Genomic DNA, 72,089 nt, shown 5'->3' with positions numbered 1-72,089 from the left:
CAACACTATGAAACTCGAAATCAACCACAAGAAAAAAATTGAAAAGACCATGAATACTTGCTGACTAAAGAACATCCTACTAAAGAATGAGTAGGTTAACCAAAAAGTTAGAGGAAATTAAAATGTACATGGAAGGGACACCTGGGTGGCTCAATCAGTTAAACATCTGACTTCAGCTTAGGTCAGGATCTCACAGTTCATGGGTTCAAGCCCCGCATCAAACTCTGTGCTGACAGCTCAGCACCTGGAGCCTGCCTCAGATTCTGTGTTTCCCTCTCCCTCTGCCCCTTCCCTGCTTGCTCTCTGTTTGTCTCTCTCTCAAAAATAAACATTAAAAATAAATAAATAAAATTTACATGGAAGCCAATGAAAATGATAACACCATAGCACAAAACTTCTGGGATGCAGCAAAGACAGTCATAAGAGGGAAGTATATAGCAATCCAGGCCTTCCTAAAGAATGAAGAAGGTCTCAGATATACAACCTAACCTTACACTTTGAAGAGCTGGAAAAAGAACAACAAATAAAATCCAAAACCAGCAGAAGGTGGGAAACAATAAATATTAGAGCAGAAAACAATGCTATCAAAATAAAAAAACAAAACAAAACAAAACAAAAAAACAGTAGAACAGATCAATGAAATCAAGAGCTGGGTCTTTGAAAGAATTAATAATATTGATAAACCCCCTAGCCAGTATGATCAAAAAGTAAAAAAAAAAAAAAAAAAAAAAAAAAAGACCCAAATAAATAAAATCAAGAGTTAAAGAGGAGAGATCAAAACCAACACTGCAGAAATACAAACAATAGTAAGAAAATATTATGAGCAATTTTATGCCAGTAAATTGGGCAATCTGGAAGAAATATAAAATTCCTAGAAACACATAAACTACGAAAACTGAAACAGGAAGAAAGAGAAAATTTGAACAGACCTATGACCAGTAAAGAAATTCAATTAGTAATCAGAAATCTCCCAGAAAACAAGAGTCCGGGGCCAGATGGCTTTCAGGGTCGTTGTACTGAACATTTAAAGAAGAGTTAACACCTATTCTTTTGAAGCTGTTTCAAAAAATAGAAATGGAAGAAAAACCTTCAGTCTCACTCTACAAGGCCAGCAGTACCTTGATTCCAAAATCAGGCAAAGACCCCTCTAAAAAGTAGAACTACAGATCAATTTTCCTAATGAACATGAATGCAAAAATTCTCAACAAGATACTAGCCAACAATACATTAAAAGAATTACTCACCATGATCACGTGGGATTTATAGCCAGGATGCTCAATATCTGTAAATCAATCAATGTGATACATCACATTAATAAAAGAAAGGACAAGAACTGCATGATCCTCTCAATAGATGCAGAGAAAGCATTTGACAAAATACAGCATCCTTTCTTGATAAAAACCCTCAAGAAAGTAGGGGTAGAAGGACCATACCGCAAGATTATAAAAGCCATTTATGAAAGACCCACTGCTAATATCATCCTGAATGGGGAAAAATTGAGTTTACCCCTAAGGTCAGGAACATGACAGGGATGTCCACTCTCACCACTGTTATTCAACATAGTCTTGCAAGTTCTAGCCTCAGCAGTCAGACAACAGAAAGAAATAAAAGGCATTCAAATCAGCAAGGAGGAAGTCAAACTTTCACTCTTTGCAGATGACATGATACTCTATAGGGAAAACCCAAAAGATTCCACCAAAACACTGCTAGAACTCATACATGAATTTGGCCAAGTTGCAGGATATAAAATCAATGCACAGAAATTGGTTGCATTTCTGTGCCCAATAATGAAGCAGCCAGAAAAAGTAATCAAGGAATCGATCCCATTTACAATTGCACCAAAACCCATAAAATACCCGGAAATAAACCTAACCAAAGAGGTGAACAATCTATACACTGAAAACGATAGAAATCTTATTAAATAAATTGAACACACATGCGCGCGCGCACACACACACACACACACACACACACACACACACACACAAAATAGAAAAATATTCCAAGCTCATGGATTGGAAGAATATTGTTAAAATGTCAATACTACCTAAAGCAATCTACATATTCAATGGAATCCCTATCAAAATAACACCATAATTCTTCACAGAGCTAGAACAAACAATCTTAAAATTTGTATGGAACCAGAAAAGGCCCCAAATAGCCAAAGAAATCCTGAAAACAAAACAAAACAAAGCTAAAGTGTCACAATCCCGGACTTCAAGATGTATTATAAAGCTGTAATCATCAACACAGTATGCTACTGGCAAATAAACAGACACTTCGATCAATGGAAGAGAATAAAGAATCCAGAAATGGACCCAAAGATGTATGGCCAACTAATCTTTGACAAAGCAGGAAAGAATATCCAATGGAATAAAGACAATCTCTTTAGCAAATGGTGTTGGGAAAACCAGACAGCGACATTCAAAAGAATGAACTTGGACCACTTTCTTACACCATACACAAAAATAAACTCCAAATGGATGAAAGACTTAAACGTAAGACAGGAAGTCATCAAAATCCTAGAGGAGAAATTAGGCAAAAACCTCTTTGACCTTGGCTGCAGCAACTTCTTACTCAACACGTCTCTGGATGCAAGGGAAACAAAAGCAAAAATGAACTATTGGGACCTTATCAAGATAAAAAGCTTCTGCACAGCAAAGGAAACAATCAGCAAAACTAAAAGGCAACCATGGAATGGGAGAATCTATTTGCAAATGATATATCAGATAAAGAGTTGGTATCCAAAATCTATAAAGAACTTATCACACTCAACACCCAAATAACAAATAATAACAGTGAAGGAATGGGCAAAAGACATGAATAGATACTTCTCCAAGAAGACATCCAGATGACCAACAGACACATGAAAAAATGCTTAACATCACTCATCATCAAGGAAATACAAATCAAAACCATAATGAGATACCACCTCACACCAGTCAGAATTGCAAAAATTAACAAGTCAGGCAACAATGGATGTTGGCGAGGATACAGAGAAAGAGGAACCCTTTTGCTCTGTTGGTGGGAATGCATACTGGTGTAGCCAGTCTGGAAATCAGTATGGAGATTCCTCAAAAAACGAAAAATAGAACTACCCTATGACCCAGCAATTGCACTATTAGGTATTAATCCAAAGGATACAGTGTGCTATTTTGAAGGGACGCATGCACCCTAATGTTTATAGCAATGCTTTCGACAATAGCCAAAGTAGGAAAGAGTCCAAATGTCCATCGATGGTTGAATGGATAAAGAAGATGTGGCATGCATACACACACACACACACACACACACACACACACACACACACACACACGATGGAGTATTACTTGGCAATCAAAAAGAATGAAGTCTTGTCATTTGCAACAACGTGGATGGAACTAGAGTGTATTATGCTAAGCGAAATTAGAGAAAGACAAATATATGATTGCACTCATATGTGGAATTTATTATACAAAACAGATGAACATAAGGGAAAGGAAGCAAAAAATATATAAAAACAGAGAGGGGGTAAAACTTAAGAGACTCTTAAATATAGAGAACAAACTGAAGGCTGATGGAGGGATTGTGAGTAGGGGGATGGGCCAAATGGGCAAGGGACATTGGGAAGACACTTGTTGTGATAATCCCTGGGTGTTATATGTAGAGGATGAATCACTGGATTCTACTTCTGAAATCATTATTGCACTATATGCTAACTAACTCGGATGTAAATTGAAAAAGAAAAAAAAAAGAAATTAGAAAAATTAAAAAAAAAAAAACAGGAAAAAAAATTCTGCAATGATCTCCCTGTAATAGCTGGGAATGATTTCACAGCAGGTAACTGAACTTTGCTGTAGTAACTATAGTTTAAATAAGTTTTGTATTTTTCACATGCAAAATATCTGAAAGTAGATAACTATCATTTTTGTTTTTATTATTGCTGGTTGGGTTTTCTGGAAGAGAGGCCAAGATATTATTTGAGGTGTCAGATGTTTTGTAGGGATCAACACCTAGTTTGAGTGAGAGGAAGCAGGACTGGGCAAATAAAAACTGTAATGCACACCCAACAGAACCCCAGACATTCTGTCAGGGAGCCCTAGAGTCAACACCGTATCAGGGGGTCTTGTGTTGGCCTGAAATGTCTGGGTTTGCCTCAGGGTATAAACCATCTCATTCTGTCATTGGAAGAGTGTGGCCATGGCCAGGTGGCCCTCAGCAGCCGAGTTAGACCCTGAAAAGCTGATGTTTGCAAGCTGTCTGCTGAAACCTCTCAACAGCTAGCAGCCAGTTCTTCCTTAAGGCGGGTTGTGGGCGGTACATTTTATGTTTATCACACATATCAAAACAAATCCTCTGTGATTCTCTTAGCCTTTTTCCTGTTCAGAAAATGGCTCTTGCAGTTGAAAGTACTACATGCTGTTCAACGTACCAAGGAAGAAAAGAAGCAGTAGTATCTACTTCATCAAGAAATCAAAAGCTTTCCTAGAAACGATTGAGTAGATTTTGCTTCACTTATTGGAAAGTTATCCATGACTAGATCTAGCTAGAAGTTGGAAAGGTGAGTAGTTAGTATATCCTGTCTCTGCACTGGAAAAATAAAAGGGAAAGGTGGTTGGGAGTGGATGTGACCTTTGTCATTCACTTTACTAATCATCTAAAATGCCTCCCAGTTACTCTGCCAGACACTCTGTTAAATTCCATGAAGAGATGCAAAATCGTAATATTGTTTCCAATTCTTAAGGAAAAGCCTAAAAGCTAACTTTTCCTTATGTTTTTTTTTTCCTTTTTTTTTCCTTACATTTTTCTTGGTCATTGTCATGACACACAGAATCAGAAGTTTTTGGCATTATTCAGTATAGCAGTAGAAAAAGGTATGTATGGGGAAAAAAAGCATTTACTAAGCTTAGTATTTTAATTTTTCCTTTGGGGTTCAAATAAGTTTTCTTCCATATTCTGGGGAAAATGTATGCAGGCAACTCACAGATGTGGCATGAACTGAAGGATACAGGGATGCAATTTCCATCAAGGCCATACCAACAGGACTTCTGTCATCTCCTTTTCAAAGCAGTATTATCCTAAAGGATGTGCTATTTCACTGTAAACCAAGGAATTTGTGCTCAAACATGAGGCTGCTAGCTCACAATTTAACAATAAGAAAGAAATTAGTGGAAAGAAACCCTACCAATCTCAGGAATCCCCCTTGCTCTTTTTTTTTTTTAATTTTTAATGTTTACTTATTTGTGAGAGAGAGAGAGACAGAGCATGAGTGGGGGAGAGGCAGAGAGAGAGGGAGACACAGAATCCGAAGCAGGCTCCAGGCTCCAAGCTGTCAGTAAAGAGGGCGACGCGGGGCTTGAACTCATGGGCCGTGAGATCATGACCTGAGCCAAAGTCTGACACTCAACTGACTGAGCCAGCCAGGCACACCCCTCCTTGCTCTTAAGTAGCAGACATTATCCCGGCTGTCCCCCGCCACTATCCCAGGCATTGTGCTAATATACAAATGAAGATGAGAAATGACCTAGTGAATTACAATAATATGTATCATCAAGCACATAAATTATAACTAAAAATAAGAGCTATGATTTCACAGTGGTTGAAGTGGATAGGAAGGAGTAGGAATATAATCTCCTTATCTCTGTAGCTTGTCTGATTGAAATTTAACTACTATTCTTTTTTTTTTTATATGAAATTTATTGTCAAATTGGTTTCCATACAACACCCAGTGCTCACCCCAAAAGGTGCCCTCCTCAATACCCATCACCCACCCTCTCCTCCCTCCCACCCCCCATCAACCCTCAGTTTGCTCTCAGTTCTCAACAGTCTCTTATGCTTTGGCTCTCTCCCACTCTAACCTCTTTTTTTTCCTTCCCCTCCCCCATGGGTTCCTGTTAAGTTTCTCAGGATCCACATAAGAGTGAAACCATATGGTATCTGTCTTTCTCTGTATGGCTTATTTCACTTAGCATCACACTCTCCAGTTCCATCCACGTTGCTACAAAAGGCCATATTTCATTTTTTCTCATTGCCACGTAGTATTCCATAGTGTATATAAACCACAATTTCGTTATCCATTCATCAGTTGATGGACATTTAGGCTCTTTCCATAATTTGGCTATTGTTGAGAGTGCTGCTATGAACATTGGGGTACAAGTGCCCCTATGCATCAGTACTCCTGTGTCCCTTGGATAAATTCCTAACAGTGCTATTGCTGGGTCATAGGGTAGGTCTATTTTTAATTTTCTGAGGAACCTCCACACTGCTTTCCAGAGCGGCTGCACCAATTTGCATTCCCACCAACAGTGCAAGAGGGTTCCCGTTTCTCCACCTCCTCTCCAGCATCTATAGTCTCCTGATTTGTTCATTTTGGCCACTCTCACTGGCGTGAGGTGATATCTGAGTGTGGTTTTGATTTGTATTTCCCTGATAAGGAGCGACGCTGAACATCTTTTCATGTGCCTGTTGGCCATCCGGATGTCTTCTTTAGAGAAGTGTCTATTCATGTTTTCTGCCCATTTCTTCACTGGGTTATTTGTTTTTCGGGTGTGGAGTTTGGTGAGCTCTTTATAGATTTTGGATACTAGCCCTTTGTCCGATATGTCATTTGCAAATATCTTTTCCCATTCCGTTGGTTGCCTTTTAGTTTTGTTGGTTGTTTCCTTTGCTGTGCAGAAGCTTTTTATCTTCATAAGGTCCCAGTAATTCACTTTTGCTTTTAATTCCCTTGCCTTTGGGGATGTGTCGAGGAAGAGATTGCTACAGCTGAGGTCAGAGAGGTCTTTTCCTGCTTTCTCCTCTAAGGTTTTGATGGTTTCCTGTCTCACATTCAGGTCCTTTATCCATTTTGAGTTTATTTTTGTGAATGGTGTGAGAAAGTGGTCTAGCTTCAACCTTCTGCATGTTGCTGTCCAGTTCTCCCAGCACCATTTGTTAAAGAGACTGTCTTTTTTCCATTGGATGTTCTTTCCTGCTTTGTCAAAGATGAGTTGGCCATACGTTTGTGGGTCTAGTTCTGGGGTTTCTATTCTATTCCATTGGTCTATGTGTCTGTTTTTGTGCCAATACCATGCTGTCTTGATGATGACAGCTTTGTAGTAGAGGCTAAAGTCTGGGATTGTGATGCCTCCTGCTTTGGTCTTCTTCTTCAAAATTCCTTTGGCTATTCGGGGCCTTTTGTGGTTCCATATGAATTTTAGGATTGCTTGTTCTAGCTTCGAGAAGAATGCTGGTGCAATTTTGATTGGGATTGCATTGAATGTGTAGATAGCTTTGGGTAGTATTGACATTTTGACAATATTTATTCTTCCAATCCATGAGCAGGGAATGTCTTTCCATTTCTTTAAATCTTCTTCAATTACCTTCATAAGCTTTCTATAGTTTTCAGCATACAGATCCTTTACATCTTTGGTTAGATTTATTCCTAGGTATTTTATGCTTCTTGGTGCAATTGTGAATGGGATCAGTTTCTTTATTTGTCTTTCTGTTGCTTCATTGTTAGTGTATAAGAATGCAACTGATTTCTGTACATTGATTTTGTATCCTGCAACTTTGCTGAATTCATGTATCAGTTCTAGCAGACTTTTGGTGGAGTCTATCGGATTTTCCATGTATAATATCATGTCATCTGCAAACAGCGAAAGCTTGACTTCATCTTTGCCAATTTTGATGCCTTTGATTTCCTTTTGTTGTCTAATTGCTGATGCTAGAACTTCCAGCACTATGTTAAACAACAGCGGTGAGAGTGGGCATCCCTGTCGTGTTCCTGATCTCAGGGAAAAAGCTCTCAGTTTTTCCCCGTTGAGGATGATGTTAGCTGTGGGCTTTTCATAAATGGCTTTTATGATCTTTAAGTATGTTCCTTCTATCCCGACTTTCTCAAGGGTTTTTATTAAGAAAGGGTGCTGGATTTTGTCAAAGGCCTTTTCTGCATCGATTGACAGGATCATATGGTTTTTCTCTTTTTTTTTGTTAATGTGATGTATCACGTTGATTGATTTGTGAATGTTGAACCAGCCCTGCATCCCAGGAATGAATCCCACTTGATCATGGTGAATAATTCCTTTTATATGCCGTTGAATTCGATTTGCTAGTATCTTATTGAGAATTTTTGCATCCATATTCATCAGGGATATTGGCCTGTAGTTCTCTTTTTTTACTGGGTCTCTGTCTGGTTTAGGAATCAAAGTAATACTGGCTTCATAGAATGAGTCTGGAAGTTTTCCTTCCCTTTCTATTTCTTGGAATAGCTTGAGCAGGATAGGTATTATCTCTGCTTTAAACGTCTGGTAGAACTCCCCTGGGAAGCCATCTGGTCCTGGACTCTTATTTGTTGGGAGATTTTTGATAACCGATTCAATTTCTTCGCTGGTGATGGGTCTGTTCAAGCTTTCTATTTCCTCCTGATTGAGTTTTGGAAGAGTGTGGGTGTTCAGGAATTTGTCCATTTCTTCCAGGTTGTCCAATTTGTTGGCATACAATTTTTCATAGTATTCCCTGGTAATTGTTTGTATCTCTGAGGGATTGGTTGTAATAATTCCATTTTCATTCATGATTTTATCTATTTGGGTCATCTCCCTTTTCTTTTTGAGAAGCCTGGCTAGAGGTTTGTCAATTTTGTTTATTTTTTCAAAAAACCAACTCTTGGTTTCGTTGATCTGCTCTACAGTTTTTTTAGATTCTATATTGTTTATTTCTGCTCTGATCTTTATTATTTCTCTTCTTCTGCTGGGTTTAGGCTGCCTTTGCTGTTCTGCTTCTATTTCCTTTAGGTGTGCTGTTAGATTTTGTATTTGGGATTTTTCTTGTTTCTTGAGATAGGCCTGGATTGCAATGTATTTTCCTCTCAGGACTGCCTTCGCTGCGTCCCAAAGCGTTTGGATTGTTGTATTTTCATTTTTGTTTGTTTCCATATATTTTTTAATTTCTTCTCTAATTGCCTGGTTGACCCACTCATTCGTTAGTAGGGTGTTCTTTAACCTCCATGCTTTTGGAGGTTTTCCAGACTTTTTCTGTGGTTGATTTCAAGCTTCCTTGCATTGTGGTCTGAAAGTATGCATGTTATGATTTCAATTCTTGTAAACTTATGAAGGGCTGTTTTGTGACCCAGTATATGATCTATCTTGGAGAATGTTCCATGTGCACTCGAGAAGAAAGTATATTCTGTTGCTTTGGGATGCAGAGTTCTAAATATATCTGTCAAGTCCATCTGATCCAATGTCTCATTCAGGGCCCTTGTTTCTTTATTGACCGTGTGTCTAGATGATCTATCCATTTCTGTAAGTGGGGTGTTAAAGTCCCCTGCAATTACCACATTCTTCTCAATAAGGTTGCTTATGTTTATGAGTAATTGTTTTATATATTTGGGTGCTCCGGTATTTGGCGCATAGACATTTATAATTGTTAGCTCTTCCTGATGGATAGACCCTGTCACTATTATATAATGTCCTTCTTCATCTCTTGTTACAGCCTTTAATTTAAAATCTAGTTTGTCTGATAGAAGTATGGCTACTCCAGCTTTCCTTTGGCTTCCAGTAGCATGATAAATAGTTCTCCATCCCCTCACTCTCAATCTAAAGGTGTCCTCAGGTCTAAAATGAGTCTCTTGTAGACAGCAAATAGATGGGTCTTGTTTTTTTATCCATTCTGATACCCTATGTCTTTTGGTTGGCGCATTTAGTCCATTTACATTCAGTGTTATTATAGAAAGATATGGGTTTAGAGTCATTGTGATGTCTGTATGTTTTATGCTTGTAGTGATGTCTCTGGTACTTTGTCTCACAGGGTCCCCCTTAGGATCTCTTGTAGGGCTGGTTTAGTGGTGACAAATCCTTCAGTTTTTGTTTGTTTGGGAAGACCTTTATCTCTCCTTCTATTCTAAATGACAGACTTGCTGATTAAGGATTCTCGGCTGCATATTTTTTCTGTCTAGCACCCTGAAAATCTCGTGCCAATTCTTTCTGGCCTGCCAAGTTTCAAAAGAGAGATCAGTCACGAGTCTTATAGGTCTCCCTTTATATGTGAGGGCACATTTACCCCTTGCTGCTTTCAGAATTTTCTCTTCATCCTTGTATTTTGCCAGTTTCACTATGATATGTCGTGCAGAAGATCGATTCAAGTTACGTCTGAAGGGAGTTCTCTGTGCCTCTTGGATTTCAATGCCTTTTTCCTTCCCCAGTTCAGGGAAGTTCTCAGCTATTATTTCTTCAAGTACCCCTTCAGCACCTTTCCCTCTCTCTTCCTCCTCTGGGATACCAATTATGCGTAGATTATTTCTTTTTAGTGTATCACTTAGTTCTCTAATTTTCCGCTCATACTCCTGGATTTTTTTATCTCTCTTTTTCTCAGCTTCCTCTTTTTCCATAACTTTATCTTCTAGTTCACCTATTCTCTCCTTTGCCTCTTCAATCCGAGCCGTGGTGGTTTCCATTTTGTTATGCATTTCGTTTAAAGCGTTTTTCAGCTCCTCGTGACTGTTCCTTAGTCCCTTGATCTCTGTAGCAAGAGATTCTCTGCTGTCAGCTATACTGTTTTCAAGCCCAGTGATTAATTTTATGACTATTATTCTAAATTCACTTTCTGTTATATTATTTAAATCCTTTTTGATCAACTCATTAGCTGTTGTTATTTCCTGGAGATTCTTCTGAGGGGAATTCTTCCGCTTGGTCATTTTGGATAGTCCCTGGCGTGGTGAGGACCTGCAGGGCACTTCCCCTGTGCTGTGGTGTATAACTGGAGTTGGTGGGCGGAGCCGCAGTCAGACCTGATGTCTGCCCCGAGCCCACCGCTGGGGCCACAGTCAGACTGGTGCGTGCCTTCTCTTCCCCTCTCCTAGGGGCGGGATTCACTGTGGGGTGGGGTGGTCTGTCTGGGCTACTTGCACACTGCCAGGCTTGTGATGCTGGGGATCTGGCGTCTTAGCTGGGGTGGGTAGGCAAGGTGCACAGGGGCAGGAGGGGCAGGCTTAGCTTGCTTCTCCTTAGGTGATCCACTTCAGGAGGGGCCCTGTGGCCGCAGGAGGGAGTCAGATCCGCTGCCGGAGGTTTGGCTCCGCAGAAGCAGAGTTGGGTGTTTGCGCGGAGCGAGCAAGTTCCCTGGCAGGAACTGGTTCTCTTTGGGATTTTGGCTGGGGGATGGGCGGGGGAGATGGCGCTGGCGAGCGCCTTTGTTCCCCACCAAACTGAGCTCTGTGGTCCGGGGGCTCAGCAGCTCTCCTTCCCTTTGTCCTCCAGCCTTCCCGCTTTCTGAGCAGAGCTGTTAACTTATGACCTCCCAGACGCTAAGTGGCGCTTGCTGTAGGAACACAGTCCGTCAGGCCCCTCCGCTTTTTGCAAGCCAGACTCGGGGGCTGTGCTTGGCCGGCGAGCCGCCCCTCCGCCCCGGCTCCCTCCCGCCTGTCCGTGGAGCGCGCACCGCCTCGTCGCCCTTCCTACCCTCTTCTGTGGGCCTCTCGTCTGCGCTTGGCTCTTGCGACTCCGTTCTGCTAATCCTCTGGCGGTTTTCTGGGTTATTTAGGCAGGTGTAGGTGGAATCTAAGTGATCAGCAGGACGTGTGGTGAGCCCAGCGTCCTCCTACGGCGCCATCTTCCCTCTCCAGATGAAATTTAACTACTATTCAAACTCACTTTCCAGTAAATTTATTTCTGGGGATAGTAAATTTGACCTAGGACTTGAAACAGTTTTCAAAATATTTAGAGATTATATTGAACAGAATAATATCAAAATTATAATTTAATATTAAAATTATTATTGTAATAAAATCATGGTTTAACAGCAGTGTATAACTTTTCAAAATAATTCAGATAGCTGTTGTTTATGTTTTTTTTCAGAAATTGTTAGAAAAATAAATATTTTGCTGTATTGAGCAAATTATACTGTTTGTAAAATGTAATTCTAAAATTTCAAAATTGAATTGAAATTTTCTTTTCTCAGTTAACAACCAGAATAAACCAATCAATGCACACTTTTCAGTGAACTGCAAATAAGCTAGAGCTAAAAAGTTGTTATTTTAAGTAAAAACAGTAGAGGACTCTGAAAATGATGAGACCGACAACTGTAAAAGCTAATTCAATTGAGTATCAGATGTGACACATTTTATACACATTATCTCATGTATAAAAAAGGCAGGGAAACTATGAATAAAGGAAGCATAACAAGCAAGCTGTTTATAAATAACTTCCTACACAGTATTATTTATTGTTTTAAGCCATTCTTTAAGCATTTTTAAAATTATTTTTTAGTTAAAATTCCAAACAGGCAATTTGATCATTTCCAGAAAGATCTCAAACATATATTCTCTTGGTGTTATTTCTTTAGGGATTAGTAGTGTATATCTTGTTTCAATATTGATTGTTTGTGGGTTTTCTTTCTTTCTTTTTTTTTTTCGGTCATAGAACTTCAGGGGATATATTTTTCAAGAGGCTATATTTCAGATTATATTAAAGCAGAATCTATCTATTTTTGTCATTAAAATTCCAGGAATAGAAATATAATTTTTAATGTCCTCCTTAATGCCACTAAAAATAATTACATTATTTTCCTAATTAACTGCTATCTCCAAGGCTCCATGGCCATAGAAATATATTAGTTTTGACTGAGTATTAATTTTATATACATATTTCACCCAGGGTTAATTTTCTAAATAGAGGGTACATATACTCAATATGGAAAATATGTTTTGAATATGATTTTTAAGGAACAATTATAAATTTGGTAATTATTAAGATGGAATCAATTGATTATATCAGTTTACTATAATCAGTATACAGCATTCCCCTACTCTAGGTGATTAGGGAGCAACAAGATGGTTGAACATCCAAACTGCTTATTTTTTCTCTCTTCTAAGTTCCCAAAGGTATATTTTAGATACAGGCATGACATTAGAACCACAAACACATGCAGAACCCAAGATAAGGCTTTATGAAAGGAATTGATGGCAATATAACCAAAGATTTCTAATGAATGTTAAATATTTCTGCAATATGACAGGCAGAATAGTGTTCTAATGAGGAGTACAGACTCAGAATAAGACTCCCTGAGACAAAGCTGGGATCCACTCACCATCTGTGTGTCTGTAGGCAAGTAAGTACCTCCCTATAAATGTGGAACATTACCATATTGAACTTAATTGCTATTACTATACCACTGACTTACAACTTTAATGTAACTATCAAAGGGGCCCATTTTATTAATAAGAGCCCAATTTAAACCCAAGGGGAATTGAGTTCAACTAATAAAGGATAGCTAAATGTTTCAAAGTATGTACAAATAATTTCCAGTTTTTAGACTATTAGTATTAGTCTGCAGTAATTTATGTATTCAACATTTCTTATTTCTATTCTTCAAAATTCGTCCTTTTCTTTTACAACTTTTTCCTCTCTCTTTTACCTTTAATGTGACACAGATGCAGGACAGAATGAAACTACATACTCCTAGAACATTTCCTAGAAATAATCTAAGTCCTGTGAACATTATAACTTAGAAGATTAAGAAAAATACATCAACTATAGAAACCAAAGGCTATTCTGTTTTTCTTTCCTTCATATAATAAAAGTCAGAAATATTAGAATTATATACAAAATGAATGTACAATAAAAGACTGAATGCATCCTTTTTCTTATTTTCCTCTACTCTATTTGCATCTCTCTTACACATAGTACTTCTATTAAACTAAAAAGATGTTTTGTCAGTTTTTATTTTTCACCAAGCACTCTCAATTAGCATGTGACACAACTAACAGTGCTGTCAGATGATATTAAAGATAAGCAAGACTCTAAATGGACACAAATTGAGCAATTTAATTATCTGCCACCAGTACGATCAGTGTGCCTCTGTTGTGCTTCTCGTCATAGGAAACAGCTGCCTGACCAATTATTCTTCCCCATTTGTGGAAACTCAAGACCTCATTTTATCACAACATGGTTACTGGACAACTTGAGATAGACTCTTTTTCTAGTTTACTTTATGAGGCAAACCCTAAAGGGATTATTTAATTAATCATGGAAGGATTTAAGTAAAATCAGTTTATTTTAGAAAATGATTTAATGTTGCAGGGTATAGACAGGTACTCAAGTTAGCTGTATAGAAGTATGCTTATCTACTTGCCTTCTTTTACAGCAATGAGAGAAACAAAGATTAATAGGTGTATTAATTGTAAATATCTATGGCTTCAGGAAGGAATGTGATTTTTGTTCTACAGAGAGAAAACAATTATTGCATTGAATAAAAATTGGACATGTGTGTGGGTGTAAACATGTACACGTATATTTATAAATATTTATAAAATCACAATATTAAATAATTACAACTTCATTGTGGGACTTAGTTGTAAAAAATGTGGGTCTTTAAGTCCTCTGACTGGCATTGAAATAAATAACATGTTAAAGGAGAAACAATGAGAAAATACTTTTTGATTCTACACTGTAGAAAAACCATGATGTGAGGGTAGAAGAAACTGTACATAATTTTAGATGTTTTATGTTTATTTTAACATATTTTTACCCTAATGGCTGCCATACATAGTTATATAATAAATCTTATTTAGTCTAAATATTTCTGCTGTAAAAGGTAAGTGAACATGAGGGAGGAAGAGAAAAACTTCAAATACCTTAGCTGTACTGTCACCCATAGTAACCTTTCTATTCTGTTACTCAGAGTCTTTTGCATTTAGCAAGAGGTCACTTGACAGAAGTGGGTAAACACTTTCTCTGAGACCCAATTAATTGTTTTGCACGGTGATGAGCTTTAATTATATCTCCTCTTAGTCCCTTTTATCTCTAAACTTTATCATTAAAATATAGAATAAAAAATTACCACAGATCCAGAATAGAGACACATGCAGATATTAATACACTTACCTGGAAAGAATAAAAAAAGAGAGAAAGACTGAAATCTGTGTGGATGAGAGACTTTAAGGTATGAATGAAAAAGTTGTTGTTGAATTCTTCTTTTCTTACATCCAAATACATTTCAGGGGATTTCAAAATTAACTGGAACCTAAATAATATTCATATGCAATCATTTATGTTATAGATGAAAAAAAACTCTGACATAGGGAGGATAAATGGATTAAAGTTTTTTCACAGACCTTTTTATTAGTTCACTTATTCACTCATTTAAATAAAAATTTACTGAACACTATTGCACAGGACACTATGGAAAGCATTAGAGAACAAATACAAATATGTCACTGTCCCTGCCCTCAGGAATGTTATCTGTTCCTAGAAGAAAAAGAGCAAATTCATGTGGAAAATGTCTCTATGGGAAATACTGTTGTGACTTTAAATCATAAAAAAGGAGGGGTGTTCATAATTACAATAAAGTAAAAATGTTCTTTGCTTTAAAATATATATTAACATGAAAGAGAGAACATTATAAGTGTATCATTTTTAGAAAATATAAAAGTAGTTTAAAATGCTCCAACAAAGAACCGTCCAGTCCAAAATGGCTTCCCTAGTGAATTCTCCCTAACATTTAAGGAAAAAAATACCGATTCTGTACAACCTCTTTCAGAAAATAGATAAAGTCATTTGATGAAGTCACTGTTAACCTGATACCAAAACTAGAAATACATTAGAGGAAATAAACACTACAGATAAGTATCTTTCATGAATCTGTCCACAAAAATCCACAACAAAATATTAGCAAATCAAAGTCATCAATATGTAACAAAGCCAAAATATCATAACCAAGCTGGACTTATCTCAGTAATGCAAGATTGGTTTAACATTCAAAATTCAATGTAATTCCCAATATTCACAAGATGAAGAAAGAAAACATGATCATTTCAATAGACGTGAAGTGAATTTAACAAAATTCAGCACTACGTATTTTTTTAATGTTTATGTATTTATTTTGAGAGAGAGAAAGTATGAGTGAGGGAGGGGCAGGGAGAGAAAATCCCAAGCAAGCTCCGTGTCATCAGGGCAGAGTCCACCATGGGGCTAGATCTCACAAACAAACCACGAGATCATGACCTGAGCCAAAACCAAGAGTTGAACACTTAACCAATTGAGCCACCCAGGCACTCCCAGCAGTAAGTAATTTTTAAAATTCAGACACAATAGAAAAGAAGTTCTGCAAACTGATAAGGACCATTTATGAGAAATGTATAGCTGCTCTCATACTTAAAGAAGACTATCTGAAACTTTCTCTCTAGGATTAGGAATGAAGCAAAGATGTCTGCCCTCACTATTCTCATTCAACCTTGTATTGGTATTGCAAAAGGAAATGAATGATATAAAATGTATAATGATTGAAAAAATAAGTAAAAATATTTGTATAATATATGATGTTTATATAGCAAATTTTTAAGGATGCCACCAAACAACTACACTTGACACTTGAAAAATACAGGGATTTAGGCACTGACACCTACCATAGTCCAAGATCCACATATAACTTTTGACTCCCCAAAACAGCTCATTAAAGCCTAGTATTGACCAAAAGTCTTAGTTATAACATAAACATTTTATTAACATATATTATATATGTTATATACTGTGTTCTTACAATAAAATAGAGAAAAGAAAGTATTATTACAAAAATCATAAAATATATTTACCATACTGTAGCAAAAAAATAATAATAATCATATATAAGTGGACCCACAGAGTTCAAACTCATGTTGTTCCAAGGTCAAATGTATTAAAAATAATAGTTTAATTTCTCAGAGTTACAGGATACAAGTTAATACATAAAACTCTTTGCATTTATATATTAACAAAAATAATTAGAAAATAAAATAAAGAATATTCCATTTATAATAGGTCCAAAATATAAAATAACTAGTAATCAGTTTAACAAAAGATAAGCAAGGCTATACATTGAAAACTATAACACATTATTGATAAAATGTAAAATCTAAATAAATGGAGATATGTGCAATGTTCATGGATTGGAAGAATAAACCTTGTTAACATGTTTATTTTTTTCTTAAACTGATGTATGGACAATCTCAATCAAAATCCTAGCAGCTTTATCTGTAAAAATCAGTAAGTTGATTCTAAAAGTTACGTGAAAATACAAACAACTCAGAAAACGCAAAGTGATTTATTAAAAAGAACAAAGTTATAGGACATACGTTACCTGATTTTAAGACCTGCTATAGGGATGCCTGGGTGGCTCACTCGGTTAAGCGTCCAACTTGTGACTTCTGCTCAGGTCATGATCTCACAGTTTGTGGGTTCAAGCCCCATGTCAGGCTTGGTGCTGACAGCATGGAGTGGGATTCTGTCTCTCCTTCCGTCTCTCCCCCTCCTCTGCTCATGTGCCTGTGCTCTCTCTCTCAAAATAAAACAATAAGCTTTTTTAAATAAGAAAAAAAAAAGACTTGCTATGAAACTACAGTAATCAAGACAGCATGGCACTGGTAAAAATAAATAAATAGATAGATATATCAAATGGTCAACAGAACAGAATAGTGAATCCAGAGAAAAACCTATACAGACATGGTCAATTGATATTTGTCACAGGTACCAAAGCAATTCATTGGGAGAGAGAAAGTCTTTAAGAAATACAGTTGCAACAACTGGATAATCATGTGGAAAAGATAAACATGAAACCTTAACATATATATAGAACACACAAAAATTAACTCAAAATGCATTATATACTTAATTGTATGTGGTAAAAATATAAAACTTAGAGCAGGAAAAATCTTTGAAAACTTGGATTAGGCAATATTATCTTGGATAGAACACAAAAGGCATAAATCACAGAAAAAAATGAAAAATTAGACTTCTTGAAAGTTAAGATATTTAGTTTTTCAAGACACCATTAAGAAAACTAAAAGGCAAGCCTTATAATATGAATATAGATATACGTAGCAGCAAGTAATTAGGAAATGATTTACAATAGCACAAAACGTAATATACTTAGGATAACTATGTATTATTAAGAATAATAAAGATAATTTATAATTCATTAATAACAAATAAGCCAATTAAAATGAGCATAAAGATTTGAACATACACTTCACAAAAGAAAATAATTGAATGACCACTAAGCTCATGAAAAGATACTGAACATAAGTTCATAAGGGAAATATAAATCATAATGAGTTACCACTGTACATTCATTAGAATGGCTAAAATAAAATGACAGTACCAAGTATTAGAGTGAATGAGAAACAATAGGAAATCTCTTTTACTACTCTTCAAAATATAAATGTGGAAAAACCACTTTGTAAAACTTTTTGGCAGTTTTTTAAAATGTGAAATATATATCTTCAATACACCACAGTTATTGTACTTCCAAGAATTTACCTAAGAGAAATAAAAGCATACTTCCACCCAGATTTGTACACCAATGTTCATATTAGCTTTATTCACAATAGATGAAAATCCTACACATCACCATGGTATAGATTAAAATGGCATAACAGAGAGGAAAAGGGCCTTTCTTTGTCTTGTTCTCCATCAGATGGCTGAGCTGTCCTTACCCCTGGGTGTTTGAGAACATTTATTCCTGGGGCATGTTTGGAGTCTTGAGTCCTGTCATATGGGTAGCAGGGGAAGGTGATTTTGCTAGTTCAGAGTAGGGTGGCCATTATCTCCAGTGGAAAACATCTCCTGGAACCATAGTGAAACAGTGTCAAATCATGGCCTGAGTGGCATGTTGTAAATAAGGTACAGTGAATAAATACCTGGAGTTGATAAACATGAGCTGAGGTGGGAGAAGCAAAGAACAGAGGTAAGCCCAAGTTGGATCTCATATAGCATGAAGGCATGTGCAATAGACCTGCAGAGAGATTGAGGTCCGCGTCATCAGAGTGGGTAATTATAGAATTAGATTTGGACACTAATGGTAATACAATCAAATTTTTATGCTCTAGTAGAGTGAGCAGGGAGAGGGAGAGACGGAGAGTAAAAGAAAATCCCAGGCAGGCTCCATGCTAAGCTCAATTCCATGACCCTAAGATCCATGACCCTAAGATCATGACCTGAGCCAAAATCAAGAGTCAGATGCTCAACTGATTAAGCCACCCAGGCACCCCCCCATGCATATTTTCTGACCACAGTGCTATGAAACTAAGTCAACCACAAGAAAAAAATCTGGAAAGACCACAAATACATGGAAGTTAAATAATAAACTACTAAACAATGAATGGGTCAACCAGAAAATCAAAGAAGAAATAAAAGAGTATATGAAAATGAAAACACAACAGTCCAAAACCTTTGCAATGCAGCAAAAGAGGTTCTAAGAAGGCAGACTATAACAATAGAGGTCTACCTCAAGAAGCAAAAAAAAAAAAAACAAAAAACAAAAAACAAAAAAACTCAAATAAATAGCCTAACTTTACACCTAAAGAACTTAGAAAAAGAACAACACACAGACACTAAAACCAACATAAGGAAGGAAATAATAAAGATTAGAGCAGAAATAAGTGATATAGAAACTAAAAAAAAAAAAAGATCAATGAAACCAGGAACAGGTTCTTTGAAAAACTTAATAAAATTGATAAATCTCTAACTAACTTATCAAGGAAAAAAAGAGAATTCAAATAAAATCACAAATAGGAGAATATTAAAAAACTACATGCCAACAAATTGAACAACCTAGAAGAAATGGATAAATCCTTAGAAACATATAAACTACCAAAACTGAAACAGGAGGACATAGAAAATTTTACCAGACCAATAACCAGCAAAGAAATTGAGTCAGTAATGAAAGAACTCCCAACAAACAAAAGTCCAGGATGACATGACTTCACAGGCAAATTCTACCAAACATTTAAAGAAGACTTAATACCTATTTTTCTTAAACTATTCCAAAAAATAAAAAAGGAACACTTCCAAATTTATTCTGTGAGGCCAGCATTACCCTGATACAAACCAGATAAAGAGGTTAGTAGTTTAGTGGTTAGAGGTTTAGTGGTAAAGATACCACTAAAAAAGAGGCCTACAGGCCAATATCCCTGATGAGATGTAATATCCCTGATGAAATACAAAAATTCTCAGTAAGATACTGACAAACCAAATTAAACAATACATTAAAATCATTCACCACGATCAAGTGAGGTTTATTCCTGGGTTGCAAGGATGATTAAATATTCATAAATCAATGCGATGCATAACATCAATAAGAGAAAGAACAAGACCATATGATCATTTCAATACACGCAGAAAAAGTATTTGACAAAGTTCAGCATCCATTCATGGTAAAAACCCTCTACAAAATAGATAAAGAGAACATATGTCAATATAATAAAGGCAAACTATGAAAAATCCACAGCTAACATCATTCTCAATGAGGAAAAACTGAGAGCTTTTCCCTAAAGTCAGGAACAAGACAAGGATGTCCACTCTCACCCCTTTTTTTCAACATAGTACTGCAATGAAACAACAAAAAGCAATAAAAAGTATCCCAATAAAAAGCAAAAAAAAGGATGAAGTAAAGCTTTCACTATTTGCAGATGACATATATTTTATATAGAAAATCTGAAAGACTCCACCAAAAAAAACGGCTAGAACTGATAAGCAAATTTAGTAAAGTCTCAGGATACCAAATTGATGTGCAGAAATCTCCTGCATTTTTATACACCAATCATGAAGCAGCAGAAAGTGAAATTAGGGAATCAACCCTGTTTACAATTGCACCCAAAACAATAAGATACCTAGGAATAAACCTAACCAAAGAGATAAAAGAACTCTACTCTGAAAACTATAAAACACTGGTGAAAGAAATTGAAAATTACACAAAAAAATGGGAAGACATTCTATTCTATGCTCATGGATTGGGAGAACAAATATTGTTAAAATGTCTATACTACACAAAGCAATCTATACATTTAATGCAATCCTCATCAAAATATTAACAGCATATTTTACAGAGCTAGAGCAATCTTAAAATTTGTATGGAAACACAAGACTCCAAATAGCCAAATCAACCTTGAAAAAGAGAGGTAGAGCTGGAGACAGGAAAATACTGGACTAAGGTTATATGACAAAACTGTAGTAATCAAAACAGTAGAGTATTGGCACAAAAATACACACATCAACTAATAGAAGAGAATAGAAAATTCGGAAATAGACCCACAGTTATATGATCAATTAATCTTTTTTTCTTAAAATTTTTTAATGTTTATTTTTGAGAGAGACAGAGACAGAATGTGAGTGGGTTAGGGGCAGAGAGAGAGGGAGGCACAGAATCTGAAGCAGGCTCCAGGCTCCGAGCTGTCAGCACAGAGCCCGACACAGGGCTCGAACTCACGAACTGTGAGATCATGACCTGAGCCGAAGTCAGACGCTCAACTGACTGAGCCACCCAGGCGCCTCTGGGCGATTAATCTTTGACAAAGCAAGAAAGAATATCTAATGGGAAAAGACAATCTCTTCAACAAATGATGTTGGGAAAACTGGACCATTTTCTTATACCAAACACAAAAATAAATTCAAAATGGATTAAAGTCATAAATGAGAGACCTGAAACCATAAAAATCCTAGAAGAGAACATAGGCAGTAACCTCTTTGAAATGGGCTATAGCAGCTTCTTTCAGATATGTCTCCTGAGACAAAGGAAATATAAGCAAAATAAACTATTCAGACTTCATCAAAATAAAAAATCTCCTGGACAAGGAAGGAAACAACAAAAACTAAACAAAAACTAATAAGCAACATAATGGGAGAAGATATTTGCAAATGACATGTCTGATAAAGGACCAGTATCTAAAATATTTTGGACTAAAAAACTTGTAACAGTCAACATCCCAAAATCAAATAATCCATTAAAAATTGGCAGAATACATGAGCAGACATTTCTTTAAAGAAAACATAGATGACAAACAGACACATGAAAAGATGTTCAACATAACTCATCATCAGGAAAATACAAATTAAAACTACAATGAGGTATCACCTCACACCTGTCAGAATGGCTAAAATCAACAAGACAAGGAAAAGTGTTGGCAAGGGTGCGAAGAAAGCGGAACCCTCTTAGGGTTGAGGAACAGCTCACTGTTGGTGAGCATGCAAACTGGTGGAGCCTTTATGGAAAACAGTATGGAGGTTCCTCAAAAAGTTTAAAATAGAACTCTTATCATCTAGCAATTGCACTGCTGGATATTTATCCAAAGAATACAAGAACACTAATTCAAAAGGATACATGCATCCCTGTATTTATAGCAGCATTGTTAATGATAGCCAAGATATGAAAGCAGCCTATGTCCATCAATCCATCAATTGATGAATAAAGAAGCAATATATATATATATATATATATATATATATATATATATATATATACTGTGAAATATTATTCAACCATAAAAAAGAATGAATACATTAAACCATAAAAAAGAATGTTGTTTGCAACAACATGAAATGGAGTTGGAGAATATAATGTTAAGCAAAATAAGTCAGCCAGAGAAAGACAAATAGCATATGATTTCACTCATATGTGGAACTTAAGAAACAAAACAAACATGTAAAGGGAAAAAAAAAAATACGAGAGAGAGAGAGGGAGAGAAAGCAGGAAACAGACTCTTAATTACAGAGAACAGTCTAATGGTTGCCAGAGGGGACGTGGGTAGAGGAATGCTTTAAATAGGAGTTCACTTGTCATGATGGGCACAGGATGATTTACAGAAGTGTTGAATTACTGTATTGTACACCTGAAACCACTATAACATTGTATGTTAACTAACTGGAATTAAAATAAAAACTAAAACAAAGAAAAATCACGTTAAAATCTCTTATATAAAATAGTGCTAGAAATAAAGAAAAATGAAAAGAAAAAAATAGGGGAGCCTGGGCAGCTCCTGGGGCGCCTGGGTGGCTCAGTCGGTTAAGCGTCCGACTTCGGCCCAAGTCATGATCTCACGGTTTGTGAGTTCAAGCCTTGCATTGGGCTCTGTACTGACAGCTCAGAGCCTGGAGCCTGCTTCGGATTCTGTGTCTCGCTCTCTCTCTGCCCCTTCCCTGCTTATGCTCTGTCTCTCTCTGTCTCAAAAATAAATAAAGCATAGAAAGAAAGAAAGAAAGAGAGAGAGAGAGAGAGAGAGAGAGAGAGAGAAGAAAGAAAGAAAGAAAGAAAGAAAGAAAGAAAGAAAGAAAGAAAGAAAGAAAGAAAGAAAGAAAGAAAGAATGGAAGCCACAGGGAGGGAGAAGATACAATATTCTACAAGTAGCTTTTAATGAGAATATATAAAGAACTACGTAAAATTAGGGAAAGACAAGAAAACCAATATTAAAGAATAGGTAAGGGATTGAAGGGACACTTCACAGAGATGCATATCTAAATGGCTGATAAATTTATGTAAAGATTGTTCTTTTTATTAGTGACTAAGAAACTACAAACTAAACAGTATAATACCACTGCACAGCCATCAGAAAGGCTATAATGAAGAAGAAGGAAAAATATCAAGTTTAGGCAAGGATGTATATCAATGGGAACTCTTACACATTGCAATGAAATTGATGAAGTCACTTTGGGAAAATATTTGTCAGTATTAATAAAACTTTAACAAATTCATGCTCTATATCCCAACATTCCACTCTTAGGTATAGATATATATTGGCTGAAAGATATATAAGAAAATTTTAATAGTACCAATATTTGTAATAGACAAAAGCTGAAAACCACACTCTACAAATGATAAAATGAATACATAAATTATACCAGTTGCACAATGGAATACTGTCTGTATAGTATGAAAATGAACAAACTATAACCCCAGCCAAAGATAGGGATTCATCTCACAAAGGTGGGCGCCTGGGTGACTCATTTGGTTAAGCGGCCGACTTCAGCTCATGTTATGCTCTCACAATTCAAGCCCCACGTCAGGCATGTTTACAACTCAGAGCCTGGGCCTGTTTCTGATTCTGTCTCTCTTTGCCCCTCCCCTGCTCATACTCTGTCTCTCTGTCTCAAAAATAAATAAAAACATTAAAAAAAATCTCATAAACATAATGTTGAAGAAGATAGACCAGAGTTTCTATTTATAAAATTTTCAAAATCAGTCAAAATTAATGTATAGTGTTACATGGAGCTATTGTAACAGGGGGTGAATAATGATTGGGAAGGGACTTGATAGGACTCATGGTGGTACAATTTCTAGTTGTAATGTTCTGTTTCTTGTCCTGGGTACTGATTATAAGGATGTGTTCAGTTCGTAAAAGTTGGTCAATTTGTATGCTTCTGATTTGTGTCTATATGTATCTTGTACTTTAATAAAAAGCTTAAAAATTTCCGAATCTTTGAATACAATGTTTTTTTCTGTATATTTCTCTATTATGAGTTCAAATGCTTTCATTAATATATATTAAAAAAACTTTCTTTTAAGTAGCATGTGAGAAGTGTGGCTTAAGTATTATAAAGGATAAAGTATTATAGCAGCTAGATTCACAAAGCAAAGTTGAAATAAATTATTTTGTTCTTGTCATAATTGGGAGTGGAGGTTGGTAGGATATAGTCTACTTTAGCTCAGTAAAGGCTAGCCAATGGAGATGAAACCTAAAAGGTATTCATGAATGAACCCCATGAGCATGGCTGAAGGATCAGCCTGTACAAAGACCCTGAGGTGGAAGAAATCTTGGTAGATTTGTCAAGCTAAAAACTACATCTGGCATGTAGTATGAAAAAAGGAGAGTGATATGCAGTGCGATTGGCATTCCAGGCAAGAACCAGATCATGGAAAACCTTGTAGTCATGGTAAGGAGTTTGGGTTTTGTGCTTATGATGGGCAATCATTGGAGAATTTATACAATAAAAACAAAAAGAGCTGGTACATGTTTTTTAAAGGTGATGGTAGATAGCCATGAGAACAGACTGGAAAGGGGCAAAAGTGGAAGAAGTTGATCTGTTAGAAGACCACTACAAAAGTGTGTGTGAAGATGATGATGTAGGATTAATGAACAACAAATATCTTAGAATGGAAGACATAAGGTTATGCCTACTTCTGTAATACCTATATTTTCATTATAAGCATTCTGACAATTATAATTAATTATCTGACTCATTTATGATCTGAACAATTATAAAATACAAAGATCCTAAAATGAAAATATTTATCAAGATTGCTCTACTTTAGCAGTGAACACTGAACACATATTTACAAATATTTCTCAAAAAGATAGGCTAGTTCAGTTTTATAACTTTGGGGAGTGTAGAGGAATGCAATAAGCCAGGAGATTTCCACTAGGGCATCCTTCAACATCAATGCCAGTCAGTATATGATCTGTGCTAAGGGCCCCAAGGTTTGAGTCTACTATTCAATCTCTCAAATCTGTGACAAAATAGAAATACCTTTAAAATGGTGACATATCTTTCTAAACTCAAAGGGGTTTCGATATTGTTGGAATAACCTGCAGCTATGTTAAGAAGATCTATTACTTGGCTCACTAGTGTTTTAGTATACAACCTTGTGGCTTCGGTTTTCTATTTAGAAGACATTTAGCCTTAGATCCCTGCTATGAGAGCAGCGATAGTTGAAATGCTAAACAAATAGTTCTTTACCGAGGCAAGTATATAGTGTAGGCTGATCTCATTTTGTGTACCTGAGAACTGTAAAAAGAGTGGATTGCCAGATAGCATAATAGGTATACCATAAATATGTGTTGAATTGAATGACCCTCAATTTGTTTGCACTATAATTTCTGAGAGATATTTACAGAATAAAACATCTAACCCAATGCCCAATAAAAAGAACAATGAAATTATAACTTATTAGTGGCAGTGTGGTGACACAGAAAGAGATGTGAAGCCAATGGTTTGATTCCTGCCTCTTTCACTTTCTAGCTGGGTGACCAGAGCAACCATAACAAACTCTCTGAGACTAAATTTTGTCATGCACACAAGAAAAAACACCAATAGCATCCTAAACTCTCAATGCTGTTAGAATGATCAGTTAAGACATTTCATACAAGGGGTACCTGTGGGGCTCAGTCGGTTAAGCAGTTGACTTCGCCTCAGGGCATGATCTCTGTTTGTGACTTCAAGTTGCACATCACTCTATGCTAGCAGCTCAGAGCCTGGAGCCTCCTTCAGATTCTGTGTCTCCCTCTCTCTGCCCTTCCCCTACTAGTGCTCTCTCTCAAAACTGTATAAATATTAAAAAATTTTTAATAAAAAGACAATTCTTAAAAAAAATCTGAACTCAGCCACTGCTGTTAATTTTTACTACCAAAAGAAGAATTCTGCTTTGCCTATAGGAAACCTATTTGAACTTGACTTTTCCCTGTAATTCCTAGAGGAAGTGATTGAAATATTTGTCAATTCAATCCACTTAATCTTTTATGAATTTTAAAAAGCATACATTTTAAAATAACATGTAGCTGGCGTGCCTGTGTTGCTCAGTCAATTAATCATCTGACTCTTGATGTTGGGTCAGGCCATCGTGATCTCACTACCCATGAGATAGAGCCCTGTGTCAGGCTCGGTGCAGAGCCTGCTTGGGATTTTCTCTCTCCGTCTCTCTCTGCTCCTCCCCTGCTCATGCTCGCTAGCTCTCTCTCTCAAAATAAATAAAACTTAAAAAATATATAAAAATAAAATAACACATAGCTATGTAGCACTTCATCAGGGTTCCTCACCGAGTTCATGGATTTTAATACCTCATATGAAGAGTTGATTTTTTTTGTTTGTTTTGTTTTGTTTTGTTTTGTTTTTCAGCAAAGAATGAAATAGCCAGACAGGAGCAGTTCCTTTTTAGACTCTGATCTGCTTTCTGTGAAGTGTACACTTACCCATTCTACACTGGACAGAGAGATAAATAAGACAAATGCACGTTTCAGGGTGCTATATTTCACAATACTGAAGAGATGCTTTTACTGTGGAACTTCAGAAAGCTAATGAAATGATTATTTGAGGCCGGAGGGCAGCATTGTCCCTCATTCCTCCTCTTACAATAGAGGGCAGGGGCTCCGCTTTACTCTAGGGAAAAGACAATAGGGAGTGAGCACGTGTAGCTTCTCTCTTCACAACTTAATCTTTAACATTGTATCTAAGGTTATTAATATATGTTGGTACAAGTACTGTATCTGAGGCCTCAAAACAGAGGAACTTGTTCCATCCCCACACTTCTCATGTGTAGGTAGGAAGGCAATGGCTTTACTTCTTAGGGTTTATACCTATGTTAACTCATTTACTTTTTCCAACAGCCCTATAGAATAGGTCTTTAATCATCTCCATTTTATAGAGGAGGAAACTGAGAGATAGAGATGTTAAGTGACTTTCACACAGTCTCATAGCTAGTAGATACTGAAGGCAGAAACTACACCTGGATCAGGGACCCCATCTTTCTTCACTCATCAAGTGACCTGTTTTGTGAAATGCTTGGATCCTTCAGAAAACTTGCTGATAGATGTACTTGTAAACTACTTTGCAGCCCCAGCTGTACCAAGAGATTTGAGGAGGAAGGAAATGTCTCTATTTTTGTCTTACTCTGTAGTCACCTTCTACAATACAGCATTACTAGGAGTTACCTCCCCACCAGGAATAAAACCAATATTGAAATCCTTTTTGGTACCTTGTGTCTCTCCCTTTGTTTGAAAGACCCAGGAGAGGAGGAGTGTTTGACAGGGCCCTCCAGTTACCAACAAATTAGATGAGAAGAATGAACTTAATGAGGTAGAAACAGTTTATTTAGACTTATCTTACATACACATACACACACACACACACACACACACACACATACATAGATCTACATACATATCATAACATGCAGAGAAAATTACAAATAATGTACATTTGTGCATTGATTATAAAGTGACTATTAATTTCATAGTAGTGTATAGGTTTCCATCTGACCTAGTTCTTATTTTTCTTTGTTGTTTTTTGGGGGGATTTTTTGTTTATTTTTATTTAGGTAGTGTTTATTTAATTTATGATAAACTCTAAATTTCTATAAACCATCCAGAATGGTCAGAGGAGATTAGTATCTTGAGTTTAAGTTTTGCATACTAAAGAGAATTTGCAGTGTGTGTGTGTGTGTGTGTGTGTGTGCATGTGTGTGTAAAATCTAATATATTATATATAAAAGGCATATATGTTTAAATTCAAACCTTAAATGGAAGCAAGCTAATATTAATCATGTCCATATCATGTCTATATTCTCTGCATAACCATAATAGCTAAATAATGTTTACATTGTTATAGCCAGTTTTGTAGATTATGCATTGGAAATTAGGTGTTAAAGATTGAGGGTAGAACGGTTACTTTTTTCCTAAGGAGCATACAGTAGTAAATGATGGAGTCCATATTCCAAGCTTTGTGGACGAAGACTCTGCAACATTACCTTAATGCCCTGGGCTTCATTTTATCTATTATTATTTTTTTAATACTTTACAGTGACGTTAATTGCCACACCTTCAAAATGCAAATCTCATCTGGAACATCATATATAGAGTATATTTAGGGTTGATAACTATCTGGAAGCTTTCATTCACAGCTGAAAAATAATTGTCTTTACAATGGTTTACTGCCTTTTAAGTTTAACCTTCATTTGTTGGGCTGGAATAAATACCCATTTACTTTTAAGAAATACTATTGCCCCAGAGTTTGGTAAAGTAAACACCATATTGCTATTGTGTGTATGTGTTACATAAAGTACCGGACTTCCTGTAGTATAATTGCCCATTCATGTGGCTACCAGTCAATCTCTTTCAAGTCTGATACTTTTCTGGATGAATTGAATGTTGAGCCAGGCATAGAGGGAATCTAGATGTTTAGAAAAATATTTTTGGCCATATTTCTAAAATTATTCAGAAACCGAAGCCATTCTTTTTTATAGAATTGTGGGGGCTAGGGGAGAGGAAAGAAAAGAAAAAAAAAAAAGATGCCCCTTACTTACTGCAAATATCCACTTCAAACTGACAGAGAGCCATTTTTTTAAGTAAAAAGTTTAGGAAGCTAGTAGTTGCCATACAGAACAGAGTCACCAATTAATCCCCCAAATCCATGGGGAGAAAGACTGTCACTCAATTTTTGAGGGGTCCCTTTTCACAATGCTAAAATTTTGGTAAAAGATAGCAGAACAGAATCTAATTGTAAGAAATATCTAGTCTATTTATAATAATTGCAAACCAATTAAAAATGTTAAAAGGCTATGAATGATACTGTGATATATTTATTGCTGCAATGGACATGTCTTCCCTGAACTAAGACCATCACACAATTTCAAATAGGCCACTAAGCACACATTACATGATCACAGTTTTCAGCTTCTTTTGATTTAGGCTGAATTGGAACCAGTGACCTAGAAGTAAAGAGTGTCGTATTCCATTACTAAATGTCTTCGCCAGTCTGTTACCCTCAGTTTTTTTTTTCCTTAATCATTTTTATTAGCAGCATTCCCATTTTTATCATCAATTTGAAAGATCTCAAGAATGTGCCCTGACACAAATTATAGCTATTGTTTACACTACCTTCTTGTAAAGACAGACTATCCCCAAGTGTGAGATTCACCTTGAATTATGCCAGCCGCCGTCCTATTTCAGTATTTGTTCTTCTTTTATTCTCTGTTATAGTCTCTAAATGGCATTAGATGTGGTTGGAATGACAAGTGCCATTTCAGCTCCATAAGCGAAGGTGAATTCAAGAAGGAGCCACCAGACACCTGTCCATCATAACCTGGGCAAGCTAGTCCCAGGAGTAGAGCTATGTAAATTGTTCCAAAAATGTGCTCACTGCTTTTATTTGATATATATATTCTTTTCATTTTCACCTCACAGCCTCACAGAGCTTTGTAGCATGCGATGTAAAAAAAAAATCACCCTTGTTCCTTCATATTTTTTTCAACAGGTTAATGCAAAAATATAATAGAAATTGGAGTTCTTTTTTCTTTTGGCCGTATATATTTTTCTGTAGACTTACATTTCTTGGAATGCCTGGCATGTCTACAGTGATCTGTGAAATAGAATGCCTAGATAGAAAGGGAAGTAGATCAATATCACTTTAACAGAGAAAGTGCTTCATGAAGACACACTGGTACATAATTAAACATAACAAACATTTCCCAAGGACAGATTTCTCTAACTCAACAAAATCAAACCCCCATTCCCTTGTGCTTTACCCTGATGAGAACTTCATAACTTTGGAGTGCTGGAAAGGGATTTGGAGGACAAGTATGCTAGCTATTTATAGAAAATGATAGGCTCCCAGCTTAGAGAGAAACCTTAAGCTAAAACAAATATGTTTAGAGGAAATGGTATGGACAGTATAAACACTAAAGAATAGTATATGGAGGCACATGGCTTGCACTAAATCTTAGTTTTTGAGGTTTCTTGTTTTCACAGTTCCTATAGTTGCCATTATTTGCAATTTCCTTATGAAGTTTTATAAAAGACATCTCATAATCAAATCTATAAAGATGAGGATACAAAAACAGTGTTTTAGGGAAATTTTTATCAACACATATTTCTTTTTTTAATGTAATTTATTGTCAAATTGGCTTACATACAACCTCCAGTGCTCATCCTAACAAGTGCCTTCCTCAATGCCTATCACCCGCTTTACCCTCTCCCCCACCCCCATCATGTTTCTTACAACTAAAATTATTTGGGAGTGTCATTTATGGGTTTATCAACCCTTATTGTACATTTATTAGGTTGGGTCTTTCAAAAGCAGATGCCAAAGCAAATATTTGGAAACAAGTAGTGTATTTGGAAGGTGATCGTAGGGAACACAGTGAAGGAGTGAAAGAGTGAGAAATAAAAGGGGAACCAATAAAGTTTTATTAGTGAGTAGATTACTGCTGTGGGAAACTGGAGTTCAATCCTGCCGTGGACGCTCTAAGAGATTTTGTAGAATTATTTCACCTAGGGAGGAAAACAACAAGCTGTGTACCCACTACTATTCATTGACTGAGAAGCACTCCTGGTGGCATTAACTCCATGCCAAGCACAGTTCAGGTGCAAAGACTGGACCCAGGAAAAGAGGAGCAGAGAGCTATCGGTATGAATAGAATATGCCACAGTGGAATCTGACTTCAGAAGTGGGCTGAGGGATATAAGAGGAGTTCCCACAGGGTCAGTTTTAATGCATATGAAAAACCTTAAAGCAAGGGAGAGCAGTACAAAGGAGACCACTATCTAGATAGATTGTATTTTACAAAATTGAGAGTACTCAGCAGTTGCTATAAAAGAGGGTTATAAGCTCTCATTTCCCCAATGTAATTATCTCTATCTATTTTTTATGGGTAAGAACTCCTCCCTAAAGAGAAAATTCTCTTTAACACTTTCTTCTTTACTACATATATTAGAGGCACGATGTTTGTTGTTCACTAAATACCATTGCCAAGCTGTCAAGCTCTATTTTCAAAGTCAGTTCATTTTGTAAAGATATATGACTTTAGGCTCAGGGGAGGTTTGAAGTGATTTACAACAGCGTACACAAGTACAGATATCCAGGGCTTCCATTCCCTATCTTTGGAGTTTAAGAGGCTCCTTGGACCATTGAATAGATAGGGCTGTTTGTTCTGGAAGTACAGTTCAGATATGGTCAAATAGAGTTTCAGGGCTCATGCTATGTCAGTGCTACTGTGTGAACAATTGGAGATATTCTGAATGCTGTGAAAGGGAAGTCTTTTTTTTTTAATAATATTGAAAATAACTGCTAATGTGCTTCCTTAGCACTGGTGATGTGATTTAGATGCTCCCTGGAAGCCAGCGAATGGGTGGTTGTGTTGTGGGTGAAGTATGGATGCCCGCCACTGCAGACTTCAGTCATGTCCACATGACCATCCGTCTTCTGTCTCCTGCAGATTAGCCCAAATCCCTTGCTATTATTCTCTTCGTTTTGGACTTTTTATTTCTTGTGGGCCAGAGAAAGGAGGGAGTCTGGCACCAGTGCTCCTCTTTCCACTCTTTTCTTGTGGTTCAAATTTCATCCCTAGAGATTTTAGGGGTCAGACCTTTGGGCCTCACCCAGTACAAATCCAAGACTTGCAAATTCAAGACTTTAACTTCGAACCAGTATTTGGAAAATAAAAGCACCAAGAAACATTCTCCTGGGGCTCAGATTCTGCTGTGATCTCCATTATCTGAGACGGGCCATTAGAGTGGCCCAGCTAGCTGAGTGGCAGGTGGGCCCACTAGACACCAAAAGGGAAAATTCGAAATAATATTTCAGAGTTTTAACCTCCCATGAAAATCACCTGAAACCTGGAATCATAATCAATCTCTATGTACCTTATAGACACTATATAATAATGATAACAGTGCCTAAATAGGCATACATTGAAATGGTTTGGTTGGAAGTTTGAATTACTTTGTGGTTTAGCTAATAATATGATTTAGATGCCAATTTTATTTTAATGAACCAATAATTTTTAAATGTACTTGAAGCAAAAGTCAACACCTGATAAAAAGTGGTGATCCATATTTCACAAGTATATTTTCATTCTTGTGAGTTGAAAATAATATACAGGTTTATAAATTTGTTTTCACTGTACTAAGTTATGTACAAAATGTATAACTTCTTTTCTATTAAATTATCTGATCTTCTCAGAATCTCCTCTCCCCGATCCCACACACAGTATGGTAGTACACATGAACAAAACAAAACTAAGCTTAGGATAATATATGTTGCTTATCCAAAAATTTAAATGGTATCTTTAGTTGACTCATTCTCTTTTAGATGAACTGTAAAACTTTACAAATTCTCCAGTCTCCCCCTACCTCCAAGTTCTTTTTGTTTCTTTCTAGAATGTAGTCTGGATGTGAAGGACATGTGGCACCATATGTGACAGGTAGGTCTCTGGAAGTCCTTCAACCAAGGCAGGTTCTCAGGTTCCTCACTGGTGTCCACTTAAGTGTGATTGGTCGATGCTGAAAACCAGACTAGTGACAAATGAAGGGCACTGCTGCCCTTCAGCATTCTGCAAGGGTTTGTTGGTATAACATCCAGGATATATATCTCAGAGACTGATTGTAGTCTCTGTCAGTAGGGTATGTCCAGGACTGTGATCCCCCTGGGCTGTGGACCCCTGATATTGATCTATGATCTCCACATGTATCTGACCCAGGCTGTCTGCTGTACAGCCCACAGCTTCAGTTCACATTGCGTCTTCTCTAGCAAACTCCTTAGTCAAGACCTCCACTCAGACTATTCACTAACTCTCTTAATGCACTGTGAGGCATCTACCTGTGTCTACTCCGAAGAGAACTTGATAACTGCAAGTCCTTTATCCACCCCAAAAGATGTACCACTGAATTTATTGCTTATATGATTTGTATGAGAAGTTTCTATGACATAGTTTATTTCCAGTGTTTGAAAAGGAAGGGAGAAAGTGCTTCTGCTACCAGGAACATCCAGATGTTGGATACAAACAGTTCTGTTCCAACAAAAGGAGTAATGAGCTACCAGAATTTGTTATTCTAGAATTTAAATGCAACAGATTCAAGGAATGGATCTGTCTGGTTTGTTGCTTTACATATCAAGAGCAACATATAAGTGCTTGATAAGTATTTGTTGAATGAATGAATGAATGAATGAATGAATGAATGGGTGAATGACAGTAATGTATGATTTGCTCAAATCGCATCTGAATGATATAAGGCTTTTTTTAGAGGTGAAGGAGTTCCCTTGTGTCACAGTGTTCTTTGCTTGAGCCTGGGATGTGCTCCTCATGGGTCATTTCACTAAAACTTTCTTTAAGATGCTGAAGAAGAAACAGAAGTCTTGCTGTGATAGAGTCTTCAACAGAAACTAAAATTGGCACAGACAGTGGTGTTTGTATTGGTCACTGGCATTGGCATCTTCACAGCATTTTGACTTTGGCAGATGTTTACTTCTTGGGACTCTGGCATATTCAGCTACCATGAGATTATCTATAGAATGACTATGGACATTGGCATTTCCATAGGGCATCAGCAATGTGGGTGCAACTATATTGATATGGTTTCCATATCACAGCAGCACTCTCATTAACCATTGCCAGTGAAGTTGCTTCTTTCATTAGCAGTGTCCCACAGTATGTGCCTGCAAGTCAAGTTAGAATAGGAAGAGAGAAAACTGAGAAGTAATGTAAAGACCAGAATAATGGTATGTGCATATTATCAGAGGTTTTAAGAGGAATCTGAGGGTTTTTTTTTCAGAGAAGACGACAGAAGAGCTAGAAAGCAGTTTTATGTTTTATGCTTATAATTGTGATCAAATTTTGTATTTTATTTTTATTTTATTTTTTTTAATATATGAAATTTATTGTCAAATTGGTTTCCATACAACACCCAGTGCTCATCCCAAAAAGTGCCCTCCTCAATACCCATCACCCACCCTCCCCTCCCTCCCACCCCCGACCAATCCTCAGTTTGTTCAAAGTTCTCAACAGTCTCTTATGCTTTGGCTCTCTCCCACTCTAACCTCTTTTTTTTTTTTCCTTCCCCTCCCCCATGGGTTTCTGTTAAGTTTCTCAGGATCCACATAAGAGTGAAACCATATGGTATCTGTCTTTCTCTGTATGGCTTATTTCACTTAGCATTACACTCTCCAGTTCCATCCACGTTGCTACAAAAGGCCATATTTCATTTTTTCTCATTGCCACATAGTATTCCATTGTGTATATAAACCACAATTTCTTTATCCATTCATCAGTTGATGGACATTTAGGCTCTTTCCATAATTTGGCTATTATTGAGAGTGCTGCTATAAACATTGGGGTACAAGTGCCCCTATGCATCAGTACTCCTGTGTCCCTTGGATAAATTCCTAGCAATGCTATTGCTGGGTCATAGGGTAGGTCTATTTTTAATTTTCTGAGGAATCTCCACACTGCTTTCCAGAGCGGCTGCACCACTTTGCATTCCCACCAACAGTGCAAGAGGGTTCCCGTTTCTCCACCTCCTCTCCAGCATCTATAGTCTCCTGATTTGTTCATTTTGGCCACTCTGACTGGCGTGAGGTGATACCTGAGTGTGGTTTGGATTTGTATTTCCCTGATAAGGAGAGACGCTGAACATCTTTTCATGTGCCTGTTGGCCATCCGGATGTCTTCTTTAGAGAAGTATCTATTCATGTTTTCTGCCCATTTCTTCACTGGGTTATTGTTTTTCGGGTGTGGAGTTTGGTGAGCTCTTTATAGATTTTGGATACTAGCCCTTTGTCCGATATGTCATTTGCAAATATCTTTTCCCATTCCGTTGGTTGCCTTTTAGTTTTGTTGGTTGTTTCCTTTGCTGTGCAGAAGCTTTTTATCTTCATAAGGTCCCAGTAATTCACTTTTGCTTTTAATTCCCTTGCCTTTGGGGATGTGTCGAATAAGAGATTGCTACCGCTGAGGTCAGAGAGGTCTTTTCCTGCTTTCTCCTCTAAGGTTTTGATGGTTTCCTGTCTCACATTCAGGTCCTTTATCCATTTTGAGTTTATTTTTGTGAATGGTGTGAGAAAGTGGTCTAGTTTCAACCTTCTGCATGTTGCTGTCCAGTTCTCCCAGCACCATTTGTTAAAGAGACTGTCTTTTTTCCATTGGATGTTCTTTCCCGCTTTGTCAAAGATGAGTTGGCCATACGTTTGTGGGTCTAGTTCTGGGGTTTCTATTCTATTCCATTGGTCTATGTGTCTGTTTTTGTGCCAATACCATGCTGTCTTGATGATGACAGCTTTGTAGTAGAGGCTAAAGTCTGGGATGGTGATGCCTCCTGCTTTGGTCTTCTTCTTCAAAATTACTTTGGCTATTCGGGGCCTTTTGTGGTTCCATATGAATTTTAGGATTGCTTGTTCTAGTTTTGAGAAGAATGCTGGTGCAATTTTGATTGGGATTGCCCTGAATGTGTAGATAGCTTTAGGTAGTATTGACATTTTGACAATATTTATTCTTCCAATCCATGAGCAGGGAATGTCTTTCCATTTCTTTATATCTTCTTCAATTACCTTCATAAGCTTTCTATAGTTTTCAGCATACAGATCTTTTACATCTTTGGTTAGATTTATTCCTAGGTATTTTATGCTTCTTGGTGCAATTGTGAATGGGATCAGTTTCTTTATTTGTCTTTCTGTTGCTTCATTGTTAGTGTATGAGAATGCAACTGATTTCTGTACAATGATTTTGTATCCTGCAACTTTGCTGAATTCATGTATCAGTTCTAGCAGACTTTTGGTGGAGTCTATCGGATTTTCCATGTATAATATCATGTCATCTGCAAAAAGCGAAAGCTTGACTTCATCTTTGCCAATTTTGACGCCTTTGATTTCCTGTTGTTGTCTAATTGCTGATGCTAGAACTTCCAGCACTATGTTAAACAACAGCGGTGAGAGTGGGCATCCCTGTCATGTTCCTGATCTCAGGGAAAAAGCTCTCAGTTTTTCCCCGTTGAGGATGATGTTAGCTGTGGGCTTTTCATAAATGGCTTTTATGATCTTTAAGTATGTTCCTTCTATCCCGACTTTCTCAAGGGTTTTTATTAAGAAAGGATGCTGGATTTTGTCAAAGGCCTTTTCTGCATCGATTGACAGGATCATATGATTCTCTTTTTTTTTGTTAATGTGATGTATCACGTTGATTGATTTGCGAATGTTGAACCAGCCCTGCATCCCAGGAATGAATCCCACTTGATCATGGTGAATAATTCCTTTTATATGCCGTTGAATTCGATTTGCTAGTATCTTATTGAGAATTTTTGCATCCATATTCATCAGGGATATTGGCCTGTAGTTCTCTTTTTTTACTGGGTCTCTGTCTGGTTTAGGAATCAAAGTAATACTGGCTTCATAGAATGAGTCTGGAAGTTTTCCTTCCCTTTCTATTTCTTGGAATAGCTTGAGCAGGATAGGTATTATCTCTGCTTTAAACGTCTGGTAGAACTCCCCTGGGAAGCCATCTGGTCCTGGACTCTTATTTGTTGGGAGATTTTTGATAACCGATTCAATTTCTTCGCTGGTGATGGGTCTGTTCAAGCTTTCTATTTCCTCCTGATTGAGTTTTGGAAGCCTGTGGGTGTTTAGGAATTTGTCCATTTCTTCCAGGTGGTCCAGTTTGTTGGCATATAATTTTTCATAGTATTCCCTGATGATTGTTTGTATCTCTGAGGGATTGGTTGTAATAATTCCATTTTCATTCATGATTTTATCTATTTGGGTCATCTCCCTGTTCTTTTTGAGAAGCCTGGCTAGAGGTTTGTCAATTTTGTTTATTTTTCAAAAAACCAACTCTTGGTTTCGTTGTTCTGCTCTACAGGTTTTTTAAATTCCATATTGTTTATTTCTGCTCTGATCTTCATTATTTCTCTTCTTCTGTTGGGTTTAGGCTGCCTTTGCTGTTCTGCTTCTATGTCCTTTAGGTGAGCTGTTAGATTTTGTATTTGGGATTTTTCTTGTTTCTTGAGATAGGCCTGGATTGCAATGTATTTTCCTCTCAGGACTGCCTTCGCTGTGTCCCAAAGCATTTGGATTGTTGTATTTTCATTTTCGTTTGTTTCCATATATTTTTTAATTTCTTCTCTAATTGCCTGGTTGCTGTTGTTATTTCCTGGAGATTCTTCTGAGGGGAATTCTTTCGCTTGGTCATTTTGGATAGTCCCTGGCGTGGTGAGGACCTGCAGGGCACTTCCCCTGTTCTGTGGTGTATAACTGGAGTTGGTGGGCGGGGCTGCAGTCCGACCTGATGTCTGCCCTCAGCCCACCGCTGGGGCCACAGTCAGACTGGTGTGTCCCTTCTCTTCCCCTCTCCTAGGGGCGGGATTCACTGTAGGGTGGCGTGGCCCGTCTGGGCTACTTGCACACTGCCAGGCTTGTGATGCTGGGGATCTGGCGTCTTAGCTGGGGTGGGTAGGCAAGGTGCACAGGGGCAGGAGGGGCAGGCTTAGCTTGCTTCTCCTTAGGTGATCCACTTCAGGAGGGGCCCTGTGGCAGCAGGAGGGAGTCAGATCCGCTGCCAGAGGTTTGGCTCCGCAGAAGCGCAGAGTTGGGTGTTTGCGCGGAGCCAGCAAGTTCCCTGGCAGGAACTGGTTCTCTTTGGGATTTTGGCTGGGGGATGGGCGAGGGAGATGGCGCTGGCGAGCGCCTTTGTTCCCCACCAAACTGAGCTCTGTCGTCCGGGGGCTCAGCAGCTCTCCTTCCCTTTGTCCTCCAGCCTTCCTGCTTTCTGAGCAGAGCTGTTAACTTATGACCTCCCAGAGGCTAAGTCGCGCTTGCTGTCGGAACACAGTCCGTCAGGCCCCTCCGCTTTTTGCAAGCCAGACTCGGGGGCTGTGCTTGGCCGGCGAGCCGCCCCTCCGCCCCGGCTCCCTCCCGCCAGTCCGTGGAGCGCGCACCGCCTCGCCGTCCTTCCTACCCTCTTCCATGGGCCTCTCGTCTGCGCTTGGCTCCGGCGACTCTGTTCTGCTAATCCTCTGGCGGTTTTCTGGGTTATTTAGGCAGGTGTAGGTGGAATCAAGTGATCAGCAGGACGCGCAGTGAGCCCCTCAAATTTTGTATTTTAAAAATAAGGGATGAAATGACCTAGAAATCCTGGTGTGTGTGTGTGTGTGTGTTCAGATAATTCAGTGACAACACTGACAGCAAATTCAAGGTTCCAATCCTATTTTTACTCCTATAAGTTTTGGGAGTCTGTATAATTACTACAGCTTTCAGAAATTCCATTTTCTCATTTTAATTGAAGATATCAATACCTGTACTGCTTACCTCACATGCTTGCTATAAGATAAAAAAAGATAATGCTTATGAAAATCTTGATGAATTAGAAAATGCTTTACAAGTGCAAGAATTATTGTTTTCCATATTAATTTGGTGAATAACATATTGAATAAATTGTTTAACAAGTAAGAAAGATTCAATCAAACTAACTTCAGAAAAATGGAATGACATTTTCTGAATACAGCAAGTTCATGGATCTCAAGGGCAAGGCGATAATCAGAGCCAGGCCTCATGTGAATAGGACTAGAAATGGAAACATGAAGGATTAAAGCTCTTCTCCCACTTCTCTGGGGTCACAGGATTTCTCTTAGTGCTCCACTTTCCATGAGTGTATCTCATTCATCTCTCTCTTAACTGTTTTCCTCTGAGGTTTTTCTCCCTCATAACCTCTCATGCACAATGACTCATATTTGCCACTGCAGTTCTTACTCTACCTTATCCTTCCCTTTTCTTTTCTTTAACTCAAACATATACCTTTCACTGTAACTCTATTATTGCTTCAAATTTCTTAGATAGGGACCTGACTGAACCTGCTTTTTGTGATAAAGAAGGCTAATAAATCATGAGTTACCAGTAACTCTGTGTCCATTAGGTCTGATTAAATCAAAGTTCCTCAGTGGTCCCATTGTCTAAGGATGGAGCAATGTGGTCAAGATGTTCCCTGCCTACTTGTGGTGGCTAAAGGAGAATCGAGTTATTTGAGAAGAGGTTGGGGTAGAGCAAGCTGTTTACAATGCTGCAAAAAATCCTGTGCTAGTTCAATTTGTGAAGGGTATCTTAGTCTGTCTGGGCAGCTATAATAAAAGTACCATAGACCAGGTGGCTTAAACAATAAGTATTTCTCAAAGCTCTAGAGACTGGGAGGTACAAGGTGCAGGCAGATTTGGAGTTTGGTGAGGACCAGCTTCCTCATAAATGGTTGTTTGGGTTCTCTTTTATAAGGGTACTAATCCCATTCATGAGGGCTCCACCTTCATGACCTGATCACCTCCAAAGGCCCCACCCCCTAATATCATCACATTGGAGGTAAGGACTTCAGCAAGTGAATTTTGGGATGACACAAATAATCAGTCCATAACAAGAGGGCAACAATGGAATTACATGAGACCACTCATTAGTGGGCATAGTTGTTGGATCTGTAGAATAAAAACACAGGCCTTGAAAGGTTAGAAAGAAGAAAGAATGGTTTCATCCACTCCAGAATTTTGCTTGGGTCTGCCTCTGAGTATTATAAATTTCTACTCAGTATTTCATTATTTGTTTTTTGCTGACAGTAATTAATGGGTACACAGATATATGTAAGTAAAACAAGATTCTATTTAAGTTTTTGTATATTAATAAAGTATTATAGGACTTTGATGTGGGGGCAAATTTCCTTCCTAATTATGTTCTGTTAAAGTGGATCCATATTCCTTGAATACACATATTAATAACTTTTGGAAATTATTAAGGAACCCACACCTTTTCTTAGTGGATAGAGCAAACATTGACACACAAATGACTAAGCATTTACAATGCCACTGAAGTGGCATTTGACAAAAGATGCCGTAAAACTTAAACATGATACCTTCTAACAAACATTTAACATTAGGATTTTTTTATTTTTTTCTATTCTGCAACATCCTTACCTTTCTTGTCCTTGAGGCACTTTGATTGAAGAGACTTTGCTCCTTGATGCTTTGCACTTCTAAGTAGAGACCAGGTGCCATTGATTACTTTGGGTTGACAGATGACACCAATGTTAGTTATCCTTTCTGTCTCTGTGCATGAAGCCCAGATGCATTATGTCATTGTAAAAAAACTGCATATGAAATCAATAAACTCAAGGAAAATGGCCATAAAGCAACAATTCTTTAAGTTGAAGGAGAGTAAATTGCTTGTGCTACCCAGATAGTTTGGAATTTGTTGGTGTTTCCATAAGAGAGGTTTTCTTTCCAATACCTTCAGGGTTAAAAATTATAGTTTGACATTCTAAGCCTAAAAATCTGGTGCATTAATCTTTATATATGTTATTTTCCATTGCATCTTGCTTTATTTATGGAAATCATTTTGCTAGAGTAATACCATAGGCTATACAATTTGTTTTCACGAAGAATTAGAGTTTTAAAAAAATAGATCAAAATAAAACTAGTGATGAAATACCATTTGAAAAGTACCCTGAAGAAATTACTATTTATTGGTTTTGATAAATGTTTCCCAGATTTTCTTAGAGGGTGGAAGTTTGGCTGCATTTATAAATCATCATTTAACACTCTAGTGACTTTTGAAGTTAACATTTTGGACCATCAGTTCTTTTGTTCTAGTACTTATCTAATGGCTTGTATCCTATATCATTTTTTCCTTATTAAATAACACCCATGAGAGCCTATCATAAAATGGAGCATGTGAAAGCTATAGGAAAGATTTTCAAAACTGTATTTTATCCCAAAATCTTCAAAAGAGAAAAAAAAGAAAGCAATAGCCAATTGAAATTGTGACTATAGAAACACTGTCCATACTAATGTGAATTCATTTTATTAAAAATTCAAATGTAAAAATTTTCAGTACAATAAATGCTTTAGGTCAGTTTCTTGGTAGTGTTTCTAGTACATCTCCAGTTCCCATATATGAATTCTCTCATATGTGGATTGCTCCAATCAACTCAGCTTATGGATTCAGCAATAAGAGTTTTAATTAAACACACTGAGTAATTCTCATGAGTGGAAGACTCTCATCTATATTGACCTAGGACCCAAGTCATAAGCTTTTCTATAAACTGACAATCAATGTTCCTGATACTCTTATCTTATTAGTCATAGATAATTATAATCGTAATCATAATATTATTCAATTAATAATAGGTTAAAACTAATTTTGTCTTTAAATTGCTGTTAACTGTATTATCAATTATTTATTAATTTTTAAAAATGAAGTCAGCTTTTGAAAGAACGTTATCAGTAGATGCAGGAGTCCAGAGACGCATACACTCAGGAAAAATCCTGGTCATTAAATGAGAAAAAAAAGTAGTAATAATTAAGATTACCAACTCTAATAACTTTCACTGAAAAAAAAAGCTCATATATTTATAGTTTACTAAACTCTGAATATATTCTAAAGTTTTTACAGTTATCCTTTTGTTTAATCTTTATAATAATTCTATACAGTAGGTATAGATATCTCCATTTCAATTTCTCTTTTTTAACATTTATTTATTTTTGAGAGATAGTGAGAGACAGAGCATGAGTGGGAAAGGGGCAGAGAGAAAGGGAGACACAGAATCTGAAGCAGGCTCTAGGCTCTGAGCTGTCAGCACAGAGCCTGATCCCAGGCTGAAACCCACGAACCATGAGATAATGACCTGAGCCTAAGTTGGACCCTTAACCAACTGAGCCACCCAGGCATCCCTAGATATAGCCATTTATAGGTAAAGAAACAAAGAAACAGAAATTTCAGCTTTTTCTGCAGGTTATGTGTCTAAGAAGTGATGAATCCAAGATTTAAAGCAAATCCGACTGACATTCAGAGCCCGTGCTTTATCCCCACACTTTTCTCTGGTTAAAGAAAAGCAAGTCTAGCAAGGGTTTTATTTTGATGTATTTATTGTGTGTGTACAATAAAGTTAAATTCCCTGCTAACACTTCATATTTGGTACACAGAATGGACATCTTGTTCTTCAGTAGCACTTGAGTGCCCCTGTTCCCTGTTTCCCCATATCCATTCCATCCTTATCTGCTCTGCTTTATGTTCTAGTCCAGGGCTGCTTTTCCCTCTGTCTTCTAGTTGGGTTTGGAAAACCGAAGGAATCAGTTGGAGGTGAGAATTCTGGAGGAAGGAGTATCTGGGATATTTATTAAAACTTGTTCCTTCTTTGTGAAAGACTACTGTTTTGGCAGTAGCTCACTTTCTATGACTGGAGCTCTTGTCCAGTTATATAAGGCCACACCCTCCACCAGTCACTTCAGACCAGGGATAGCAATAGCCTTATCTTATCCCCAGCTCTGAAAAGCATCTTTTATTAAATTCTTTTCAATTATCCCTTTGGGTGTCTATCTCCTTTTGGGATCCTAATTAATACATAATCCTTGAGAGTAAATCAGAGAGCTTCTTCCTAGGGAGTGGTTATTTGATTTAGCTGCTATAGTCATGCTGCAAAGAAAGAACAAATAGAAATTTTGTCTGTATATACAAGAGAGTTCTGGGAAGGATCTAGCAATATAAATCATCAATTTAAGACTATGGTTGTAGTCATCATCCCTAGCTAAGAGATGTGATTCATGGAGACTTAGATTTGGCTTAGTAGAGGGTTATCTGAGAGATAGAACTTTCATTAGAGTAAAAGGTACCCATGTTGTAGATCAAGAGGTCCATCCAAGATAATTTGAATACCGCTAAAAAGGATTAGGTAAGGTGTTTGTATAAATATCCATATTGATGTGAGGCTGTGTTTACCCAAGGCACAATAGTTATAGAACAATACCTTTATATCATATCTGAGCAGTGTGCCCCACAAGAACTATTCTGGATGGAGACAGAGCAGGGGTGGCCAAGAACTCTTGTCAGAAATGCAGCTGCATCTGCTGAAGAGAGAGGACCAAGGTGTATTCTTCTGTGTTTGATCCTGTACTTAATGAGATTTCACATTTTAAACAATAAAGTTGATGACAGAATGTCAATGACACTGAACTAAGAAGTGTAAGTAGCACATCCAAAGAAAACAAGACTGTCCCAAATGACCCTAAAACACCTTCTGCAAAAATAACATGAAAACCATTAAGTAGAGCTCAGGACGATATATTTAGCCAGAAGAAAATCAAACTGCACAAATTCAATATGAATAAAACTTTCTTGTCGAAAAAGAAAACAGAAAAAGAGTTAGTAATGAGAACCATCCAGAAAATGATTTTAGAATGATATCCAACACATGATATTAGCTGATGCAATATTTTTAATGCATTGTAGAGTGTCATAAATATAGTTTATAAATTATGTAAAGAGTAGTAAGGATAATATCTTCCCTTCAAGCAATTATAAGTGATTCTATATATTAATTCCTTGGTAAAATGCTGTTGTCTCAGTAATCTATTGTTACAAAACAAACCATCCCAGAATGCAGTAGCTTAAAGTGACAACTCTTTATTTGTTCATGATTCTGTGAATTGGCAGTTGGGTTGGGTTAAGTTGGTGGTACTTCTGTTAGTCTCACCTGAGTCATAAACTTAGCTACAGTTATCTGGTGCCTCTAGTAAGGCAGGCCAGATGGTCCATCCAAAACCCTACACACACACACTGGGCATCTGATGCCTTCTTGGTTGGGTGTCTCTTTCCAGTGGTCTCTTGCCCTCAAGGAACCTATCTCAAGCTTCTTTACAGGGTTACAGGATGTTCTAAAAGGGATAGAGAAGGTTCTGAAAGTAATCTTGAGGCCTGGACCCAGAAGTTGCACAATATCAATTCCACCACATTTTGTTGGCCAAAGAATATCTCAGGGTGAGCTCAGATTCAAAAGGAGTGGAAATAGACTCTACCATTTGATGGAAAAGTACTAGTCACATTGCAAGGAAACATGCACAGATATAGGAATGAGCTGTGGCCATCTTTTGCAATGGACCACAGATATATATATAAATCAGATATTTTCCTTATTTTATGCATAATTAAATAGGATTTTTAAGTCAATAAAGTATGAATGATCCTGAATAATACCCAGTTATAGGACTGAATTTTTGGTCTTTTATATATACAGGTGGACATATATTCAAGACTTTTCTGTTCTCTCATATACAGAGTAAAACAAATCCAAGATTGGTGTTCATTATTTTACATTTATGACCCTACCTACCAGTCTTTCTGCTTTCCAGTTACATGGAAAAAATCCCAACCAAAGACTTTAAATAAAACTATAAATTTAGGTTAAATTATATCAGTTAAGATTATCACATTTTAAAAAATGTGAAAAATGTGAAAAAATTTTAAAAATTTCCTAAATATTTGAAGTAATTTCATGATGAGAAATGATGTTTATAAAAGGTAATCTGTAATTGAGACACCCTGAAAAGATAGATTATGTGTCACACTTACAGGCACTTACAATTTAATGACTTCCAACTGGCTGTCGTGTTCTGTGCCCCTAGCAAACGGCATCTCTTGCTCTCCAAATTGTTTCTTCCTCTACATTCTTTGTATGGCAGTCACTGGAGCCAGAGGCTAACAATGGAAGATGTTCTTCTAACAACAACATCTGCTTGCATTGTAAAATTAGCCATGCATTAGTAGCTTTTGCTTTTAGTTAAACTTTAATTGTGAAGAAAGAAGATGCATGCACAGTACATGTTGACGGATACATTTTCTTCATAGAGGAAAATTGTCAAGATGCTTATATGCATGAGGTTAAATAAAATCAGAGTCATTAAAATTTTCATTTCCATTAATAATATATATTGGAAAGAATTAAAATAGAAATTATAAAATGTTCCCCTTTTTTTTCCACAAAGGGAATTTTTATGAGGAAAATGTGAAATATAAATATTGTTGTTGCTACGTGTATCACAGTGACCCAACAACCAATATGTCTAGCAGGTTCTTGAAACCTAGCACCTTCCCAAGGGATTTCTGTTCTAGCTTCACCATAGAACAGGATACATCTGTGGCTACTCTTGGCATGAGAAAGACAGATTTGTCTGCAAACTTTGATGGTCAAGCTTATTTCTACTTCACCCAGAGAGAAAAAAGTAGAGGGTCTGTGGAGTAGGTTATAGTATCACTAAGACAAAGGAAAACATTGCTCTCAATAACTGATGTCAACCTTTGATACTGCAGAAAGGGATCTAAGAAGGAACAGAGACTAGGCTAGACATGTGGGGTGACTCTTAACCTAGTGATTCTTTTCAGGATGTCTCTGGAGTTGATAGATGTTTTGAGCAGATTTAGTGCCCATTTTATACATAGTGTATAATTTAATTCACTTACCTGGATAGTCCATTTAAAATATTTTTCTTACCATAAATGATCCAGATTATCCTCTTGTATATGTTTAGAATCAAATATATTTCTAAATATAATAATAATTTGTTGTGGCAGTTGATCTAGAAAACACAAACTTGATTATTTTTCCTTGCTCTCCATATTTCAGAAGTTGGAAAGTGATTAGTTCCAGTATGTAAAGTTAGAAATTCATTACTAAATTTTTAAATCAAGTTTCTCATATTAACTTTTTAATTTAATATATGAAATACAATAGTTTTGTACAGATTTGTTTTTCTAGAAACTAATTGTATGGCTACTGTTCACTTTATTCTCTAAGAATAAAATATTCTTAGGAAAAATCCCCCAAACTTCTTCTACCCAAATTAGAAAACATGCCAGACTTGCATCTCTGTTTTATAACACTTGCAAAACTAAATCTTGGAGAATTATGTGCTCAGATATGATTCCACCCCAAACTTCAGTACCTACAGTTTAAACCACTATTCAATACTAACTTGGTTTATATTTCTAATTTCAAAAGTAAGAATAATTTTTCTTGGTGAAAGTTGCTGTTTCATATTAATTGAGTTTTAGATAGAACTATATGTCAACTCATTTACACATTAGGTTTCTGAACTTATTTTTTCTTTCTGTTGGTATAAAATACTAAAAATAAGTTATGAGGAGTAATTAGGGAAAATACCTTATTCACTTGACTTCTGGAGAGAAACATCCACTTTATGGAATGGGAAGTAGATAAGAAAGGACTGAAAATAAAACATAAAATTATAAAGTAAGGCACCAGCATCAACCTTCTTACTTCTATTAGTTAGACCTTTAGTTTCTGAAGTTTCTTCTGAGAGAAAATTGTGTCTCATGGAAGCTTCAGAAACAACAAAGAAAGACCAAAAGAACATTAAAAAAATACTATGGTTGAATCAATTTTGGAAGACAGTGCACATTTTATTTCTCATTAGAGATTCAAGCACAAGCTTCCACATTAGAGACTCTGAAAAGTTTCTCAGAAAAGAAACCTATCTTACTTTAACTCATCATTTTCTAAATATTTTATCATCACAGAACACCTTTTTTCTCATAACAACTATTAATATCCTGAGGCCAAATGTTTCTGCGGACACTTGGGAAATGTTCAGAGACAATGAAAATGTCTTAGCCTTGATGCTTTAAACCTGCTCTTTTATAATAGTTTTGTAGATTCTGATTATTTAGAAGCAAATTTATTTTAAAGTTGTCAAAATTTCATCTCTGAAGTGTAAAAGTATTGACTGAACTTATTATTCATGCAGAACAACCCAAGAGAATAATTTTAAGAAGTGCAATTAAGTCAGATGCATGAATTAATTTCAAATAACAAACTATTTTTGGAAAAGGAGCATTTTGAAAAAAAAAATGTCAAGGATATCATGATGGTTTAACTAATAATTATCCTGGCTTGATTCTGGAAAAATAATATATGTACAAGGAAATTTAGACTTATAATCATCAAAATATATGTGTGGTTTAGCTATCCTTAGAGTATCTGTGGCTTTTCCTTAGAAATTCTGAAGAAGCTATAGGTAGAATTAAGAATCATAGGTGAACTAACATAATATTGACCTTCATATCCATTTCAGTAGCCTGTTTAATTCAAATCAGTATTTACTGAGTGCCTATTATATGCAATTCCCTATGTAGGCTTTATGTCTGCTGTTTCCTATTCTTGACTCTACATCACCTTATTACATGTTGACATTAGCACTCAGAAGTTATTCTAAGTACAGATGAGAAAGCTAAAATCTACAGAAATTAACTGACTTGTCAAAAGCTTCATAGTTGGTAAGTGGCACAGTCAAAATGTAGACCCAGATATTCTGCCATCACCTCCAGGGAACTGTCCACATGATTGCATATTCCCTTCATAAGTTTTTTATCATGTGTGAGATCTTGGGGCATTGCTGTTAAAAACGCATGCTCCAGAGGGGCACCTGGGTGGCTCCATCAGTTAAGCTCTGACTTCCACTCTCAGGTCATGACATCGAGGTTCATGAGCTGGAGCCCCGCATAGGGCTCTGTGCTGACATCTCAGCCTGGAGCCTACTTCAGATTCTGTGTCTCCCTCTCTCTCTGCTCCTTCCCCACTCATGCTCTGTCTCTCAAAATAAATAAATAAATAAATAAATAAATAAATAAATAAATAAACAAACATTAAAACAAAACAAAACAAATAAAAACAATGCTCCAGAGACTAACTGACTGGACTCAGACTCTGTCACTGCCATTTCATTGCATATAGCTTTGGGAACATAGCTTAATTTCTTTGAACATAGTGTCACATTCATTAAATGGGAATAATCTTTAAGAGGATTGAGTTAATAAACGTGAAACACTTAGAATAGCACCTAGCACATAATAAGTGTTCTCTTACTATTAACCAAAATAATTTTAGTAGCTTTGGAATTTTGGGGGGAGGGGAATCAATTAGTTGTTTCTTCTTTGTTTCTATTTTATATTTTTTAATATTTATGAATATTATTCATAAACATTGTTTAAAGATTCATGAAACTCTACAAGTGTATTGTCTTATTATACCTTAGAGACTGCTCATTTTGACTTTTAGAATTTATTCTTTTGGTATTTTCTTTCATATTTTTATATAACTCACAATTTATTTTTATTTCTATATTTTAACATTGTAGAAATTGTCATTGGACTGTCATAATGGAAAATTAGGATTTAGCTTTCTGTCATACAGCTATATCTACATCACGTATTCATGCTTCTAATTTCCCAATATATAGAGAGTAATTTTTGGTCTATTCGATATTCAACTTTATATAAACCACTGCTATTCACAGCTGAGTCATATAGTAAGCTATGAAGAACTCTTCCTTTACTGCAAAACTTTTGTTTTCTTTGGAGTTAATGATTACCTCTATTTTTCTGCTTGATTTTCCATATACTTGTCACTAATTTATCCTCCTATTCTTTTCCAGTTGGACAATTCTTTTATTCATATACTAAATGCATTCAGTATTCTATGAATTTTCATATTCCAAAGCCTCCTTTTTTGAGGGTAGGAAAGGAATACACTTTTTCATCCTCAGTTTTTCTTTGCTGCTGCTTTGTGCTTACACCCATGACTTCCACTTCCAGGTTTACTCCCTTGATTTGAAAATCTGTATCCTCTCATGGCTTTCTAAACAAGTGCATTGGAGGTACATATTTGAGACATTACCTATATAAAAATATCTGTACTTTGCCTTCACATTTGAATGATAGTTTAGCTTGTTTAGATTCTAATTTGAAACATACTTTACGCTACAAAATATTATTACCTTTCAATGCTGCTAAAAAATAGTTCACTAAGAATAAAAAGTTCTTATATCTTTGACTTTTATAATAAGATCCTTTTTTCTTTCTCTGAAAACCTTTTATTGTCTTTGTTCTGAAATTTCACACAAATGTATCTTTTTAAATCTATTTTCATCTAAACATTAGCATTAGATAATTCAATAAATAAAATAAATATCTATGAAACCATACTGATATAAACAAATAAAGATGTTTATGGGTCTTTCAATTAGGAAGTGTACTCAAATTATTTTGTTAATAATTTCTTACTCTGTCTACCCTCTTGTATGCCTGATGTTTTGAAGTCCTTTTCCAATTTTCTTATCCTCTCTCTACTATTTTATTTTTGATTAACTTTTTATCATATAGGAGAATTCTTCAACTTAATCTATAAACACATTTACTGAGTCTTTCTATTCTCATCATTTTAATTTGCAACAGGTATTTTTAAATTTTTTTTTTCAACATTTATTTATTTTTGCGACAGAGAGAGACAGAGCATGAACGGGGGAAGGGCAGAGAGAGAGGGAGACACAGAAGCGGAAACAGGCTCCAGGCTCTGAGCCATCAGCCCAGAGCCCGTTGCGGGGCTCGAACTCACGGACCGCGAGATCGTGACCTGGCTGAAGTCGGACGCTTAACCGACTGCGCCACCCAGGCACCCCTGCAACAGGTATTTTTGTTGTTGTTGTTCCATAAGTGCTATTCTTATAGCATTATGCCCTTGTTTCATGGATCAATGTATTTTCTTACCTAAGAATATCATTAGCATTCCTTTTCTTTTTTAAGTTTTTTTTTTTGTGTAAATTTACAAAAAGTTTACAATAATTGTCATGTTCTCATATACCCACACTTACTCGCCTCAAATGCTAACATCTTGCATAACCGTTGCACAATAATCAAAGCAAAAACAAAAAAAAATTAACCTTGATAGAATATTATAAGCAAACTATAGACTTCACATTTTACCAGTTTTTTTTTTTTTTTCTCCAATGCCTTTATCTCTTCCAGGATTTGCAATTGATCATTATGTCTGCTTAGTTTCTTTCAGTCTGTGACAGCTACTTAGTCTATCCTTGTCTTTCATGACCTTACTTTCAAAAAGTATTTATTGGGGCGCCTGGGTGGCGCAGTCGGTTAAGCGTCCGACTTCAGCCAGGTCACGATCTCGCGGTCCGTGAGTTCGAGCCCCGCGTCGGGCTCTGGGCTGATGGCTCAGAGCCTGGAGCCTGTTTCCGATTCTGTGTCTCCCTCTCTCTCTGCCCCTCCCCCGTTCATGCTCTGTCTCTCTCTGTCCCAAAAATAAATAAACGTTGAAAAAAAAAAAAAAATTTTAAAAAGTATTTATTGACCAATGGGGCATCTGGGTAGCTCAGTTGGTTGAGTGGCTGACTTCAGCTCAGGTCATGATCTCATGGTTCATGAGTTTGAGCCCTGCATCAGGCTCTGTCCTGGCGGCTCAGAGCCTGGATTCTGCTTTGAATTCTGTGTCTCCCTCTCTCTCTGCTCCTCCCCTGCTTGTGCTCTATCTGTCTCTGTCTCTCAAAAATAAATCAATGTTAAATTTTTTTTTTAAATACTGATCAATTGTTTTGTAATATTTCATTCAATATGGGTTTGTGTCGTGTTTTCCCATGATTGGATTGAGGTTGTGGATTTTGAAGAAAACTGTCAAGGTAATTTGTGCTTCTCAGTTTACTGTATCAGAGATACATGATGTGGGTATATGTCTTACTGCTGATGATGTTTACCTTGATCACTTATATAGTGTGATGTCTGTGTTTTATCCACTATAAAAGTACTGTTTTCCTTTTTAACCTTTGTAATTAATAATTATTTTAGAGGAGGTTCTTGAGACTGCAATATCCTGTTTCATCTCCTTTGCACCTTCATTTTAACATCCATTGCCATTGGTGCATATTGCTCACAATAATTCTTATTGTTGTGTCTACTTCTGATTTCAATTTTTCACATGCCTTCTACATCTGTTAATTGAAGTTATTTTTAAGGAAGAGTTGTGTCTTCTACTTCTTATTTATTTATTTATTTATTTATTTATGTAAGCATAGACTCAAGGATATTTATTTTTCTTTCAGTTTAATCCAGTACTATCATTATTTAACTTCTTGCTTTAATAGTTCTAGCTTTGGTCTTGGCCATTTTTTCATATTGGTTTTGGTGACCTTTCAATGCACATCTATTTTTGAATACTTTCTTAGTTCAGAAATTACACGAAACGCACAAAAAGTACAAGATGGTCTAGCCTCATCTTGTGGTTACCCTCTCTCAGACTTGGAATCTCCCACTTTTCTAAGGAGGCCTGGTTTTATTTATTGAATAATAGCATTTAGAAACTATATCTTGGCTCTAAGTTTACCATTTTTTCTAGGACCTCTCAGTGGGTAGACCTTGAATATATATGTATAAACAGTAAAGCATGCACATACATGCACACACAAACATACATTTATATTCTCATGTCCAATTGCATGTGAATATACACACATATATGTATTTTATATATATATATATATATATATATATGCATTAATGTATATTGATAGCTCCCAATTCTAATCTAACACCACCAAGTTCATCTAGCCTTTCTTCTTTCTATATCTTGACACATTGTCCAAAACAGAAATCTCTGTACATTATTTACAATATATTCATTTACTTGTTCAGCCTTACTATACATGTAAAATAGTTCAAAAATTCAAACCCATACTCCTGTGATATTCAAATTTGTTAATTAGAATGCATTTGTGCACTATTGTTTTGTTTTGTTCTGTTTTGTTTTGTTTTGTTATTAGCCTTATAGAGTCCAGTCAAAATGCTATTTTGCAAAGTAATTTATGGTATTAGGTCTCTAGGGCTACCATAACAAAGTGCCAAAAACTGGATGGCTTAAAACAACAAAAATTCCCACAGAGAATTCCCACAGTTCTTGAGGTTAGAAGTCTGAAGTCAAGGTGGCTGAGGTGCCATGCTCCCTGTGATGGTGCTAGGGGGGAATTCTTTCTGCCTCATCTAGTTTTTGGTATTTGCAAGCAATCTTTGGTGTTCCTTGACTGGTAGATGCATCATTCTGGTTATATGGCCACCTCACAGTGTATCTTCAAATTGTTTTCTCTGTGTGTGTGTGTGTCTGTGTGTCCAAATTCTCCCCTTTAATGAGAACACTAGTCGCTAGATTAGGCCTTACCCTAATGAGCTCATTGTAACCTGATTATTTCTGTAAAGACCCCATTTTCAAATAAGGTCACATTCATAGGCTAGAGGCTAAGACTTCAACATATCTTTTTTAGGAGACACAATTCAAGTCCTTTACTATGGTGATATTATTCATATGTAACACATTTAGATTCATTTGTTACAGTTTATATTTTCTTATGGATTCTAATTACCTTCTGGTGACTTTTTTAAGTATTTGTACAATAAACTTTATTGCTTGTGATGTGCAGTTATGTGGGTTTTGCAAATGCATATACCACCATAGTTGTGGTACGGAACAATTCTACTGATGGCCAGTTTGCCCCCTAGTACCCTTTTGTAGTTCCCGTCAACTCCTGCCACTAACAACTTTTTGAAGTTTTATTTCCCCTATATGTTCTCTTTCTTCCAAGGTTTTATTTTTAATTTTTCTTTGGTTTGGGTTTCTTTTTATTTGTTTTATATGCTGTCTTTGATATTAAAAGATTTCCCAAAGTGCAGTGACCTTTGGCTATCTGTTCACATTTAAGAGTTGGGAAACCAAATGCTGATTAGAACCTCAGTCTTTGTAATATTGAGTGATGCCAGTAAACTTGGTGGCTTCAGAGTAGGGTGATTCTTTGGGCCATTTACTTAAGAGAATCCGTGGTGTTAGTATATTTTCTCACAAATTCATGATGAGAAGGCCTAGTCCTATCTGTAACCATAAAATTTCTGGAATCTGGTGGAGATGAATGTGTAAGGAGTCATGGACATATAAGATAGCACTTAAATTATTCCAAAATTTCAGAATGAAAATCCCAATCTCAACTGTACCTGTGATGCCCCCACACCAGAGACTTTCAGTGTAATCTTCAGACAATGCACTTTTTTATGGGTTGAGTTGTGTCACCTCAAAATTCATATGTTGAAGTCCTACAGTGTCGGTTCAGCTTATTATATTGGGGTCACCAATTGTGGTTTCAGCTTATCACATTGGGGTCACCAATTGTAAGTTTGGCTTTCAGTTTTGTCCAGCAAAGCCAAGAGTGGCAGAAAGGATTGAGAGGGAGGCTAAGAGAAGTCTCCCAAGCTACTCTCAAGCTCCAGTATTTACTAGGCATACATTACAGGAGAAACATTGCAGAAGATGTCAGTGGTTATGTGCCAGTAAGAACTCACAGAAAACATGCAAAAAAAAAAAAAAAAAAGAAAGAAAGAAAGAAAGAAAGAAAGAAAAAGAAAACCAAAGCATTCCCAAAACTACAAAAGAGCAGATGCCTTAAGCAGGGTGGAGAACAAGATAAGATATTCCATAGATAATATGGTCTAAGATATTCCTGAGCACAGGCAGGACCCAACCCTATATACATATTAACTAGATACTGGTCCACTATTTTCAGCAGGGCCAGAAAGTAGTGTAATGTGTTCCTTATAATCTCCTTAACCAAGACATAGCTATTTTATTTCCTACACTATAGAATGTGACCTTATTTGGAGATATATGATCTTTACAGAGGTCATCAAGAAAACATGAGGTCATTAGGTTGGGACCTAATCTTGGTGTAACTGATCTTATAAAAGGAAAATTGGGGGACGCCTGGGTGGCTCAGTTGGTTAAGCATCTGACCAGCTCAAATCATGATATCATGGCTCCTGAGTTCAAGCCCCACCTCGAGCTCTATACTGACAGCTCAGAGCCTGGACCCTGCTTCAGATTCTGTGTCTCCCTCTCTCTCTGCCCCTCCCCCACTCGCACTCTGTTTCTTTCTCTCTCTCAAAAATAAATATAAAAACATTTTTTAAAAAAGGGAAATTTGGACACAGAGAAAAGCACAAAGACAGTGTGAAGGCACAAGGAGAATGTCATAAGAAAATGAAAACAGAGATCGGGGTAATACATCTATAAGCCAAGGAATACCAAAGATTGCTGGCAAACCATGACAAGGTAGGAGAGATCCTTCCCTCTTAGCCATCAGAAGGAACCAATCCTGCAACACCTTGATCTTAGACTTCTAGCCTCCAAAACCATGAGACAATATATCTCTGTTGTTTAATCCTCCCTCTTTGTAGTATTTTGTCACTGCGGACCTAGCAAACAAATACAGTTCCTAAGAGTGACTAGCACATGATGGGGATTCAACTAATGCCAGTGCCTCAATTACATCCTCATGTAAACACAAGAAATAAATGGAAGGATGCAGTAGTATATTAAGTGTTGTTGTAAAAGTTTAATAGCAGTTTTGAAGGCTAAAATTCCAAATCTCTCTTCTAGTTTCCCAGAGAAGAAAGGAGAGCAGGACAAGAGTCTGAGACCCTGGGGACCTGGGATATTTAGAACAGGAACCCTAGCACAGCACTCCTCAATAAAGGCATTTAGCTGCTCATCTGATTGACAAGAAAGACTTCTGGTCACAAGGAAGAATGAAATAAAATTTGTATTGGAATTAGTGTCAAATTAGTCATTCACCATTTATAGAGTACCATATGTTTAATCATCTTGGTAGGTGCAGAGGGCACAAGAATAAATGATTCCTGGCTTTCCTGTTGAAGAGCTTACAGTCTATCTGGGAGGAAGTCATAAAAATGTCATTAAAAAATCTGCCATAGTGACATAAAATAGAAATGACTAATAATAAGTAAAATAATTCCAGATACACTGAGGAATTAGATGTGGCAAGACATTGTATATGTGTATTGTTTCCAATTGTCAGCGATGAAGTTGTACTGAACCATTAGAACACTTTCTGGAACTCCTTACATCTTCTTTGGCTAGAACAACTTCATTGTTTGGGCTAAATTGTGATCATTGGAATTGAATGAAGTTAGTGAATGTCTGCATTAGAAAATCATTACAATATCCCTTCTCCAGAGTTTTCTATGTGCTTTATACCAAAGGCACAAGTGTTTTTGGTGGATGATTTATTTGTTTCTGCTATCTGCCAGCCAGGATCTTTATTATGGGTGCAAATATTATTTACAAAAGTCTAGTTAAAATTTAAATATTGGTTGCTTAGTGACCTTTCATAAAAATTCTACAAAGAGAGATACCCTTTAAGACTGAACTCAAAAATCCTCTTCCTGTGGTCCCTACAGATTGATTGTGTTTAATTACTAAGTATATAACAGAATTTGTCACATTATATTATGGTTAGTTATTTCTACTGTTTTTGAATATTGTGCATGGTAAGGGGAAATAACTTATTTTTGCATTTCTAAATTTATTGTTTCTTTAAGAGTCAAATATATTGCTTTTCATTGAGGACCCACACCAAGAAATACATCCTTTGTTGTTGGGAAAACTAATACAAACATCTAGCATTTCCTGAGGGACAATTCCTGCATGGGGGGTTGGGTGCGTACAGAACGAATGAAAAGATCATTTAACTCTTTCCCAAGTAGACTTTCCCAAAATTCTCTAGATTATGGTTCCATCTTTACCCTTACTTCCAGAAGTACCTGGTGCTGATTATCCTAATCATTTGGGGGATTCTGTGTGTATTTTTGCTTCTCAAATTTTGCTGCCATGGGATTCTATATTCTCGGTTCTATTTAATCAGCTATTATTTTTCAACTTCCAGATATATATATTTGAATTTTTTTTGGACTTTTAAGTTTATGTCCAAAAGATAAATATATATTATATCATTTTTTGGGTTTGGGGGAAGGAATGAAAGCTAATGCCTGAATTCAACCCACCATCTTTAACAAGAAGATAGTGATTTTTATCTTTTTCTAAACAGAAGCTTAAAGCTTCCCCCAAATTCCTTATCATAGGGAACAAAAATTATAATGTAAAGATCTCAGGCTTTGGAATCAGAAATAAATATGGGCTTGAATATGACTGCATGTGACTCCAACTTTAATGTGGATGACAGATATGGAAACAGACCAAATGATGGGAGATGATTTCAGAGGTTATTGCATGACCTCATGTGGGATAGATTGAGAACCTTGATCAGTGTTGTAAGAGCGAGTTCAAAAGAAATAAAAAATACAAGAAATACATGGGAAGTAATATTTTTAGAATGAGTGATCCAGTAACATTTATGGAATGAGTCAAGCATGGCTTCAGTATTTCTGCTTTGGGAAATTGTAGGAGAGCAATGTCACTCTCTAAGGAAACAAAAAGAGAAGAGGATTTAGAGAAGCTTCTGAGTTTAGTTGAAATTGTTTTCATCTTGTATTGAGTCATAAGTATATCCATATATACAGATGTCTGTATACTAGAACAAGAAAAACTAGAGAGCTCTGTTCTAAAGATAGATATTTGAGAGTTTTTAGCATGTAAATTGGCATTTGAAACCATGAATATAGATTTGATCATCCAGTAAGAGTAAGAAGGTTGGGAAGAAAAGTGGGGGAAGAATCCTGAGGTCCATCATCAATCAAGGTACATAGTTTCCTCTCTTATTAATGTCCAATTTCCTAACCGAGAAACATGGATCAGGCCATGAAAAGTAATTAATTTCATTATAAGAGTCACTAAGAAGAGCATAACATTCCCTTTTGGCAAGGACCACGCATAGAGTAATGCTCAAATTCTTTCTTCAGAGTGAAAAGAAAGCAAGATAGCAACACTATTTAACATGTTAATGTTGCCACTAACCTGTTTTCACATTTTCTTAACATTTAATAGTCTCAAGAAAAGTCTTTATGAGGCATGTTCATTACAGACAGGGAAAACAGAAAAAATTAAAATAAAGCTATAACTTGTAATCCCATCACTGAGAGTAAAAGATTTGAATATTTTGCCATATTTCTTTAGGCTCATATGTGTTACATATTTAATAAAAATGTGATTATATTCCACATTCAGCTTTATGTCTTTATTATCACTTAACATTACATATTGTGAAATGTCTCAGAATTACCTTTAAGTAATACATTTTTTCCCCAGAAGAAAATTGGCAAAAGATTCAATACCATTCTGATTTTAATTTGAGAAAAAAAAAAATCACTTTTGAATGAAGGTCTAGTTTTCCATAATTTGTCTCACCTTTGAAATCCAAGCCATTTGGATAATATCTATATATTTACAATATTTTTTCTGGGCCAATGTTTATAGCACCTCATATTTTCAGTTTTAAAACTAAGAAGATTCCCATCTGCCTGTTGTTCCTAAGGTACTCACTGAATACCAGCAAATATATTGACTAAAGATTATAGTAATAAATAATAAAGTTATGGACTACCAGCTGCTTTTAACCAACATTCTCACAATTCTTTATAAGCTTGGTACTGATCCTTGCATACATTTGAGAGCACATTGCTCACCTTGTGAGAGGTACATTAACTCTTTCAAGTCCCAAGGGCACCATTTAGTAAATGACTTCTTTAGTGCTCTAAATGTACCTTAGTGCCCTGAAAGAGACACATTAATCTTCAGAACATCCCATGAGTCCATAGGTCAGGAAATGGAATTTTCTTGGTTTTCTCAGCTCAGAACATTATGAAGCTTATATTACACAGGCAATTCTCATTGGATTCTATTTTCCTAAGTTCCTAAGCATCACCCAGATGCAAGGCCTTTAAAAGAAAAAAGAATTATTCACACAGAAGACTGTTTCAATTGAATTCCTAGAGTAACTAGAAAGAGAAATCCTGATTCTAATTGCATCATCAGAGTCTTTCTAACCGACTTACTACAGAAATAGCACACTTTAGTCATTCAAGGAAAGTGCAGATACAAAAATGATATGAAAATTTGGAGTCAGCCTTCAATTTTGTACTTAAAACAATTTGCTGATTACTGGACAAAAGAAGGATACTTTATGATTTACAACCGAAGAAGAAAATTCTGATTAATTTTGTCAATTCAGTACAAGTCCCTAAGTTAAAATGGAAGATAATCAGTATGAAAAATGTATAGACTGCTATATTTAAAACTGTGGGGCATTTTTCCTTTAGTTTTTCTTTTTATCTGTGACCAGATTTCTGTGACCACAATGTCAAGATATTATAACTCTTAGATTTAGGTCACTACTTTTTATTCCTCTTCTGATTTTGTCCACCTACAAAGTAAAGAGCAATATAAAAATGCCATACTTTTTCATATTAATATTGTCCACTTTTTAATTTAGTAAAATTCTATATTGGAGGAGTCTCACCTTCCCAAATGTAATTCTAGAAGAAATGAAAACAGGGGTCCTCAAGGTATATACCTTCTTTGGAATAAGAAAAAGAGTATAAAATTCTTAGCATAATCACTGGAATATATTTAAGGGTCAATGTTAGCCAAAATTGTTGAAAGTAAAATAAAAACAATCAAATAAAAGAAATTATTGGAATGTATTCCAATCTGTTTAAGATTTTGAAGCTTTCTGAAAACATTCATATTTATTTAACTTTTTTTCTGAATCTGAAAAAACTCAAACATGAAGTTCACCAAGTTCTCTCAATAGAATGCCTAAGGGAAAAGAGATATGAAGAATAGTAGTACTTGGCCTTGAAAATCTGTGCTGTGAACATAGGTCCTGGGGAAGGGTTGGGAAAGTGGTCTCCAGTTTCTTTTGTAATGTGCAAAGGATGATGTCAAATTCAAGTTTAGCCCAGGCTGGTAGCCAGAGTCTGATGGGAGAGAAGTTGCCTAGATTCTGCAAAAGTCTCCAGGTCTCCAGACTCCAGGAGTCTCCAGATTCTGCAGGGATGCAATAGGGTCATCACAGACTCTCCATTCACTTTGTAGAAGAACGACAGCTCTAGCTAAGAGTTTAGAGGGACAGATCCAACACCTGGTAACTAGGGATAGTTAAAAGTTAGTATGTCAAGAAAAAATTTAGGCTGAAGAAGTCTTAATTTCTTTTGAAAAAAACCTACAATATAATGAGCACAATGAGATACATGCTATACAGAGAAACTAGTTAAATGAATTGTGATGGAAGAAAGGAAGAAGGTTTCATTCAGAGGGCACAGAAATTACAGTTTCAAAATTATAAAAACTAGTTCCAGTGCCAATGGGTATACAACCAAAGTGTCTTCTGCTTATCTGCAGAGATTTGCTTCTTACTTTAAATGAGTTGAGACTTCAAAAAATCACCTAAAGAGTATTTCACTGAGGCAATTGTGTCCAAAATTCTCTTATTTGATGTTGCATTTTTAATTGTACATTGTGACAGTAAATTTACTGCTGTGTAGCAGTTATTCCACAAATGTTATTTTAATTTTTGTAACTGCAATATAGCATAATTATCCCTGTTTTATGCAAGAAAACTGAGATTCAAACATGTTTAAGGATCAGTATCTTATTGAGCTGGGATTACTCATTGGTGTGTTTAGCTTCAAGTGGTTTCTATTACACTGCTTTTTGTTTCTTTTTTTAAAGTTTTTATTTAAATTCCAGTTAGTTAACATATAGAGCAATATTAGTTTCAGGTGTACTGATTCAGCACTTGCATACAATGTCTGGTACTCATCACGAGTGCACTTCTTAATCCCCATCATTTATTTAATCCACCCCCTACTCACTTCCCCTCTGTTAACTATCAGTTTGTTCTCTATAGTTAAGAGTCTGATTCTTGGTTTGCCTCTCTCATTTTTTCCTTTTGCTCATTTGTTTTGTTTCTTAAATTTCACATATGGATTAAATCATGATATTTGTCTTTATCTGACTTATTTTACTTAGCATAATACTCTCTGGATCCATCCATTTCTTTGCAACTGGCAAAATTTCACTTTTTTGTGGCTGAGTAATATTCCATTGTGTGAATGTTTATATTTATATCTACATGTGCATCTTATATATGTGTGTCTGTATATGTATGTATATCTTGTGTATATGTAAAATATTGGCAAATGACATGTCTGATAAAGCATTAGTATCCAAAGTATATAAAGAACTTATAAAACTTAACACCCAAAAACAAATAATCCAATTAAAAAATCAGCAGAGGATATGAACAGACATTTCTCCAAAGAAGACAACGGAAACATGAAAAGATGCGCAACATCACTCATTATCAGGGAAACAAATCAAAACTACCATAATATATCACTTCACACCTGTCAGAATGACTAAAATCAACAACACAAGAAACATGAGGTGTTGGTAAGGGTGTGGAGAAGGGAATACTTGTTCACTGTTGGTAGAAATCAAACTTGTGCCACCACTCTAGAAAATGGTATGGAGTTCCTCAAAAACTTACAAATAGTACTACCCTATGATCAAGCATTCGTACTACTAGGTATTTACAGAAAGAGTACAAAATACTAATTCAAAGGGATACATGCACCCCTATGTTTTTAACAGCATTATCTACAATAGCCAAATTATGGAAACATCTCCAGTGTCCACGGACAGATGAACGAATGGATAAAGAAGTGAGGTGTGTGTGTGTGTGTGTGTGTGTGTGTGTGTGTACACATACATGTAGAATAGGTATTAACTCTTCTTTAAATGTTTGGTAGAATTCGCCTGTGAAGCCATATGGTCCTGGAATTTTGTTTTTTGTGAGTTTTATGATTACTGTCTCAATTTCTTTTCTGGTTATTAGTCTGGTCAAATTTCTATTTCCTCCTGCTTCTGTTTTAGTAGCTTATATTTTTGTAGGAATTTGTCCATATCTTCCAGGTTGTTCAATTTATTGGCATGTAATTCATAATATTCTGTTATAATCGTTTGTATTTTTGTGGTGTTGGTTGTTATTTCTCCTCTCTCATTTGTGATTTTATTTATTTTAGTCCTTTCTCTTTTCTTTTTGGTGAGTCTGGCTAAACGTTTCTCAATTTTAATATTTTTTTTTCAAAGATCCAGCTCCTGGTTTCATTGATTTGTTCTATTGATTTTTTAAGTTTCTGTATCATTTATTTCTTCTCTAATCTTTATTATTTTCTTCCTTCTGCTGGCTTTACATTTGTTTCTTGTTCTTGTTCTATCTCCTTTAGGTGGAAGTTAGGTTGTTTATTTGAGATTTTTCTTGCTCCTTTAGTAGGCCTGCATTGCTGTATACTTCCATCTCAGAACAGCTTTTGCTGCATCCCAAAGATTTTGTACATTGCATTTTCATTTTCATTTGTTTCCATGTATTTTTTAATTTCTTCTTTAATTTCTGCTTGACCCATTTAATATTTAGTAGCATATTGTTTAACCTCCATGTATTTGTGGTCTTTCCAAAATTTTTCTTGTGCTTGGCTTCTGGTTTCATAGCATTGTGATCAGAAAATGTACATAGTATGGGGTGCCTGGGTGGCTCAGTCAGTTAAGCGTCCGACTTTGGCTTATGACTCATGGGTCATGATCTCTCCATCTGTGAGTTTGAGGCCCGCGTTGGGTTCTGTGCTGACAGCTCTGAGCCTAAAGCATGCTTTGGATTCTGTCTCTGTCTCTCTCTCTCTCTCTCTCTCTCTCTCTCTCTCTCTGCCCCTCCCCCACTCACACTCTGTCTCTCTCTCTCTTAAATAAATAAATAAACATTTTTAAAAATGTACATGGTATGATTTCAATCTTTTTGTATTTGCTAACCTAATATATGGTCTATTCTGGAGAATGTTCCATGTGCACTTGAAAAAAATATGTATTCTGCTGTCTTGGGATAGAATGTTTAAGTATGTTTGTTAAATCCATCTGGTCTAGTGTGTCATTCAAAGCCATTGTGTCCTTGTTGATATTCTGTTTAGATGACCTGTTCTTTGATGTCAGCGGGATGTTAAAGTCCCCTGCTGTTACTTGTGTTATTATCAATTAGTTCCTTTATGTGTGTTATTAATTGTGTTAGATATTTAGGTGCATTCATGTTGGGTGCATAAATATTTACAATTGTTCTATCTTTATGAATATAGAATGTCCTTCTTTGTCTCTTTTTACAGTCTTTGTTTTAAAGTCTAGTTTGTCCAATATAAATATTGCTACTCTGGCTTTCTTTTAACAGCTATTTGCATGATAAGTGTTTCTCCACCCCTCACTTTCAATCTGTAGGTGTCTTTAAGTCTAAAATAAGTCTCTTGGAGGCAGTAGATATATGGATCTTTTGGTTTTAACCATTTGACACCCTGTCTTTTTAAAACAAGTTTTTGTTTTAGAGAGAGAGAGAATGCAAGCAGGGGAGAGGGGCAGAGGCAGACAGAGAATCTTAAGCAGGCTCCAGAATCAGCATGGAGCCCCACATGAGGCTCAATCTCATGACCTTGGGATCATGACCTGATTCGAAATCAAGAGTCAGATGCTCAACCAACTGAGCCCCCCTGATGCCCCGACTATATGCCTTTTTTTTTAAGTTTATTTATTCTTGAGAGATAGAGAGAGACAGAGCATGAGCAGGGGAAGGGGGGAAGGGCAGAGAGAGAGGAGGAGACACAGAATCTGAAGCAGGCTGCAGGCTCTGAGCTGTCACCACAGAGCCTGTCATGGGGCTTGAACTCACGAACCGCGAGATCATGACCTGAGCCGAAGCCAGATGTCCAACTGACTGAGCCACCCAGGCGCCCCGCGACCATATGCCTTTTGATTGGAATTTATATTTGTATTTGAAGTAATTATTAATAGATATGTATATATTGCCATTTTATTACTTGTTTTGTCATTGCTTCTGGAGATTTTCTCTGATCCTTTCTTGTCTTCATCATGTTTGTCTCTCCCTTGTACTCTAAGAGTCCCCTTTAATATTTCTTGCAGGGCTGGGTTAGTGGTCACAAACTTCCTTAGGTTTTATTTTCTGGGAAATTCTTTATCTCTCCTTCTGTTCTGAGACACTCCCTGAAGTACCAGGCTCTGGGCACCACATGACTCTTTTTCATAAGGCCATTACTTTCAGAAGCAGGAGACATAACTTGCTTTTCTAACACAGTAAAGGAGGCAGAGACTTAAACAAATGCCAAGAGGGAGGAAATTTATTCTTTTTTCTTCTTTTATCTTATTAATGTTTATTTATTTTTGAGAGAGAGAGACAGAGCATGAGCTGGGAGGGGGCAGAGAGAGACAGAGACACAGAATTTGAAGCAGACTCTAGGTTCTGAGCTGTCAGCACAGAGCCCGATGCAGGGTCTGAACCCACAAACCATGAGATCATGACCTGAGCCGAAGTTGGACACTTAACAAACTGAGCCACCCAGGCATTCCTGAAGGAATTAATTTCATATGCAAGAAAAAGATAAGGCCACAGCCAGAGATGTAAGCAAAATAGATGTAAGTAACATGCCTGATGGAGAATTTAAAGCAATAATCATACTCACTGGGCTTCAGAAAAGAATGAAGATATCAGTGAGATCCTTACCACAGAGATAAAAGAGTTAAAAAAGAATCATAGATGGACAACACAATAAACAAGATTGGAAACAGGCTTGATGCAAAGAATAATAGGCTGAAAGAAGCATACATACAAACTAGTGACCTGGAAGACAAATTAATGGAAAATAATGAGGCTGAACAAAGGAGGGAAAGATGAATTATGCCACATGAGAATAGACTTAGGGAACTCAGTGACTCCATCAGATGTAATAACATTCATATTATAGGAGTTCCAGAAGAAGAAGAGAGAGAAAAAGGAGCAGAAAATATATTTCTCAAAATAATTGCAGAATATTTCCCTTATCTGCAGAAGGAAACAGACATCTAGATCCAGGAGGGAGAGAACTTTCATAAAAATCAACAAAAGTAGGCCAACACCAAGACATATTGCAATTACATTTGCAAAATATAGTGATAAATAAAAAATCATAAAAGCAGCAAGACAAAAGAAGTCCTTCACTTACAAGGAAAAACCCATAAGGCTAGCTGGAGATTTCTCAACAGAAACTTGGCAAACCAGAAAGGAGCGGCATGATATGTTCAAAGTGCTCAGTGGGAAAAATCTGCAGCCAAGAGTACTCCATCCAGCCAGGCTACCATGCTCCTTTTCATACCTGGGTTTTGTAATAATTAGGAATATGTCATGCAAAATGTAAAGGGTTTTTTTATTGGCTCATATGCTTCAAATGACCAGAGATAAGGCAGGCTTGGCTTACTGCAGTGGAGGGTTGAACTCTGTTCTATGGGGCAGCTCTGCCTGTCCTCTTCCCACACTTCATGCTCCACCAGGCTACAAAGTGTCAAGTGTCACATCCAGGCACCATACCATCAGGTAAAAAAGTCACCCAGTGAATAAAAGCCCTGCATTTCATTCTGGTTGGACCAACTCATTTCAAGTGCACTGGACAGTCACTGAGGCGGGGAAGTGTGAGTTATGCTAAATGGCTAAAGCCATCTAGTGTTTCTTTCCTGCTGCCAGACGTAGAAACTAAATAACCGCTTCCTAGTGGCAAAGGAAAGGAATGGATGCTTTGCACAGAAGGAAACCACTAATTTCCACTACAAGTTTTAGTAAATGTGGAGTGAATTAAATAGAAAAAAATGATTTGTTTTTAAAACTTTCTGTCAGATAATGATTTTTATTTTGGTAAATACTTTTATTTTTAAGTTGCTAACTCTGTTCCCATTATTATTTAGTATTCTTGTGCCATAAACAAACAAATAAATCAGCATAATAGCAAAGTTTAAATTTTGCAGTTTAATTTCCCAATTCTTGAAGTAAAACAAATATGAAGGTTGAAAAATTATAAATATAGGAAAAGTTTTGGGAAATATTCCTGGAAAAGCAGTTTGAAAATTACCTGATAAGTTAAAAATAAATGAATATTATTTTCATGAGTTTGCGGAATGAACTTTGTAGTCAGTACCCTGGTTACTATTCTTGCGCAGAGACAATCATCTTAATATAATCATTACTGATGATGCTAAATTGGGACCGAGCTATTCACAGCAGGCAGCACTAACAAATGACACTCTTTAAAGCATAGGAGAAAGAACCAAATGCTATCATTATGGATCCTTTCTCCATTCCCAAAATACAGACAAATGCCCAGGAAAGTATAAGGAAACCTAGAAGCAGTCACACAAATAGCAAATGGAACACTGTGACGATGAAATATTGCTCAGTACTAGAAAAGAATGGGGTGAATAAACAAGTTTCCTTGGCCTATTGCTACCTGACAGAACAGAAGTGAAAGCTGAAGAGCCATCTCTTTTCCTTGTCCTGTAAAACCTACCCGGGCTTAATATAGTTCCAGGAACAGATATTGAGCTCAATAAATATTTGTGGGACTCATAAAGAGTGTGGTGATAAGTACCAATGAGAGCAGTATTAAAAATAGCCACCATTCTCAGATATTTCTTAGTGACTAGAGTATTTATCCTTAAGCAGGTGCTTTCTGTGTTCAAAGTGCCTGGTATTTCAGTTCTGGTATTCTCTCTCCTCAAATTCCCTAAAGGATTTCTTTTTGTCTCTCCATCAGCATATCTCTTATTCATAAATAAAATAGAATCCATCAATGGGAAAAGTGCCTAGCCATCTCCTTCTCTAGTTCTTGTCTGTCCTTGAGAGCACCCATGCTTCCAACTCCCAAAAATCTCACTTTCACTTGGACACTTTGCCCCTTCTGAATTGCTTTATCAATTTTCTCTCTTTTCCAGATATTCTAACCCCACCTCTCTCTTACCCTTCACCATAGAGATATACTCAGTTTTCCTCCTTCCATATTTGTTTTTAAAAATGAACTTTTTCTGATCTCTCAAATTTTTCAAGTTGAGACTGTCTCCCTCCTTCTCTTAGTCACCAAATTGTGTAAAATAAACTGTCCACCCTTGCTTTCCCCATCTCCTCAATCCGCTCTCACCTAAATCAATTACAATTTGATCTCTAACTTCACCATTCTAATAAAGTGACACAAACCTCACAAGAAATCCTGATTTCCAAATTCAGCTGGACCATTTCCACATGGAGGTGCACATACCCTAAGTGGACAGGAAACAGTGCGCATGGCTATATGAACAGAACATCAGATGTTTGTCCTTCTAGACGCTTAGCACAAAGCTGTGCAGAGAAAACGTCTGTTAAATAGAAGCATGCAAGAATTCCCATATGAAAGTATGTAGACAAAATGTGCAGTGCTCATAATACATTCTTATTTTTTACATATTCTCCAAGCTTTTACTGCAAATATATGTTGCAAAAAGTACAGCATTTAAATTACAATCTGTTGTGTACTTTCCGTTATACTGCTCTGAATAAATATCTGAAATGCCTTGAGTGCTGAATGCCAAAGATGATTGAAATCCCTCTGAGCCATAAATTTAAAATGTGTTCTCTGTGGTGGTGAAGATTTTGCATTATGTAAAAGATATAATTGGATACTCTATCCTGAAAGAAAGACAGGATAAATATTACAGAACTCTGCATATCTGATTTCCCTCCTTTTAAAAGTAGAAATAAATTGTATCAGCTTACATGAAAGTGGAATATAAAATATAAAATGATACAAGTCAACATCCATTTTGTTTTTTCTGTGATTCAAGTAGCCCCTAATTTAAACATTCAGACCAGCATCTGATTTTTTGTTGTTGCTATTGTTAAATTCAGTCTAGCATCTCACTGAATGAATAAGAATTTCAGTCTGTTGAGTGAGGAATTAGATCTTGAAATTTCAGTCTGCTAAGTCTCTGAGACTCTCACCTGCTACCAATGCCAGATCATAGCAGAGTTATTTTTCAGTAGTTTTCCAAACGGGGTTAGCCAAAGAGATGCGGCTTAAAACCTGTAATTTTCAAGGCTAACAATTTCCCAAACATTTCCCAAGCAGACTAAAGAGAAACAAGCATTTAGAAAAATTATGCTTACTCTATAAAGGCCCTTAGAGAGGGAAAAGTCATATTTTGTAAAGGCAAATAATTTCTAAACTAGGAATTTTACATTGCTGGGTAGTTAGCCATCAGGAATTTGTTTACCTGGTTTAATGACTACGTATCATCACCTATAAGCAGAGTCCTAAGAAGCATATGTTGGATAACAGGAGATGAATCAGTGCAAGAATTAACTTGTCCTGGTCACTGCTACAGCAGCATGCAAGAGTTAATAGGTTAATAATGGGTACTAGGATGGGCTTGTGGGGTTTAAAGTGGTAATGGAGGAGCAGGTAATACAAGAGCAATGGGTGTCATCCTTGCATAGGGGCATTGCTCATCTTCTCTGTAGCATCCCAGTTTTACTATATGTGCTGCCAAAGTGAGCATAATACAAGAGGAATGGGAAGTAGATAAAGACATACTCATAGTTTTGTCTAGAATCCAGCCTAACTGCCAGGTAAATGAAATTGTGTGTGTGCACGTGTGTGTTTTTAGGATAAGAAATAATGTTTAAAACCATCCATTTCAAGGAATACTGCCAATCAAATGGAAAGATGACTGACGTGTTTGTTCTATTGGCAGATGGTTTAGATGTTGATTTTGTTCGTGTATAAGCTGTTTGGCTTGGGTGTCTGCATACTGCTTTTTGAAGGTGACTAAAAATCTCTGCACCTGCCAAATCTCATATTTAACATTCAACAGTTGGTGCTGGCAGGAATATCATTCAGAGATAAAAATCTCCATTAGTCATGCTATTTTAGGTGGACTATTATCAAAACCTAAGCAAATAGCAACGTGGATTAACTCAAACTTAAATTCAAGTTCTAATTTTGTCCTTTAAGCCTGCTAAGACATTTAGTCTAATACTCAGCACTTAATCAGCTTTACGAAAGCATCATGGTAACATGAGAAAACAGTGGCGTTTACTACATTTTAATTACCATAATGACCTGCAAATGTAGAAACATCAGTCCCCAAAATTTGGGGAGCTGCTTATGTTACATCATATTAAGTAAGCTTTGAAATATATTGCAATAAACTTTTCTGTATTTTTTTTTAGTTTCTATGTTATATCATAATTGGGTTATTTATTTTGCTCATACCTTATAGAGATATCTCATTTGAAAAAAGCAAGAAAATGTGCCTTGTAAAAATGTCATGTTGGTAATATCATGCCTCTACCTACTATCATAGACCATTGATTAAAATGTGATAGCCTCTTTTTTAATTAAAGAAGGAATCAGGCATTACTCATTAAAAGTAGATACTATATTAACACAAATATATATTGTATTTTTAAATGTATAACATTTACACAAAAACTACAATATCTCTTAAAGATTTTTACCTTTTTTGTCATACCAGAAAACAATGTTTAGTGTAATAACAGCAGCTATTTCAGATATTAATAGCTACTATGTACCAAGCATGGCGCTGAGGGTCAGGGATAAAATAATCAAAAACAAAGTATTTTCTGCTTTGGCAAAGTTTAAGGTCTAACCATTAGTTTAAGAAAACTGTAGGGGCACTAAGTGGCTCAGTCATTTGAGCATCCAACTCTTGATTTCAGCTCAGGTCATGATCCCAGAGTCGTGGGATTGAACCCTGCATTGAGCTCTGCGCTGAGCATGGAACTTGATTAAGATTTTCTCTTTCTTTCTCCCTCTGCCCCTCTCCCCAGCTCATGCTCTCTCTCTCTCTAAGGTAGAAAGAAAGAAAGAAAGAAAGAAAGAAAGAAAGAAAGAAAGAAAAAGAAAGAAAGAAAGAAAGAAAGAAAGAAAGAAAGAAAGAAAGAAAAGAAAGAGAAAGAAAGAAAGAAAGAAAGAAAGAAAGAAAGAAAGAAAGAAAGAAAAAGAAAAAAGTAAAAAATAAAAAATATGTATACAATGATGGACGGAAACCTTTCTTTACCACAGCTGGTCTTCAATGTTAACTCTGTTGCCATGCTAGAGAAACAAAATGTCTTAGCATATTGAATTCCATTTTTTAATGATTATATTTTGAAAATAGCAAAACAAAATGTATTGGTTAAAAATACATTTCACTTTTATAATTCTAAAATTCCAGGTTGGTCTACTACTTAATCACTGCCCAAAAAGAAGTGCTAATCAACTTCACTAAAAACAACCTCACTGCTTTTGTTAGATACAAAGCAACACTTGTTTGACTTGTAGCCTAATTTTAAACACATTTTTGACTCATTTATTTACTTCTATATATGATTTGCAACCAATTTATCCTGCAGGCCATGCCTGGAAATTACCATGCTCAAGGTTAAATGGTGTATAGAGGCCATGCTGGGTTTTGTAATTGCTCTGAGTTTTTAAATTATGCACGATATACTTTCTTTTTTTCCAGGCTGAAATTACTGTGGCCAGAATCAAGAGACCTTTTTAATCTCTGAGTTAAAGCAGACTTCAAACTGTCTGATCAGGAAATTTGGGACCAACTTTTCCCAGTAGATATTTCTGAGTAGAAATGGCATAGCTATCCCCCCCAGATCCTTCTAAGGTCCCTCCTCCTGCCTTAGAAATGCTGATCTGCTCCCAGGCCACATAACAATAAAATGTATGGTTCTGTTCTTTATCAATAACACAAAGTAGTTGTGCCCCCATCACTTGTTAGGGAACCCAACTACAAATTATTGCCATTCAGCACCCATCAAAACTTTAGTTAAGAGAGTAATATCTGTGGAAGATTTCCTGAAATGCAATGCAATCCACCTAGAGAAACTATTAAAACCAACCTATGGATAAGGCTGATGAACAGAGAAATGCACACTTAGTTGGCCAAATGTTATTCCCCACAGAAACACCTTTGGAAAGCTGTGCTTTTGCCTTGGCATTGTGCCCCGTGCTTGCACTGAAGGACTGTAACAAACAGTCCCATAAAACTCCTCCATGTAGTTTCTACAACAATTTCTTGAGGACACTGTTCACTATGTCACAGTGTCCTTTTTATGAGGACTCAAAGGAGGAATGTTTCTCTGGACTCTGTGCCAGGAATAATTGGCCTTCTTCTAAGCAACAGGTGGGTTTCCTTTTTTACGGGCATTGGGTAACTTGTTTCCCCCAATGTTGCCCTCTTTTCTTTGCTTCAGAACTGAAGAGTCAAGTATGTGGCCTGCCTCAAGCAAATTTTGAAGTCTTCATGGCACTCTTGAAATTCATCTCGTGTTTCCTTCTTCTACTTTCCTTCTTTCTCTTCTCCCTCATTATCTATTGTTTTTTATTTCAGTTCATCTAAATACATAAAAGCTGTCTAAATTCTATTCTGGAAGAAGATGTGATAAATAAGGAAGATTAATGACATGAGATAAAAGCAGCATGTATTTTCCATTTTCCCATTTGAGTCTTTATGACTGAGAGGCAAGAAGCCAGATTTTACCCCAGGAGCAAAACACAAACAAACACCCCCCCCTCCCTTATCCTGAGCTTCTAATTGTAAAAGTATTCAGTGAATGTAAAGGAAAAAAAAAAGATTGAGGCTGTGAAATTAGTATAGAGATGATGTCTTTTTTCTTCTGGTTGCAAGACCACATAAAGAATTCTCAGAGCTAAGAGGAGTGGGAAAAAAGAAAGAAAAAATAGAGTGAGATGCAAGGCTTATCTCTGTTCACATCCTCAGCTCACAGAGACTAATACCTTTCCTGCTCTGGCCGTCAGCAGCCCCACAGAAGTGATCAAGAGGACCTTATAGAGCAGTAAGAGTAACCATTAACACCTGATACTTGCAGTCCTCAGAAAGGCATAGGGGAACAGACCATTCTTTGGCAGCCAGGCCCAGAAAAATATTCTTAGAGCTTTAGAGGCTGGATATCAAAGGACAATGGTATTGGTGGGGTTAGTGCAAGAAAGTTAGCAGAACAAAGGCCACAGAGGTGCCAACACTGAGAACTATATACCAGGGTAGTCTACATGGTGAGAAAAAGACTAGTGTGGACTTTGGGAGACAATGAGGCAGGATCACTCCTTTCGAGCTACTTTGCTGGTGACAGGTAGTTCCCTTGGAGTTTAGAAATGGAAGAAGGATGAGAAACATCAAGAGAGCTCCAAGAAAAGGGGATGAAAATGAGACTGGGTTAAACAGAAAATGAATGACAAATACTTGTGCTGATGAAGGAAACCCATCCAGAACCTAGGTGAGTTTGCCATCAGGCTGGTTGGTACAGAAATTATAAAGGAAATTATAAAGGGTGATACTTGGAAGTTACATTTTTCAATTTGTGATCAGAATATGTGTCTGTTAAGTAAATAAGTGCCATTCATATTTGAATGCACATATAATTCTAAAGTAGATTCTCTTCTACCTCTTTTTTTAGAAGTTGTCCTTTCTGACGTCAATAATCATACAGTGTAGTATGGGGGCGCCTTGGTGGCTCAGTCAGTTAAGCGTCTGACTTTGGCTCAGGTCATGACCTCACAGTTCGTGGGTTTGAGCCCTGTGTTGGACTCTGTGCTGACAGCTCAGAGCCTGGAGACTGCTTCAGATTCTGTGTCTCCCTCTCTCTCTGTCCCTCCCCTGCTCACACTCTGTCTCTCTCTGTCTCTCAACAGTGAATAAATGTTAAAAAATTTGAAAACATATATATAGTGTAATATGGAGATACCTAAATTACCATTTCCATTTTCTGTTCTTAGGTTCTGAGGAGCAATTCATGAACACCAGACTTCTTTTGGTTCATATGGCACAGCCTTCTCATAATTCTCCTCCTACCAGTCTGGCTCTCCCTTTCCTGTATGTCATAAATTTGTGTGTATGCCATTCAACTTTAAATGTATACTTTATTCAAGCCTTTCTCCTTCTCCTTTGCATTCATTCTCTCAGGCAAAATGAGATACAAATCCTTATTTCCAACCCTCTCTCTTTCAAACTCCTGTTCCAAACTCTAAATTGCTACCCGGATATTTCTAGCCACATGTCCCATTTATAGCCTCAAACACAACATCCTGAATCAAATTATCCATTTTCCCTAAAGCCAAATTCCATTGCCATGCCTCTGACTGCTATCAAGTTACTACCATTCCTTCAAGCTCCTGAAAAAAATAGAAGCATTGTCTGTTTTTCTCTCTCACCTACCATGTAAAACAAGTCAAAGACTTTCTTGTGTTTTGGCTTTATGTACAAGTCTCTTCACTCCATTCCCACTGTCATTTCTCCAGTACACATAAGCCTCCGGTTCCTCCATTTATTTGTTCCCATTTCCATACCTGGCTGTGGTACAAAGAACATAGATTTTGGTGTTGATATGAACCTGGGTTGGACAACCTTGTCAAATTTTAAACAAATTACTCAAAACTTAGTCATATCATCTGTAAAATGGAGATTAAAAATAGCTGCCTTACAAGTTTGATGTGAGGATAACCTGAAATCATTTATCTGAAGACTTAGCATAGGCCTACTGTACCCA

General features: G+C 36.5%; 2 long non-coding RNA genes and 1 other non-coding gene across 3 annotated transcripts in view; all 3 read right to left on the bottom strand.

The window, feature by feature from the left end:
* LOC147581871 (uncharacterized) overlaps positions 1-17,318 on the bottom strand; it is a 22,089-nt gene extending 4,771 nt beyond the window's left edge. Inside the window, exon 1 of the long non-coding RNA XR_015249778.1 lies at positions 17,065-17,318. This is a non-coding gene — a long non-coding RNA (uncharacterized LOC147581871). The remainder of the gene's footprint in view (positions 1-17,064) is intronic.
* Positions 17,319-29,782: 12,464 nt separating this feature from the next.
* LOC147581870 (uncharacterized) lies at positions 29,783-57,425 on the bottom strand. Its single transcript, XR_015249777.1, has 5 exons — positions 57,307-57,425; positions 44,612-46,253; positions 43,001-43,100; positions 40,173-40,485; positions 29,783-29,839 (listed from the first exon to the last, which is right to left on the bottom strand). It is a non-coding gene; the product is annotated as an uncharacterized LOC147581870 (long non-coding RNA).
* Positions 57,426-66,961: 9,536 nt separating this feature from the next.
* On the bottom strand, positions 66,962-67,066 carry LOC112859161 (U6 spliceosomal RNA). The gene has a single exon (XR_003223474.1). It is a non-coding gene; the product is annotated as a U6 spliceosomal RNA (small nuclear RNA).
* Between the last annotated feature and the right edge of the window lie 5,023 nt (positions 67,067-72,089).

This window comes from Puma concolor, chromosome B1 (genome assembly GCF_028749965.1).
Source record: "Puma concolor isolate L17-30 chromosome B1, mPumCon1.1.hap2, whole genome shotgun sequence".
Taxonomy (NCBI): domain Eukaryota; kingdom Metazoa; phylum Chordata; class Mammalia; order Carnivora; family Felidae; genus Puma; species Puma concolor.
The sequence above is the reverse complement of the archived record's forward strand: the minus strand, read 5'-3'. Positions and strand labels throughout refer to the sequence as shown.